Source organism: Symphalangus syndactylus, chromosome 11, assembly GCF_028878055.3.
Source record: "Symphalangus syndactylus isolate Jambi chromosome 11, NHGRI_mSymSyn1-v2.1_pri, whole genome shotgun sequence".
Taxonomy (NCBI): Eukaryota; Metazoa; Chordata; class Mammalia; order Primates; family Hylobatidae; genus Symphalangus; species Symphalangus syndactylus.
The window spans coordinates 49,377,084-49,445,071 of NC_072433.2; the positions used below are offsets into that span (position 1 = coordinate 49,377,084).

The following is a 67,988-nucleotide window of genomic DNA, read 5'->3' on the forward strand; positions in this document are numbered from 1 at the left end:
ACTGGTTCGTCTACCCTTGTCTCGTTTTCCGTCTTGACTGCCTTTTCTTTGTTTGTTTGTTTGTTTGTTTGTTTGTGTTAAAAAAAAAATGTGGTAAAATAGACGCCTTTTAATTGGGCCGTGTCTACTACATCTCGACGTAGGACTCAGTGTCATCAAGGAGATTCTCCTGGACACGCCGTCACGGCCATGATCCATCTTCAGAGCTTCTCTTTCTTCCCCACGGTAAGTCTGTCAGCAGAGAACACTGACCACACCCTCATGTGTTTTCTCCTCCAGGAGGCGCTTGGAAACCACCGTGAGTTGGACTGCACTGGGAAACACAGATGAACTAAGTCAAGACCGCTTTGTCCTTCAGCGCCTGGCTCCCTTTTCAACTCGTCTTGCGACTCCAGGCATTATGCCTGAAAAGTCTCCGGGACGCCTGTGAGGCTCTACTTCCCTGGGTCCCATTGCCATTTCTCTGGATTTGCGAGGATCCACCGGACCTTCTTTGGAACTCCCACGTCGGTGAACTTTGGTGCCACGTCCCCTAATTCTGTCCTTGGTCATCTGCACCTGCACGGGTTAGGCTCCATGTTCCATGGACGGGAAGAGACAGGCAGGAGTCGGAATGCTTAACCGACACACTGGGGCATTTTCTCCTGTAGCCCAAGTGACCCCATGGTCTGGTTGAGCTTTGGAACCGGTCGCGTCCCCCTCGACACTGCACCCGACTCCCAGTTTCTCAATCTTGTTGGCCCCCCGGCGACCTCCGGTTCGATGAATTGCACCTGCTGAAACTCGAGTCCCCTTTGACTTGCGCTTCATGAATTATTCGTGATTCAGGTTGGAACCCCAGCTTACGACCCCCTGTAGGCCGTTCTCTGAGCTTTCCGGTCACATCGTTTCCTTTCACGCTCTTTGGTTCATCGTGGTCCTGCTCGTTCTGCTGTCAGAGGAGCAGAGAGTTGATCTTCTTGATTCTGGATACTGATACTTTCTAGGTGATCTGGATAAGCAAGATGACGACCCTCAAGAGCGGCGGAAAGGGAGCAGCCATTTGGTGGGCCGCAGGGAATCCCGCTCAGTTCCCAGGGCTCCTAGATGTGGAATCCTGGTCAGAGTTGTTCCCAGGCCAGAGAATGGAGATAGCCTGTGCATGATGGGATAGCCCTGCCTAGATCGTTCAGTGAGTCTCTAGCTCAGCTACTCTTAGGATCGCGGGGAGGACCGTGGAAAGGCCCGGTGTCAGACATCCGGAAAGAAGACGGGATGAATGTCTTACCTCTGAAGTACATCCCGAATCTGGGAGTTAACTTCAGCTTTGCTGGGGTCTATTTGGCGAATGAAAGTGTGCCTGGTGCATACGCACATCCGGCAGCCACTTCATGGGGGCCGTCGCAATTGGAACCACGCACCTGGTGTCGGCGTTTGAGCCAAATGGGGACCCGTGGTGCAAGCAACCCTCCCCACGTGTTAGCGTGCGTGAGATTCAGCTGGCGGCATTTTACTAGGTGCGTGTTGGTAGAGTGGGGTTGAGGTTTGCTTGCTCCTGTGGATGTAGAAGATGTCAAAGGTCCTGCCCAGCCCTGCGGTCCCCTCAGTCAACTGTGTTTCGGAGACATAACGATTTGGATAGCTAACAAGTCAAGAAAGTTTCAAGCCCTTGGAAGATCAGTTAAACACAAACACGGAATGAGAGTCAAAAGACAATATGTCATCTTTTTGAGAATTTTACTCACTTCAAGCACATTAAACACACACATTGACAAAGGCATGCCAGAGCCCAGTTTTCGAGGCCGAGGAAGGACCCCGAGAGCGCGCAGCGCAGCAGGCTTCCCAGCGTCCCAAACACTGCTCTCGGGGCGGGGCGCAGCGGAAGGGCTGCACCTCTCAGGGTTCCCGAACTTTTCCCTTATTCAGTCATCTAGAGAGCAAAAACACAGTCATTCCCCAGTTTCCTATTGACGTCCCAGCAGATGTCTGACTCCTGCGCGTCGCCCAGTTTCTCAGGCAACCAATCACTGGCACGGAAGCTTTTCCTGGCGCGTTTCCGGAGAGCCATGCGAACTACACTGTCCCTCACGAGAATTCAATGAGGCAGAGTCCCTGCATCGGCTCCCTGCCTGGCCTGGGCTCCCACCTCCGCAGAAGCGCCACAGCCAGGGAGCTTCGGAGTCACCGCAGAGAGTCTGCTCGCTGCTCTGCGCTCCTCAGTCCCACAGTCCCCTCCAAGTCACGGGAGCGGGAGGCCAAGGAGCCCCTGCCACCTGCCGTCTCACTCCAGGTCAGAATCGCTGTCCTCTGAGGAGGAGGAAACCTGAAGGTCCTCATAGAGGACACTCGCTGGGACACGAACACCGGGACCCTGAGACTTCTCTGAGACATGAGGGCTCTGAGCGAGGAAGGCTCCCGGCTTCTCAGGAGAGTGAAATGAGGGAGCTGTCAGGAGGCTGGAGCTCCACCATCCATTGTCCAGTCTCCGGAAGAGCACTCTGAGAGGCTGGGCCCCGTCATGGCTGGCCGCCGGGTGACGGGACACGGTGCAGGCCTGGGCAGTAGGCAGGCAAGGTCTGCTGTGCGGAGGCTGCCGGTCGATGCTGGGCACCTGGGCGGGTGTCCTCCTGCCCATCTGGGGCGACGTACTCGGTCCAAGTTCGGTTGCGGCCGGCGGAGGTTGGAGAGTGTCCGGGGCCCCGAGCTCACCTCCCTGGATGGCGTCTTCGGGGATCTGGAAGGGACCCAGTCTCGGTATCTTGGGGAAGTTCAGGCAAGCCTGAAGCGGAGCCTGGGCAGGTCTCTTGGCTCCTGGCCTGAAGCTGAGATTGGAGCCTAGGCCCAAGCTGCGTGTGGCGGCTGGTGGGCAGGGCTGTGAGGTCAGCGCGGGACGTCTGTCTTGTGCCTGGGGGCTGATGGCCTGGAGCAGGCCGTGGGTTTGCGAGGCAGCCTGGGGAACTTCTCGGCAGCCACCCTCCGGGCTGCTGTGTGTCGGCTTCACCACGAGGAGAGGCCCCGGGCCCTGGTGCCTGACTGCAGGCTGAGGGATGGGGGCCGCAGCCCCTGTCTGTCGTTCCTTTGGTCCAAGACTAGAGGGGTAGCTCACACTGGCTTTTCTGAAGGGAGACAGTGAAGCCAAGACGGAGCCCCTGTCAGACATTTCGGTAGCTGAGCCATCAGTGAGGACAGGGTCCACGCGTGGCCTCTTACTGGTTGTGTGGAGCGGCATTGGCCTGCTTGCAACCTGAAAGACAGGAAACCACACACGTTACAAGTTCCTCTGCATGGAGCCGACACGAAAATCAGCCACTTCCAAAGACGAGGGGCACGCGCCAGGAAATTCTCAATACAGAATCGACAGGCGGTCCTTGGAAGTAGGGACAGACCCTCCACCTGAGTGCTGATCAGGACAAGACTCATGAAAGATGCGCTCTCGAGCTATGTGTAGCTGATCCGAGCACACCATTGTTCAAAAGAACAATGTCTTGGGCATTAACTGGATCGGAGTGCCTCCGCTCAGCCTTCCCTGAAGTGGAAGGGACTAATGCCCTTCTGAAGGCGGGTTGGTGGCTCAAGGGTTCTCAGGAGGTGTTCTCTGAAAACCTGCATGTTCCTGGGTTTAGCCCTCTCCATGTTTGGGGCCTCTGAGGGACGAATTTCCTCACGCCGCCAGGAACATGTTGTTGGCAAGCTTGCCGTAATTGGACAGAAAGAAAGCAACGGGAAATAAGGCATCCTCAGATGCCTTCACCTGCAATCCAACTGACCTGGAAGGATGGTGGAGTCACTGACCCAAAGAAGGCAAGAAAGAGGGGTTCCCCGATTAACTCCCGCAGCCGGGAAGCTGAAAGGAAATCAACCAGTGTGACCTAGAGGAGAAAAAGACCAGGGGCCCGGGGTGACACTCACCCTCAGATCATCACAAGATTCCGTGGATCCTCTTCGATTTGGCAGCGGCTTCTCTGGAGGTTTCACGGAAAATATCCGGAGGAGAGCCTTCCTCTGCGGGTCTTGCTGCCTGCAGAACAGAAAAAGGTCATTCCGTGCCCCCTGGTTCTCCCCGGGAGACAGGGAGAACCCTGCCTGGGGCCCAGGCCCATTCCGTGTTGCGTGACACAGAAATGGACATCTGGTGCCCTTTCCGCCTCTGCACCTTCCCTCACCTGCCAACCTTCCCATCCTCCTGGTGGCCCTCTAGGCTTCCCAACTAAGGACTGTGATTTGGACTCCATTGCTTTTCCCCCTGTCATGGGGAACCTGCACGAAGCGCCCCCGCCTCTCCCCGTCCCCGAATCAACCAGAGCCAGAGGGGCTCCTGGGTGTGGAAGAACGGAGGACAAGGAGCTGCGCTCTATTTCCTGCAGCGTTCCTTCCCTGGCCCGGAGACGGAAAGGCACACGGTGTGCAGGTGCAGAGACACCATGTCCTTAGGAGGCAGTACTCTAAGAGTGGTGAAAACCCCTCCCACCGCTCACCTTGGTCTCTCTTCCTTCTCTCCTTTATCCTTGTTCAAGGGCCCCGGGTTCGCCTCCACCGGGGGCTTCCACGGTTTCAGGTTTTCCTTCCCTTCCCTCTTCCCGAAGGTCTGTGGAACCAGGGCTGCCTTCCAGCACTTCATGGGGCACCTGGTACTTCTGGCCGTGTGGCCAAAGGCCCCGCAGTCTTTGCACTTGAGCTGTGGGTGGAAAGGAAGTGATGTCAGTGAGTGAGCTGAAGCCACAGGCAGCCATCCGATGTCAACATTGAGAGGGATTATGAATTCAGAGCTGAATAAGGATTCCAAAGAGGGGACCCCGGCATGGGGGCCGTTAAGTGCTGGGAGAGTTCGGATACGATGTTCCCTCCCAAAGCCCATGTGACGGAGGACCTCTAAAAGGAAGGACTCAAGGTACCAAGGGGCACGATCGTGACCCCGATGTCAACGACACAGCCAAAGGTGGCTACACAGGATTCTAAGTAGAAAGGGAGGTTGCCCCCAAGAGTCTCTCAAGGGATTTATGGGGCCGGGGAGGAGGTCCCAAGCCACGCCCACCTCGGATGGGAAAAGCAACCTGGGTGGTGGTGACAGAAACCTTTGGAATCCAACCCAGTCTCTGAGGACCCTGTGACACCGCCTCCCCCCGCCCCAACACCCACCCCTCCCCCATTCCCAAGAGATACAGGGCTAGACTTACCCTGGGATCTTCTTCATCGGGCGGGGGAGCCCTTGGCGCAACTGGGGCCCTCCGCTGCTTCTGGAGGGTCTGGGCTCTCCCGAGTCTGTTGGCGCCAGTTTTGGGGTCACGACGGGCCAACATCTTCGTCTCCTGGGGGTTCTATGACCGCCTTTTTCGGGGGTTGAATGTTGGGTCACCTGAAACACACACAAACACACCCATATTGATGGTGAAGCACACTGGATATTCACACACACCCACAGGAAACCTCCAGCTAACTCCTTGCCGCTGTGGTCGTGAGGAGACTTCACCACCGGTCGGTCAAGTCTGTGGCTCACACTGTGCTGTGTACACCCTCAGATATTGTGTGTTCCTCTGCCATGATTACCAAGTCCGAGTGTAAACCTCGCCTGCCACAGGGCCCATGGCCTAGGGTTGGGGAGCTGAGCTTTCTGCCCCAAACAAACCACTGATTCTGAAGACTGGACTGAGGTGTATCACGATTCACGCCGGTAGAAGACACGATGATTCTATCTCCCTTGACGGCCAGAATGATGGAAGCCGCAGGGCATGGCGTGTGGCACCCTTTGGCAGGTCTGTTTGAAATCAGGGATAAGGGAGGCTTCCTGTCACAACTTGAATCCCTACCCTTGCCATTTCTAATTAGGCAACTTCCAAACACAAATTCATAGGGAGAAGTTTTCTTCCTCTCTATCGCACTAGCAGGTGATGGTCTTTCCTGTTCTATCGTTTTGGCTTTAGCTCCAGCCCCTCTTTATTTATTTTGCTGATATTTTACGCATGCCACACGAACCCGTCCAAACAAACGGTGAACAGGGGCCATAGCGTATCGATTTCTTACACGGCTGAAGGGCAAACCACCCTTTTTTCCAAACTTCTTTTCCCATTTCCCCACCAATTCAGCACGCTGGATTACATTTCCTTTCGCATTTCCATCTTGGTCTTATCCCACACGTGGAGACGGGAATGATTTCTCGTTTTCTGTTCCAAGAATTACCAGTAAGCAGAATACATCCTACCCCATCAGCAAGCCCCAGTGTGATCGATTTCTTTCACTCTCCTTCGTCTCTTCCCCCCCAAACCCCGCCCCACCCCTCAGGGACTACGTGAAACAAACAGTTGTTCAGTGAAACTAACCTGAAGTTACAGGTCAGCTTTCTTTCCTCGGCTGGCGCTCAGACGGGCAGGTGCTGGAGCAGCCCCGCTGGAAGCGATGCAGCATCCAGGAAGACCGAGGAAGGGGCGGAGAGGGACCTCTGCTTTCCAGGCTGCCTTTTATACCGCCTCTGGTCTCCGGACGTGGAGCGCACCCTAACCTGATCCATTACAGGTACCTTAATTGCAATTAACTTAATCCAATCACATGACCTGGAGACGTCTGTCTGCACAGCCCACTCTAAGATCATGTTCACCTTTGGCCGACATTCTAAAACCTACGAGTACAGCTGTAAGCTTTGAAGGATAGTTGTTCCCCGTCAGACGTGTGACACTGGTTCGTCTACCCTTGTCTCGTTTTCCGTCTTGACTGCCTTTTCTTTGTTTGTTTGTTTGTTTGTTTGTTTGTGTTAAAAAAAAAATGTGGTAAAATAGACGCCTTTTAATTGGGCCGTGTCTACTACATCTCGACGTAGGACTCAGTGTCATCAAGGAGATTCTCCTGGACACGCCGTCACGGCCATGATCCATCTTCAGAGCTTCTCTTTCTTCCCCACGGTAAGTCTGTCAGCAGAGAACACTGACCACACCCTCATGTGTTTTCTCCTCCAGGAGGCGCTTGGAAACCACCGTGAGTTGGACTGCACTGGGAAACACAGATGAACTAAGTCAAGACCGCTTTGTCCTTCAGCGCCTGGCTCCCTTTTCAACTCGTCTTGCGACTCCAGGCATTATGCCTGAAAAGTCTCCGGGACGCCTGTGAGGCTCTACTTCCCTGGGTCCCATTGCCATTTCTCTGGATTTGCGAGGATCCACCGGACCTTCTTTGGAACTCCCACGTCGGTGAACTTTGGTGCCACGTCCCCTAATTCTGTCCTTGGTCATCTGCACCTGCACGGGTTAGGCTCCATGTTCCATGGACGGGAAGAGACAGGCAGGAGTCGGAATGCTTAACCGACACACTGGGGCATTTTCTCCTGTAGCCCAAGTGACCCCATGGTCTGGTTGAGCTTTGGAACCGGTCGCGTCCCCCTCGACACTGCACCCGACTCCCAGTTTCTCAATCTTGTTGGCCCCCCGGCGACCTCCGGTTCGATGAATTGCACCTGCTGAAACTCGAGTCCCCTTTGACTTGCGCTTCATGAATTATTCGTGATTCAGGTTGGAACCCCAGCTTACGACCCCCTGTAGGCCGTTCTCTGAGCTTTCCGGTCACATCGTTTCCTTTCACGCTCTTTGGTTCATCGTGGTCCTGCTCGTTCTGCTGTCAGAGGAGCAGAGAGTTGATCTTCTTGATTCTGGATACTGATACTTTCTAGGTGATCTGGATAAGCAAGATGACGACCCTCAAGAGCGGCGGAAAGGGAGCAGCCATTTGGTGGGCCGCAGGGAATCCCGCTCAGTTCCCAGGGCTCCTAGATGTGGAATCCTGGTCAGAGTTGTTCCCAGGCCAGAGAATGGAGATAGCCTGTGCATGATGGGATAGCCCTGCCTAGATCGTTCAGTGAGTCTCTAGCTCAGCTACTCTTAGGATCGCGGGGAGGACCGTGGAAAGGCCCGGTGTCAGACATCCGGAAAGAAGACGGGATGAATGTCTTACCTCTGAAGTACATCCCGAATCTGGGAGTTAACTTCAGCTTTGCTGGGGTCTATTTGGCGAATGAAAGTGTGCCTGGTGCATACGCACATCCGGCAGCCACTTCATGGGGGCCGTCGCAATTGGAACCACGCACCTGGTGTCGGCGTTTGAGCCAAATGGGGACCCGTGGTGCAAGCAACCCTCCCCACGTGTTAGCGTGCGTGAGATTCAGCTGGCGGCATTTTACTAGGTGCGTGTTGGTAGAGTGGGGTTGAGGTTTGCTTGCTCCTGTGGATGTAGAAGATGTCAAAGGTCCTGCCCAGCCCTGCGGTCCCCTCAGTCAACTGTGTTTCGGAGACATAACGATTTGGATAGCTAACAAGTCAAGAAAGTTTCAAGCCCTTGGAAGATCAGTTAAACACAAACACGGAATGAGAGTCAAAAGACAATATGTCATCTTTTTGAGAATTTTACTCACTTCAAGCACATTAAACACACACATTGACAAAGGCATGCCAGAGCCCAGTTTTCGAGGCCGAGGAAGGACCCCGAGAGCGCGCAGCGCAGCAGGCTTCCCAGCGTCCCAAACACTGCTCTCGGGGCGGGGCGCAGCGGAAGGGCTGCACCTCTCAGGGTTCCCGAACTTTTCCCTTATTCAGTCATCTAGAGAGCAAAAACACAGTCATTCCCCAGTTTCCTATTGACGTCCCAGCAGATGTCTGACTCCTGCGCGTCGCCCAGTTTCTCAGGCAACCAATCACTGGCACGGAAGCTTTTCCTGGCGCGTTTCCGGAGAGCCATGCGAACTACACTGTCCCTCACGAGAATTCAATGAGGCAGAGTCCCTGCATCGGCTCCCTGCCTGGCCTGGGCTCCCACCTCCGCAGAAGCGCCACAGCCAGGGAGCTTCGGAGTCACCGCAGAGAGTCTGCTCGCTGCTCTGCGCTCCTCAGTCCCACAGTCCCCTCCAAGTCACGGGAGCGGGAGGCCAAGGAGCCCCTGCCACCTGCCGTCTCACTCCAGGTCAGAATCGCTGTCCTCTGAGGAGGAGGAAACCTGAAGGTCCTCATAGAGGACACTCGCTGGGACACGAACACCGGGACCCTGAGACTTCTCTGAGACATGAGGGCTCTGAGCGAGGAAGGCTCCCGGCTTCTCAGGAGAGTGAAATGAGGGAGCTGTCAGGAGGCTGGAGCTCCACCATCCATTGTCCAGTCTCCGGAAGAGCACTCTGAGAGGCTGGGCCCCGTCATGGCTGGCCGCCGGGTGACGGGACACGGTGCAGGCCTGGGCAGTAGGCAGGCAAGGTCTGCTGTGCGGAGGCTGCCGGTCGATGCTGGGCACCTGGGCGGGTGTCCTCCTGCCCATCTGGGGCGACGTACTCGGTCCAAGTTCGGTTGCGGCCGGCGGAGGTTGGAGAGTGTCCGGGGCCCCGAGCTCACCTCCCTGGATGGCGTCTTCGGGGATCTGGAAGGGACCCAGTCTCGGTATCTTGGGGAAGTTCAGGCAAGCCTGAAGCGGAGCCTGGGCAGGTCTCTTGGCTCCTGGCCTGAAGCTGAGATTGGAGCCTAGGCCCAAGCTGCGTGTGGCGGCTGGTGGGCAGGGCTGTGAGGTCAGCGCGGGACGTCTGTCTTGTGCCTGGGGGCTGATGGCCTGGAGCAGGCCGTGGGTTTGCGAGGCAGCCTGGGGAACTTCTCGGCAGCCACCCTCCGGGCTGCTGTGTGTCGGCTTCACCACGAGGAGAGGCCCCGGGCCCTGGTGCCTGACTGCAGGCTGAGGGATGGGGGCCACAGCCCCTGTCTGTCGTTCCTTTGGTCCAAGACTAGAGGGGTAGCTCACACTGGCTTTTCTGAAGGGAGACAGTGAAGCCAAGACGGAGCCCCTGTCAGACATTTCGGTAGCTGAGCCATCAGTGAGGACAGGGTCCACGCGTGGCCTCTTACTGGTTGTGTGGAGCGGCATTGGCCTGCTTGCAACCTGAAAGACAGGAAACCACACACGTTACAAGTTCCTCTGCATGGAGCCGACACGAAAATCAGCCACTTCCAAAGACGAGGGGCACGCGCCAGGAAATTCTCGATACAGAATCGACAGGCGGTCCTTGGAAGTAGGGACAGACCCTCCACCTGAGTGCTGATCAGGACAAGACTCATGAAAGATGCGCTCTCGAGCTATGTGTAGCTGATCCGAGCACACCATTGTTCAAAAGAACAATGTCTTGGGCATTAACTGGATCGGAGTGCCTCCGCTCAGCCTTCCCTGAAGTGGAAGGGACTAATGCCCTTCTGAAGGCGGGTTGGTGGCTCAAGGGTTCTCAGGAGGTGTTCTCTGAAAACCTGCATGTTCCTGGGTTTAGCCCTCTCCATGTTTGGGGCCTCTGAGGGACGAATTTCCTCACGCCGCCAGGAACATGTTGTTGGCAAGCTTGCCGTAATTGGACAGAAAGAAGGCAACGGGAAATAAGGCATCCTCAGATGCCTTCACCTGCAATCCAACTGACCTGGAAGGATGGTGGAGTCACTGACCCAAAGAAGGCAAGAAAGAGGGGTTCCCCGATTAACTCCCGCAGCCGGGAAGCTGAAAGGAAATCAACCAGTGTGACCTAGAGGAGAAAAAGACCAGGGGCCCGGGGTGACACTCACCCTCAGATCATCACAAGATTCCGTGGATCCTCTTCGATTTGGCAGCGGCTTCTCTGGAGGTTTCACGGAAAATATCCGGAGGAGAGCCTTCCTCTGCGGGTCTTGCTGCCTGCAGAACAGAAAAAGGTCATTCCGTGCCCCCTGGTTCTCCCCGGGAGACAGGGAGAACCCTGCCTGGGGCCCAGGCCCATTCCGTGTTGCGTGACACAGAAATGGACATCTGGTGCCCTTTCCGCCTCTGCACCTTCCCTCACCTGCCAACCTTCCCATCCTCCTGGTGGCCCTCTAGGCTTCCCAACTAAGGACTGTGATTTGGACTCCATTGCTTTTCCCCCTGTCATGGGGAACCTGCACGAAGCGCCCCCGCCTCTCCCCGTCCCCGAATCAACCAGAGCCAGAGGGGCTCCTGGGTGTGGAAGAACGGAGGACAAGGAGCTGCGCTCTATTTCCTGCAGCGTTCCTTCCCTGGCCCGGAGACGGAAAGGCACACGGTGTGCAGGTGCAGAGACACCATGTCCTTAGGAGGCAGTACTCTAAGAGTGGTGAAAACCCCTCCCACCGCTCACCTTGGTCTCTCTTCCTTCTCTCCTTTATCCTTGTTCAAGGGCCCCGGGTTCGCCTCCACCGGGGGCTTCCACGGTTTCAGGTTTTCCTTCCCTTCCCTCTTCCCGAAGGTCTGTGGAACCAGGGCTGCCTTCCAGCACTTCATGGGGCACCTGGTACTTCTGGCCGTGTGGCCAAAGGCCCCGCAGTCTTTGCACTTGAGCTGTGGGTGGAAAGGAAGTGATGTCAGTGAGTGAGCTGAAGCCACAGGCAGCCATCCGATGTCAACATTGAGAGGGATTATGAATTCAGAGCTGAATAAGGATTCCAAAGAGGGGACCCCGGCATGGGGGCCGTTAAGTGCTGGGAGAGTTCGGATACGATGTTCCCTCCCAAAGCCCATGTGACGGAGGACCTCTAAAAGGAAGGACTCAAGGTACCAAGGGGCACGATCGTGACCCCGATGTCAACGACACAGCCAAAGGTGGCTACACAGGATTCTAAGTAGAAAGGGAGGTTGCCCCCAAGAGTCTCTCAAGGGATTTATGGGGCCGGGGAGGAGGTCCCAAGCCACGCCCACCTCGGATGGGAAAAGCAACCTGGGTGGTGGTGACAGAAACCTTTGGAATCCAACCCAGTCTCTGAGGACCCTGTGACACCGCCTCCCCCCGCCCCAACACCCACCCCTCCCCCATTCCCAAGAGATACAGGGCTAGACTTACCCTGGGATCTTCTTCATCGGGCGGGGGAGCCCTTGGCGCAACTGGGGCCCTCCGCTGCTTCTGGAGGGTCTGGGCTCTCCCGAGTCTGTTGGCGCCAGTTTTGGGGTCACGACGGGCCAACATCTTCGTCTCCTGGGGGTTCTATGACCGCCTTTTTCGGGGGTTGAATGTTGGGTCACCTGAAACACACACAAACACACCCATATTGATGGTGAAGCACACTGGATATTCACACACACCCACAGGAAACCTCCAGCTAACTCCTTGCCGCTGTGGTCGTGAGGAGACTTCACCACCGGTCGGTCAAGTCTGTGGCTCACACTGTGCTGTGTACACCCTCAGATATTGTGTGATCCTCTGCCATGATTACCAAGTCCGAGTGTAAACCTCGCCTGCCACAGGGCCCATGGCCTAGGGTTGGGGAGCTGAGCTTTCTGCCCCAAACAAACCACTGATTCTGAAGACTGGACTGAGGTGTATCACGATTCACGCCGGTAGAAGACACGATGATTCTATCTCCCTTGACGGCCAGAATGATGGAAGCCGCAGGGCATGGCGTGTGGCACCCTTTGGCAGGTCTGTTTGAAATCAGGGATAAGGGAGGCTTCCTGTCACAACTTGAATCCCTACCCTTGCCATTTCTAATTAGGCAACTTCCAAACACAAATTCATAGGGAGAAGTTTTCTTCCTCTCTATCGCACTAGCAGGTGATGGTCTTTCCTGTTCTATCGTTTTGGCTTTAGCTCCAGCCCCTCTTTATTTATTTTGCTGATATTTTACGCATGCCACACGAACCCGTCCAAACAAACGGTGAACAGGGGCCATAGCGTATCGATTTCTTACACGGCTGAAGGGCAAACCACCCTTTTTTCCAAACTTCTTTTCCCATTTCCCCACCAATTCAGCACGCTGGATTACATTTCCTTTCGCATTTCCATCTTGGTCTTATCCCACACGTGGAGACGGGAATGATTTCTCGTTTTCTGTTCCAAGAATTACCAGTAAGCAGAATACATCCTACCCCATCAGCAAGCCCCAGTGTGATCGATTTCTTTCACTCTCCTTCGTCTCTTCCCCCCCAAACCCCGCCCCACCCCTCAGGGACTACGTGAAACAAACAGTTGTTCAGTGAAACTAACCTGAAGTTACAGGTCAGCTTTCTTTCCTCGGCTGGCGCTCAGACGGGCAGGTGCTGGAGCAGCCCCGCTGGAAGCGATGCAGCATCCAGGAAGACCGAGGAAGGGGCGGAGAGGGACCTCTGCTTTCCAGGCTGCCTTTTATACCGCCTCTGGTCTCCGGACGTGGAGCGCACCCTAACCTGATCCATTACAGGTACCTTAATTGCAATTAACTTAATCCAATCACATGACCTGGAGACGTCTGTCTGCACAGCCCACTCTAAGATCATGTTCACCTTTGGCCGACATTCTAAAACCTACGAGTACAGCTGTAAGCTTTGAAGGATAGTTGTTCCCCGTCAGACGTGTGACACTGGTTCGTCTACCCTTGTCTCGTTTTCCGTCTTGACTGCCTTTTCTTTGTTTGTTTGTTTGTTTGTTTGTGTTAAAAAAAAATGTGGTAAAATAGACGCCTTTTAATTGGGCCGTGTCTACTACATCTCGACGTAGGACTCAGTGTCATCAAGGAGATTCTCCTGGACACGCCGTCACGGCCATGATCCATCTTCAGAGCTTCTCTTTCTTCCCCACGGTAAGTCTGTCAGCAGAGAACACTGACCACACCCTCATGTGTTTTCTCCTCCAGGAGGCGCTTGGAAACCACCGTGAGTTGGACTGCACTGGGAAACACAGATGAACTAAGTCAAGACCGCTTTGTCCTTCAGCGCCTGGCTCCCTTTTCAACTCGTCTTGCGACTCCAGGCATTATGCCTGAAAAGTCTCCGGGACGCCTGTGAGGCTCTACTTCCCTGGGTCCCATTGCCATTTCTCTGGATTTGCGAGGATCCACCGGACCTTCTTTGGAACTCCCACGTCGGTGAACTTTGGTGCCACGTCCCCTAATTCTGTCCTTGGTCATCTGCACCTGCACGGGTTAGGCTCCATGTTCCATGGACGGGAAGAGACAGGCAGGAGTCGGAATGCTTAACCGACACACTGGGGCATTTTCTCCTGTAGCCCAAGTGACCCCATGGTCTGGTTGAGCTTTGGAACCGGTCGCGTCCCCCTCGACACTGCACCCGACTCCCAGTTTCTCAATCTTGTTGGCCCCCCGGCGACCTCCGGTTCGATGAATTGCACCTGCTGAAACTCGAGTCCCCTTTGACTTGCGCTTCATGAATTATTCGTGATTCAGGTTGGAACCCCAGCTTACGACCCCCTGTAGGCCGTTCTCTGAGCTTTCCGGTCACATCGTTTCCTTTCACGCTCTTTGGTTCATCGTGGTCCTGCTCGTTCTGCTGTCAGAGGAGCAGAGAGTTGATCTTCTTGATTCTGGATACTGATACTTTCTAGGTGATCTGGATAAGCAAGATGACGACCCTCAAGAGCGGCGGAAAGGGAGCAGCCATTTGGTGGGCCGCAGGGAATCCCGCTCAGTTCCCAGGGCTCCTAGATGTGGAATCCTGGTCAGAGTTGTTCCCAGGCCAGAGAATGGAGATAGCCTGTGCATGATGGGATAGCCCTGCCTAGATCGTTCAGTGAGTCTCTAGCTCAGCTACTCTTAGGATCGCGGGGAGGACCGTGGAAAGGCCCGGTGTCAGACATCCGGAAAGAAGACGGGATGAATGTCTTACCTCTGAAGTACATCCCGAATCTGGGAGTTAACTTCAGCTTTGCTGGGGTCTATTTGGCGAATGAAAGTGTGCCTGGTGCATACGCACATCCGGCAGCCACTTCATGGGGGCCGTCGCAATTGGAACCACGCACCTGGTGTCGGCGTTTGAGCCAAATGGGGACCCGTGGTGCAAGCAACCCTCCCCACGTGTTAGCGTGCGTGAGATTCAGCTGGCGGCATTTTACTAGGTGCGTGTTGGTAGAGTGGGGTTGAGGTTTGCTTGCTCCTGTGGATGTAGAAGATGTCAAAGGTCCTGCCCAGCCCTGCGGTCCCCTCAGTCAACTGTGTTTCGGAGACATAACGATTTGGATAGCTAACAAGTCAAGAAAGTTTCAAGCCCTTGGAAGATCAGTTAAACACAAACACGGAATGAGAGTCAAAAGACAATATGTCATCTTTTTGAGAATTTTACTCACTTCAAGCACATTAAACACACACATTGACAAAGGCATGCCAGAGCCCAGTTTTCGAGGCCGAGGAAGGACCCCGAGAGCGCGCAGCACAGCAGGCTTCCCAGCGTCCCAAACACTGCTCTCGGGGCGGGGCGCAGCGGAAGGGCTGCACCTCTCAGGGTTCCCGAACTTTTCCCTTATTCAGTCATCTAGAGAGCAAAAACACAGTCATTCCCCAGTTTCCTATTGACGTCCCAGCAGATGTCTGACTCCTGCGCGTCGCCCAGTTTCTCAGGCAACCAATCACTGGCACGGAAGCTTTTCCTGGCGCGTTTCCGGAGAGCCATGCGAACTACACTGTCCCTCACGAGAATTCAATGAGGCAGAGTCCCTGCATCGGCTCCCTGCCTGGCCTGGGCTCCCACCTCCGCAGAAGCGCCACAGCCAGGGAGCTTCGGAGTCACCGCAGAGAGTCTGCTCGCTGCTCTGCGCTCCTCAGTCCCACAGTCCCCTCCAAGTCACGGGAGCGGGAGGCCAAGGAGCCCCTGCCACCTGCCGTCTCACTCCAGGTCAGAATCGCTGTCCTCTGAGGAGGAGGAAACCTGAAGGTCCTCATAGAGGACACTCGCTGGGACACGAACACCGGGACCCTGAGACTTCTCTGAGACATGAGGGCTCTGAGCGAGGAAGGCTCCCGGCTTCTCAGGAGAGTGAAATGAGGGAGCTGTCAGGAGGCTGGAGCTCCACCATCCATTGTCCAGTCTCCGGAAGAGCACTCTGAGAGGCTGGGCCCCGTCATGGCTGGCCGCCGGGTGACGGGACACGGTGCAGGCCTGGGCAGTAGGCAGGCAAGGTCTGCTGTGCGGAGGCTGCCGGTCGATGCTGGGCACCTGGGCGGGTGTCCTCCTGCCCATCTGGGGCGACGTACTCGGTCCAAGTTCGGTTGCGGCCGGCGGAGGTTGGAGAGTGTCCGGGGCCCCGAGCTCACCTCCCTGGATGGCGTCTTCGGGGATCTGGAAGGGACCCAGTCTCGGTATCTTGGGGAAGTTCAGGCAAGCCTGAAGCGGAGCCTGGGCAGGTCTCTTGGCTCCTGGCCTGAAGCTGAGATTGGAGCCTAGGCCCAAGCTGCGTGTGGCGGCTGGTGGGCAGGGCTGTGAGGTCAGCGCGGGACGTCTGTCTTGTGCCTGGGGGCTGATGGCCTGGAGCAGGCCGTGGGTTTGCGAGGCAGCCTGGGGAACTTCTCGGCAGCCACCCTCCGGGCTGCTGTGTGTCGGCTTCACCACGAGGAGAGGCCCCGGGCCCTGGTGCCTGACTGCAGGCTGAGGGATGGGGGCCGCAGCCCCTGTCTGTCGTTCCTTTGGTCCAAGACTAGAGGGGTAGCTCACACTGGCTTTTCTGAAGGGAGACAGTGAAGCCAAGACGGAGCCCCTGTCAGACATTTCGGTAGCTGAGCCATCAGTGAGGACAGGGTCCACGCGTGGCCTCTTACTGGTTGTGTGGAGCGGCATTGGCCTGCTTGCAACCTGAAAGACAGGAAACCACACACGTTACAAGTTCCTCTGCATGGAGCCGACACGAAAATCAGCCACTTCCAAAGACGAGGGGCACGCGCCAGGAAATTCTCAATACAGAATCGACAGGCGGTCCTTGGAAGTAGGGACAGACCCTCCACCTGAGTGCTGATCAGGACAAGACTCATGAAAGATGCGCTCTCGAGCTATGTGTAGCTGATCCGAGCACACCATTGTTCAAAAGAACAATGTCTTGGGCATTAACTGGATCGGAGTGCCTCCGCTCAGCCTTCCCTGAAGTGGAAGGGACTAATGCCCTTCTGAAGGCGGGTTGGTGGCTCAAGGGTTCTCAGGAGGTGTTCTCTGAAAACCTGCATGTTCCTGGGTTTAGCCCTCTCCATGTTTGGGGCCTCTGAGGGACGAATTTCCTCACGCCGCCAGGAACATGTTGTTGGCAAGCTTGCCGTAATTGGACAGAAAGAAAGCAACGGGAAATAAGGCATCCTCAGATGCCTTCACCTGCAATCCAACTGACCTGGAAGGATGGTGGAGTCACTGACCCAAAGAAGGCAAGAAAGAGGGGTTCCCCGATTAACTCCCGCAGCCGGGAAGCTGAAAGGAAATCAACCAGTGTGACCTAGAGGAGAAAAAGACCAGGGGCCCGGGGTGACACTCACCCTCAGATCATCACAAGATTCCGTGGATCCTCTTCGATTTGGCAGCGGCTTCTCTGGAGGTTTCACGGAAAATATCCGGAGGAGAGCCTTCCTCTGCGGGTCTTGCTGCCTGCAGAACAGAAAAAGGTCATTCCGTGCCCCCTGGTTCTCCCCGGGAGACAGGGAGAACCCTGCCTGGGGCCCAGGCCCATTCCGTGTTGCGTGACACAGAAATGGACATCTGGTGCCCTTTCCGCCTCTGCACCTTCCCTCACCTGCCAACCTTCCCATCCTCCTGGTGGCCCTCTAGGCTTCCCAACTAAGGACTGTGATTTGGACTCCATTGCTTTTCCCCCTGTCATGGGGAACCTGCACGAAGCGCCCCCGCCTCTCCCCGTCCCCGAATCAACCAGAGCCAGAGGGGCTCCTGGGTGTGGAAGAACGGAGGACAAGGAGCTGCGCTCTATTTCCTGCAGCGTTCCTTCCCTGGCCCGGAGACGGAAAGGCACACGGTGTGCAGGTGCAGAGACACCATGTCCTTAGGAGGCAGTACTCTAAGAGTGGTGAAAACCCCTCCCACCGCTCACCTTGGTCTCTCTTCCTTCTCTCCTTTATCCTTGTTCAAGGGCCCCGGGTTCGCCTCCACCGGGGGCTTCCACGGTTTCAGGTTTTCCTTCCCTTCCCTCTTCCCGAAGGTCTGTGGAACCAGGGCTGCCTTCCAGCACTTCATGGGGCACCTGGTACTTCTGGCCGTGTGGCCAAAGGCCCCGCAGTCTTTGCACTTGAGCTGTGGGTGGAAAGGAAGTGATGTCAGTGAGTGAGCTGAAGCCACAGGCAGCCATCCGATGTCAACATTGAGAGGGATTATGAATTCAGAGCTGAATAAGGATTCCAAAGAGGGGACCCCGGCATGGGGGCCGTTAAGTGCTGGGAGAGTTCGGATACGATGTTCCCTCCCAAAGCCCATGTGACGGAGGACCTCTAAAAGGAAGGACTCAAGGTACCAAGGGGCACGATCGTGACCCCGATGTCAACGACACAGCCAAAGGTGGCTACACAGGATTCTAAGTAGAAAGGGAGGTTGCCCCCAAGAGTCTCTCAAGGGATTTATGGGGCCGGGGAGGAGGTCCCAAGCCACGCCCACCTCGGATGGGAAAAGCAACCTGGGTGGTGGTGACAGAAACCTTTGGAATCCAACCCAGTCTCTGAGGACCCTGTGACACCGCCTCCCCCCGCCCCAACACCCACCCCTCCCCCATTCCCAAGAGATACAGGGCTAGACTTACCCTGGGATCTTCTTCATCGGGCGGGGGAGCCCTTGGCGCAACTGGGGCCCTCCGCTGCTTCTGGAGGGTCTGGGCTCTCCCGAGTCTGTTGGCGCCAGTTTTGGGGTCACGACGGGCCAACATCTTCGTCTCCTGGGGGTTCTATGACCGCCTTTTTCGGGGGTTGAATGTTGGGTCACCTGAAACACACACAAACACACCCATATTGATGGTGAAGCACACTGGATATTCACACACACCCACAGGAAACCTCCAGCTAACTCCTTGCCGCTGTGGTCGTGAGGAGACTTCACCACCGGTCGGTCAAGTCTGTGGCTCACACTGTGCTGTGTACACCCTCAGATATTGTGTGATCCTCTGCCATGATTACCAAGTCCGAGTGTAAACCTCGCCTGCCACAGGGCCCATGGCCTAGGGTTGGGGAGCTGAGCTTTCTGCCCCAAACAAACCACTGATTCTGAAGACTGGACTGAGGTGTATCACGATTCACGCCGGTAGAAGACACGATGATTCTATCTCCCTTGACGGCCAGAATGATGGAAGCCGCAGGGCATGGCGTGTGGCACCCTTTGGCAGGTCTGTTTGAAATCAGGGATAAGGGAGGCTTCCTGTCACAACTTGAATCCCTACCCTTGCCATTTCTAATTAGGCAACTTCCAAACACAAATTCATAGGGAGAAGTTTTCTTCCTCTCTATCGCACTAGCAGGTGATGGTCTTTCCTGTTCTATCGTTTTGGCTTTAGCTCCAGCCCCTCTTTATTTATTTTGCTGATATTTTACGCATGCCACACGAACCCGTCCAAACAAACGGTGAACAGGGGCCATAGCGTATCGATTTCTTACACGGCTGAAGGGCAAACCACCCTTTTTTCCAAACTTCTTTTCCCATTTCCCCACCAATTCAGCACGCTGGATTACATTTCCTTTCGCATTTCCATCTTGGTCTTATCCCACACGTGGAGACGGGAATGATTTCTCGTTTTCTGTTCCAAGAATTACCAGTAAGCAGAATACATCCTACCCCATCAGCAAGCCCCAGTGTGATCGATTTCTTTCACTCTCCTTCGTCTCTTCCCCCCCAAACCCCGCCCCACCCCTCAGGGACTACGTGAAACAAACAGTTGTTCAGTGAAACTAACCTGAAGTTACAGGTCAGCTTTCTTTCCTCGGCTGGCGCTCAGACGGGCAGGTGCTGGAGCAGCCCCGCTGGAAGCGATGCAGCATCCAGGAAGACCGAGGAAGGGGCGGAGAGGGACCTCTGCTTTCCAGGCTGCCTTTTATACCGCCTCTGGTCTCCGGACGTGGAGCGCACCCTAACCTGATCCATTACAGGTACCTTAATTGCAATTAACTTAATCCAATCACATGACCTGGAGACGTCTGTCTGCACAGCCCACTCTAAGATCATGTTCACCTTTGGCCGACATTCTAAAACCTACGAGTACAGCTGTAAGCTTTGAAGGATAGTTGTTCCCCGTCAGACGTGTGACACTGGTTCGTCTACCCTTGTCTCGTTTTCCGTCTTGACTGCCTTTTCTTTGTTTGTTTGTTTGTTTGTTTGTGTTAAAAAAAAATGTGGTAAAATAGACGCCTTTTAATTGGGCCGTGTCTACTACATCTCGACGTAGGACTCAGTGTCATCAAGGAGATTCTCCTGGACACGCCGTCACGGCCATGATCCATCTTCAGAGCTTCTCTTTCTTCCCCACGGTAAGTCTGTCAGCAGAGAACACTGACCACACCCTCATGTGTTTTCTCCTCCAGGAGGCGCTTGGAAACCACCGTGAGTTGGACTGCACTGGGAAACACAGATGAACTAAGTCAAGACCGCTTTGTCCTTCAGCGCCTGGCTCCCTTTTCAACTCGTCTTGCGACTCCAGGCATTATGCCTGAAAAGTCTCCGGGACGCCTGTGAGGCTCTACTTCCCTGGGTCCCATTGCCATTTCTCTGGATTTGCGAGGATCCACCGGACCTTCTTTGGAACTCCCACGTCGGTGAACTTTGGTGCCACGTCCCCTAATTCTGTCCTTGGTCATCTGCACCTGCACGGGTTAGGCTCCATGTTCCATGGACGGGAAGAGACAGGCAGGAGTCGGAATGCTTAACCGACACACTGGGGCATTTTCTCCTGTAGCCCAAGTGACCCCATGGTCTGGTTGAGCTTTGGAACCGGTCGCGTCCCCCTCGACACTGCACCCGACTCCCAGTTTCTCAATCTTGTTGGCCCCCCGGCGACCTCCGGTTCGATGAATTGCACCTGCTGAAACTCGAGTCCCCTTTGACTTGCGCTTCATGAATTATTCGTGATTCAGGTTGGAACCCCAGCTTACGACCCCCTGTAGGCCGTTCTCTGAGCTTTCCGGTCACATCGTTTCCTTTCACGCTCTTTGGTTCATCGTGGTCCTGCTCGTTCTGCTGTCAGAGGAGCAGAGAGTTGATCTTCTTGATTCTGGATACTGATACTTTCTAGGTGATCTGGATAAGCAAGATGACGACCCTCAAGAGCGGCGGAAAGGGAGCAGCCATTTGGTGGGCCGCAGGGAATCCCGCTCAGTTCCCAGGGCTCCTAGATGTGGAATCCTGGTCAGAGTTGTTCCCAGGCCAGAGAATGGAGATAGCCTGTGCATGATGGGATAGCCCTGCCTAGATCGTTCAGTGAGTCTCTAGCTCAGCTACTCTTAGGATCGCGGGGAGGACCGTGGAAAGGCCCGGTGTCAGACATCCGGAAAGAAGACGGGATGAATGTCTTACCTCTGAAGTACATCCCGAATCTGGGAGTTAACTTCAGCTTTGCTGGGGTCTATTTGGCGAATGAAAGTGTGCCTGGTGCATACGCACATCCGGCAGCCACTTCATGGGGGCCGTCGCAATTGGAACCACGCACCTGGTGTCGGCGTTTGAGCCAAATGGGGACCCGTGGTGCAAGCAACCCTCCCCACGTGTTAGCGTGCGTGAGATTCAGCTGGCGGCATTTTACTAGGTGCGTGTTGGTAGAGTGGGGTTGAGGTTTGCTTGCTCCTGTGGATGTAGAAGATGTCAAAGGTCCTGCCCAGCCCTGCGGTCCCCTCAGTCAACTGTGTTTCGGAGACATAACGATTTGGATAGCTAACAAGTCAAGAAAGTTTCAAGCCCTTGGAAGATCAGTTAAACACAAACACGGAATGAGAGTCAAAAGACAATATGTCATCTTTTTGAGAATTTTACTCACTTCAAGCACATTAAACACACACATTGACAAAGGCATGCCAGAGCCCAGTTTTCGAGGCCGAGGAAGGACCCCGAGAGCGCGCAGCGCAGCAGGCTTCCCAGCGTCCCAAACACTGCTCTCGGGGCGGGGCGCAGCGGAAGGGCTGCACCTCTCAGGGTTCCCGAACTTTTCCCTTATTCAGTCATCTAGAGAGCAAAAACACAGTCATTCCCCAGTTTCCTATTGACGTCCCAGCAGATGTCTGACTCCTGCGCGTCGCCCAGTTTCTCAGGCAACCAATCACTGGCACGGAAGCTTTTCCTGGCGCGTTTCCGGAGAGCCATGCGAACTACACTGTCCCTCACGAGAATTCAATGAGGCAGAGTCCCTGCATCGGCTCCCTGCCTGGCCTGGGCTCCCACCTCCGCAGAAGCGCCACAGCCAGGGAGCTTCGGAGTCACCGCAGAGAGTCTGCTCGCTGCTCTGCGCTCCTCAGTCCCACAGTCCCCTCCAAGTCACGGGAGCGGGAGGCCAAGGAGCCCCTGCCACCTGCCGTCTCACTCCAGGTCAGAATCGCTGTCCTCTGAGGAGGAGGAAACCTGAAGGTCCTCATAGAGGACACTCGCTGGGACACGAACACCGGGACCCTGAGACTTCTCTGAGACATGAGGGCTCTGAGCGAGGAAGGCTCCCGGCTTCTCAGGAGAGTGAAATGAGGGAGCTGTCAGGAGGCTGGAGCTCCACCATCCATTGTCCAGTCTCCGGAAGAGCACTCTGAGAGGCTGGGCCCCGTCATGGCTGGCCGCCGGGTGACGGGACACGGTGCAGGCCTGGGCAGTAGGCAGGCAAGGTCTGCTGTGCGGAGGCTGCCGGTCGATGCTGGGCACCTGGGCGGGTGTCCTCCTGCCCATCTGGGGCGACGTACTCGGTCCAAGTTCGGTTGCGGCCGGCGGAGGTTGGAGAGTGTCCGGGGCCCCGAGCTCACCTCCCTGGATGGCGTCTTCGGGGATCTGGAAGGGACCCAGTCTCGGTATCTTGGGGAAGTTCAGGCAAGCCTGAAGCGGAGCCTGGGCAGGTCTCTTGGCTCCTGGCCTGAAGCTGAGATTGGAGCCTAGGCCCAAGCTGCGTGTGGCGGCTGGTGGGCAGGGCTGTGAGGTCAGCGCGGGACGTCTGTCTTGTGCCTGGGGGCTGATGGCCTGGAGCAGGCCGTGGGTTTGCGAGGCAGCCTGGGGAACTTCTCGGCAGCCACCCTCCGGGCTGCTGTGTGTCGGCTTCACCACGAGGAGAGGCCCCGGGCCCTGGTGCCTGACTGCAGGCTGAGGGATGGGGGCCGCAGCCCCTGTCTGTCGTTCCTTTGGTCCAAGACTAGAGGGGTAGCTCACACTGGCTTTTCTGAAGGGAGACAGTGAAGCCAAGACGGAGCCCCTGTCAGACATTTCGGTAGCTGAGCCATCAGTGAGGACAGGGTCCACGCGTGGCCTCTTACTGGTTGTGTGGAGCGGCATTGGCCTGCTTGCAACCTGAAAGACAGGAAACCACACACGTTACAAGTTCCTCTGCATGGAGCCGACACGAAAATCAGCCACTTCCAAAGACGAGGGGCACGCGCCAGGAAATTCTCGATACAGAATCGACAGGTGGTCCTTGGAAGTAGGGACAGACCCTCCACCTGAGTGCTGATCAGGACAAGACTCATGAAAGATGCGCTCTCGAGCTATGTGTAGCTGATCCGAGCACACCATTGTTCAAAAGAACAATGTCTTGGGCATTAACTGGATCGGAGTGCCTCCGCTCAGCCTTCCCTGAAGTGGAAGGGACTAATGCCCTTCTGAAGGCGGGTTGGTGGCTCAAGGGTTCTCAGGAGGTGTTCTCTGAAAACCTGCATGTTCCTGGGTTTAGCCCTCTCCATGTTTGGGGCCTCTGAGGGACGAATTTCCTCACGCCGCCAGGAACATGTTGTTGGCAAGCTTGCCGTAATTGGACAGAAAGAAAGCAACGGGAAATAAGGCATCCTCAGATGCCTTCACCTGCAATCCAACTGACCTGGAAGGATGGTGGAGTCACTGACCCAAAGAAGGCAAGAAAGAGGGGTTCCCCGATTAACTCCCGCAGCCGGGAAGCTGAAAGGAAATCAACCAGTGTGACCTAGAGGAGAAAAAGACCAGGGGCCCGGGGTGACACTCACCCTCAGATCATCACAAGATTCCGTGGATCCTCTTCGATTTGGCAGCGGCTTCTCTGGAGGTTTCACGGAAAATATCCGGAGGAGAGCCTTCCTCTGCGGGTCTTGCTGCCTGCAGAACAGAAAAAGGTCATTCCGTGCCCCCTGGTTCTCCCCGGGAGACAGGGAGAACCCTGCCTGGGGCCCAGGCCCATTCCGTGTTGCGTGACACAGAAATGGACATCTGGTGCCCTTTCCGCCTCTGCACCTTCCCTCACCTGCCAACCTTCCCATCCTCCTGGTGGCCCTCTAGGCTTCCCAACTAAGGACTGTGATTTGGACTCCATTGCTTTTCCCCCTGTCATGGGGAACCTGCACGAAGCGCCCCCGCCTCTCCCCGTCCCCGAATCAACCAGAGCCAGAGGGGCTCCTGGGTGTGGAAGAACGGAGGACAAGGAGCTGCGCTCTATTTCCTGCAGCGTTCCTTCCCTGGCCCGGAGACGGAAAGGCACACGGTGTGCAGGTGCAGAGACACCATGTCCTTAGGAGGCAGTACTCTAAGAGTGGTGAAAACCCCTCCCACCGCTCACCTTGGTCTCTCTTCCTTCTCTCCTTTATCCTTGTTCAAGGGCCCCGGGTTCGCCTCCACCGGGGGCTTCCACGGTTTCAGGTTTTCCTTCCCTTCCCTCTTCCCGAAGGTCTGTGGAACCAGGGCTGCCTTCCAGCACTTCATGGGGCACCTGGTACTTCTGGCCGTGTGGCCAAAGGCCCCGCAGTCTTTGCACTTGAGCTGTGGGTGGAAAGGAAGTGATGTCAGTGAGTGAGCTGAAGCCACAGGCAGCCATCCGATGTCAACATTGAGAGGGATTATGAATTCAGAGCTGAATAAGGATTCCAAAGAGGGGACCCCGGCATGGGGGCCGTTAAGTGCTGGGAGAGTTCGGATACGATGTTCCCTCCCAAAGCCCATGTGACGGAGGACCTCTAAAAGGAAGGACTCAAGGTACCAAGGGGCACGATCGTGACCCCGATGTCAACGACACAGCCAAAGGTGGCTACACAGGATTCTAAGTAGAAAGGGAGGTTGCCCCCAAGAGTCTCTCAAGGGATTTATGGGGCCGGGGAGGAGGTCCCAAGCCACGCCCACCTCGGATGGGAAAAGCAACCTGGGTGGTGGTGACAGAAACCTTTGGAATCCAACCCAGTCTCTGAGGACCCTGTGACACCGCCTCCCCCCGCCCCAACACCCACCCCTCCCCCATTCCCAAGAGATACAGGGCTAGACTTACCCTGGGATCTTCTTCATCGGGCGGGGGAGCCCTTGGCGCAACTGGGGCCCTCCGCTGCTTCTGGAGGGTCTGGGCTCTCCCGAGTCTGTTGGCGCCAGTTTTGGGGTCACGACGGGCCAACATCTTCGTCTCCTGGGGGTTCTATGACCGCCTTTTTCGGGGGTTGAATGTTGGGTCACCTGAAACACACACAAACACACCCATATTGATGGTGAAGCACACTGGATATTCACACACACCCACAGGAAACCTCCAGCTAACTCCTTGCCGCTGTGGTCGTGAGGAGACTTCACCACCGGTCGGTCAAGTCTGTGGCTCACACTGTGCTGTGTACACCCTCAGATATTGTGTGTTCCTCTGCCATGATTACCAAGTCCGAGTGTAAACCTCGCCTGCCACAGGGCCCATGGCCTAGGGTTGGGGAGCTGAGCTTTCTGCCCCAAACAAACCACTGATTCTGAAGACTGGACTGAGGTGTATCACGATTCACGCCGGTAGAAGACACGATGATTCTATCTCCCTTGACGGCCAGAATGATGGAAGCCGCAGGGCATGGCGTGTGGCACCCTTTGGCAGGTCTGTTTGAAATCAGGGATAAGGGAGGCTTCCTGTCACAACTTGAATCCCTACCCTTGCCATTTCTAATTAGGCAACTTCCAAACACAAATTCATAGGGAGAAGTTTTCTTCCTCTCTATCGCACTAGCAGGTGATGGTCTTTCCTGTTCTATCGTTTTGGCTTTAGCTCCAGCCCCTCTTTATTTATTTTGCTGATATTTTACGCATGCCACACGAACCCGTCCAAACAAACGGTGAACAGGGGCCATAGCGTATCGATTTCTTACACGGCTGAAGGGCAAACCACCCTTTTTTCCAAACTTCTTTTCCCATTTCCCCACCAATTCAGCACGCTGGATTACATTTCCTTTCGCATTTCCATCTTGGTCTTATCCCACACGTGGAGACGGGAATGATTTCTCGTTTTCTGTTCCAAGAATTACCAGTAAGCAGAATACATCCTACCCCATCAGCAAGCCCCAGTGTGATCGATTTCTTTCACTCTCCTTCGTCTCTTCCCCCCCAAACCCCGCCCCACCCCTCAGGGACTACGTGAAACAAACAGTTGTTCAGTGAAACTAACCTGAAGTTACAGGTCAGCTTTCTTTCCTCGGCTGGCGCTCAGACGGGCAGGTGCTGGAGCAGCCCCGCTGGAAGCGATGCAGCATCCAGGAAGACCGAGGAAGGGGCGGAGAGGGACCTCTGCTTTCCAGGCTGCCTTTTATACCGCCTCTGGTCTCCGGACGTGGAGCGCACCCTAACCTGATCCATTACAGGTACCTTAATTGCAATTAACTTAATCCAATCACATGACCTGGAGACGTCTGTCTGCACAGCCCACTCTAAGATCATGTTCACCTTTGGCCGACATTCTAAAACCTACGAGTACAGCTGTAAGCTTTGAAGGATAGTTGTTCCCCGTCAGACGTGTGACACTGGTTCGTCTACCCTTGTCTCGTTTTCCGTCTTGACTGCCTTTTCTTTGTTTGTTTGTTTGTTTGTTTGTTTGTGTTAAAAAAAAAAATGTGGTAAAATAGACGCCTTTTAATTGGGCCGTGTCTACTACATCTCGACGTAGGACTCAGTGTCATCAAGGAGATTCTCCTGGACACGCCGTCACGGCCATGATCCATCTTCAGAGCTTCTCTTTCTTCCCCACGGTAAGTCTGTCAGCAGAGAACACTGACCACACCCTCATGTGTTTTCTCCTCCAGGAGGCGCTTGGAAACCACCGTGAGTTGGACTGCACTGGGAAACACAGATGAACTAAGTCAAGACCGCTTTGTCCTTCAGCGCCTGGCTCCCTTTTCAACTCGTCTTGCGACTCCAGGCATTATGCCTGAAAAGTCTCCGGGACGCCTGTGAGGCTCTACTTCCCTGGGTCCCATTGCCATTTCTCTGGATTTGCGAGGATCCACCGGACCTTCTTTGGAACTCCCACGTCGGTGAACTTTGGTGCCACGTCCCCTAATTCTGTCCTTGGTCATCTGCACCTGCACGGGTTAGGCTCCATGTTCCATGGACGGGAAGAGACAGGCAGGAGTCGGAATGCTTAACCGACACACTGGGGCATTTTCTCCTGTAGCCCAAGTGACCCCATGGTCTGGTTGAGCTTTGGAACCGGTCGCGTCCCCCTCGACACTGCACCCGACTCCCAGTTTCTCAATCTTGTTGGCCCCCCGGCGACCTCCGGTTCGATGAATTGCACCTGCTGAAACTCGAGTCCCCTTTGACTTGCGCTTCGTTAATTATTCGTGATTCAGGTTGGAACCCCAGCTTACGACCCCCTGTAGGCCGTTCTCTGAGCTTTCCGGTCACATCGTTTCCTTTCACGCTCTTTGGTTCATCGTGGTCCTGCTCGTTCTGCTGTCAGAGGAGCAGAGAGTTGATCTTCTTGATTCTGGATACTGATACTTTCTAGGTGATCTGGATAAGCAAGATGACGACCCTCAAGAGCGGCGGAAAGGGAGCAGCCATTTGGTGGGCCGCAGGGAATCCCGCTCAGTTCCCAGGGCTCCTAGATGTGGAATCCTGGTCAGAGTTGTTCCCAGGCCAGAGAATGGAGATAGCCTGTGCATGATGGGATAGCCCTGCCTAGATCGTTCAGTGAGTCTCTAGCTCAGCTACTCTTAGGATCGCGGGGAGGACCGTGGAAAGGCCCGGTGTCAGACATCCGGAAAGAAGACGGGATGAATGTCTTACCTCTGAAGTACATCCCGAATCTGGGAGTTAACTTCAGCTTTGCTGGGGTCTATTTGGCGAATGAAAGTGTGCCTGGTGCATACGCACATCCGGCAGCCACTTCATGGGGGCCGTCGCAATTGGAACCACGCACCTGGTGTCGGCGTTTGAGCCAAATGGGGACCCGTGGTGCAAGCAACCCTCCCCACGTGTTAGCGTGCGTGAGATTCAGCTGGCGGCATTTTACTAGGTGCGTGTTGGTAGAGTGGGGTTGAGGTTTGCTTGCTCCTGTGGATGTAGAAGATGTCAAAGGTCCTGCCCAGCCCTGCGGTCCCCTCAGTCAACTGTGTTTCGGAGACATAACGATTTGGATAGCTAACAAGTCAAGAAAGTTTCAAGCCCTTGGAAGATCAGTTAAACACAAACACGGAATGAGAGTCAAAAGACAATATGTCATCTTTTTGAGAATTTTACTCACTTCAAGCACATTAAACACACACATTGACAAAGGCATGCCAGAGCCCAGTTTTCGAGGCCGAGGAAGGACCCCGAGAGCGCGCAGCGCAGCAGGCTTCCCAGCGTCCCAAACACTGCTCTCGGGGCGGGGCGCAGCGGAAGGGCTGCACCTCTCAGGGTTCCCGAACTTTTCCCTTATTCAGTCATCTAGAGAGCAAAAACACAGTCATTCCCCAGTTTCCTATTGACGTCCCAGCAGATGTCTGACTCCTGCGCGTCGCCCAGTTTCTCAGGCAACCAATCACTGGCACGGAAGCTTTTCCTGGCGCGTTTCCGGAGAGCCATGCGAACTACACTGTCCCTCACGAGAATTCAATGAGGCAGAGTCCCTGCATCGGCTCCCTGCCTGGCCTGGGCTCCCACCTCCGCAGAAGCGCCACAGCCAGGGAGCTTCGGAGTCACCGCAGAGAGTCTGCTCGCTGCTCTGCGCTCCTCAGTCCCACAGTCCCCTCCAAGTCACGGGAGCGGGAGGCCAAGGAGCCCCTGCCACCTGCCGTCTCACTCCAGGTCAGAATCGCTGTCCTCTGAGGAGGAGGAAACCTGAAGGTCCTCATAGAGGACACTCGCTGGGACACGAACACCGGGACCCTGAGACTTCTCTGAGACATGAGGGCTCTGAGCGAGGAAGGCTCCCGGCTTCTCAGGAGAGTGAAATGAGGGAGCTGTCAGGAGGCTGGAGCTCCACCATCCATTGTCCAGTCTCCGGAAGAGCACTCTGAGAGGCTGGGCCCCGTCATGGCTGGCCGCCGGGTGACGGGACACGGTGCAGGCCTGGGCAGTAGGCAGGCAAGGTCTGCTGTGCGGAGGCTGCCGGTCGATGCTGGGCACCTGGGCGGGTGTCCTCCTGCCCATCTGGGGCGACGTACTCGGTCCAAGTTCGGTTGCGGCCGGCGGAGGTTGGAGAGTGTCCGGGGCCCCGAGCTCACCTCCCTGGATGGCGTCTTCGGGGATCTGGAAGGGACCCAGTCTCGGTATCTTGGGGAAGTTCAGGCAAGCCTGAAGCGGAGCCTGGGCAGGTCTCTTGGCTCCTGGCCTGAAGCTGAGATTGGAGCCTAGGCCCAAGCTGCGTGTGGCGGCTGGTGGGCAGGGCTGTGAGGTCAGCGCGGGACGTCTGTCTTGTGCCTGGGGGCTGATGGCCTGGAGCAGGCCGTGGGTTTGCGAGGCAGCCTGGGGAACTTCTCGGCAGCCACCCTCCGGGCTGCTGTGTGTCGGCTTCACCACGAGGAGAGGCCCCGGGCCCTGGTGCCTGACTGCAGGCTGAGGGATGGGGGCCGCAGCCCCTGTCTGTCGTTCCTTTGGTCCAAGACTAGAGGGGTAGCTCACACTGGCTTTTCTGAAGGGAGACAGTGAAGCCAAGACGGAGCCCCTGTCAGACATTTCGGTAGCTGAGCCATCAGTGAGGACAGGGTCCACGCGTGGCCTCTTACTGGTTGTGTGGAGCGGCATTGGCCTGCTTGCAACCTGAAAGACAGGAAACCACACACGTTACAAGTTCCTCTGCATGGAGCCGACACGAAAATCAGCCACTTCCAAAGACGAGGGGCACGCGCCAGGAAATTCTCGATACAGAATCGACAGGTGGTCCTTGGAAGTAGGGACAGACCCTCCACCTGAGTGCTGATCAGGACAAGACTCATGAAAGATGCGCTCTCGAGCTATGTGTAGCTGATCCGAGCACACCATTGTTCAAAAGAACAATGTCTTGGGCATTAACTGGATCGGAGTGCCTCCGCTCAGCCTTCCCTGAAGTGGAAGGGACTAATGCCCTTCTGAAGGCGGGTTGGTGGCTCAAGGGTTCTCAGGAGGTGTTCTCTGAAAACCTGCATGTTCCTGGGTTTAGCCCTCTCCATGTTTGGGGCCTCTGAGGGACGAATTTCCTCACGCCGCCAGGAACATGTTGTTGGCAAGCTTGCCGTAATTGGACAGAAAGAAAGCAACGGGAAATAAGGCATCCTCAGATGCCTTCACCTGCAATCCAACTGACCTGGAAGGATGGTGGAGTCACTGACCCAAAGAAGGCAAGAAAGAGGGGTTCCCCGATTAACTCCCGCAGCCGGGAAGCTGAAAGGAAATCAACCAGTGTGACCTAGAGGAGAAAAAGACCAGGGGCCCGGGGTGACACTCACCCTCAGATCATCACAAGATTCCGTGGATCCTCTTCGATTTGGCAGCGGCTTCTCTGGAGGTTTCACGGAAAATATCCGGAGGAGAGCCTTCCTCTGCGGGTCTTGCTGCCTGCAGAACAGAAAAAGGTCATTCCGTGCCCCCTGGTTCTCCCCGGGAGACAGGGAGAACCCTGCCTGGGGCCCAGGCCCATTCCGTGTTGCGTGACACAGAAATGGACATCTGGTGCCCTTTCCGCCTCTGCACCTTCCCTCACCTGCCAACCTTCCCATCCTCCTGGTGGCCCTCTAGGCTTCCCAACTAAGGACTGTGATTTGGACTCCATTGCTTTTCCCCCTGTCATGGGGAACCTGCACGAAGCGCCCCCGCCTCTCCCCGTCCCCGAATCAACCAGAGCCAGAGGGGCTCCTGGGTGTGGAAGAACGGAGGACAAGGAGCTGCGCTCTATTTCCTGCAGCGTTCCTTCCCTGGCCCGGAGACGGAAAGGCACACGGTGTGCAGGTGCAGAGACACCATGTCCTTAGGAGGCAGTACTCTAAGAGTGGTGAAAACCCCTCCCACCGCTCACCTTGGTCTCTCTTCCTTCTCTCCTTTATCCTTGTTCAAGGGCCCCGGGTTCGCCTCCACCGGGGGCTTCCACGGTTTCAGGTTTTCCTTCCCTTCCCTCTTCCCGAAGGTCTGTGGAACCAGGGCTGCCTTCCAGCACTTCATGGGGCACCTGGTACTTCTGGCCGTGTGGCCAAAGGCCCCGCAGTCTTTGCACTTGAGCTGTGGGTGGAAAGGAAGTGATGTCAGTGAGTGAGCTGAAGCCACAGGCAGCCATCCGATGTCAACATTGAGAGGGATTATGAATTCAGAGCTGAATAAGGATTCCAAAGAGGGGACCCCGGCATGGGGGCCGTTAAGTGCTGGGAGAGTTCGGATACGATGTTCCCTCCCAAAGCCCATGTGACGGAGGACCTCTAAAAGGAAGGACTCAAGGTACCAAGGGGCACGATCGTGACCCCGATGTCAACGACACAGCCAAAGGTGGCTACACAGGATTCTAAGTAGAAAGGGAGGTTGCCCCCAAGAGTCTCTCAAGGGATTTATGGGGCCGGGGAGGAGGTCCCAAGCCACGCCCACCTCGGATGGGAAAAGCAACCTGGGTGGTGGTGACAGAAACCTTTGGAATCCAACCCAGTCTCTGAGGACCCTGTGACACCGCCTCCCCCCGCCCCAACACCCACCCCTCCCCCATTCCCAAGAGATACAGGGCTAGACTTACCCTGGGATCTTCTTCATCGGGCGGGGGAGCCCTTGGCGCAACTGGGGCCCTCCGCTGCTTCTGGAGGGTCTGGGCTCTCCCGAGTCTGTTGGCGCCAGTTTTGGGGTCACGACGGGCCAACATCTTCGTCTCCTGGGGGTTCTATGACCGCCTTTTTCGGGGGTTGAATGTTGGGTCACCTGAAACACACACAAACACACCCATATTGATGGTGAAGCACACTGGATATTCACACACACCCACAGGAAACCTCCAGCTAACTCCTTGCCGCTGTGGTCGTGAGGAGACTTCACCACCGGTCGGTCAAGTCTGTGGCTCACACTGTGCTGTGTACACCCTCAGATATTGTGTGTTCCTCTGCCATGATTACCAAGTCCGAGTGTAAACCTCGCCTGCCACAGGGCCCATGGCCTAGGGTTGGGGAGCTGAGCTTTCTGCCCCAAACAAACCACTGATTCTGAAGACTGGACTGAGGTGTATCACGATTCACGCCGGTAGAAGACACGATGATTCTATCTCCCTTGACGGCCAGAATGATGGAAGCCGCAGGGCATGGCGTGTGGCACCCTTTGGCAGGTCTGTTTGAAATCAGGGATAAGGGAGGCTTCCTGTCACAACTTGAATCCCTACCCTTGCCATTTCTAATTAGGCAACTTCCAAACACAAATTCATAGGGAGAAGTTTTCTTCCTCTCTATCGCACTAGCAGGTGATGGTCTTTCCTGTTCTATCGTTTTGGCTTTAGCTCCAGCCCCTCTTTATTTATTTTGCTGATATTTTACGCATGCCACACGAACCCGTCCAAACAAACGGTGAACAGGGGCCATAGCGTATCGATTTCTTACACGGCTGAAGGGCAAACCACCCTTTTTTCCAAACTTCTTTTCCCATTTCCCCACCAATTCAGCACGCTGGATTACATTTCCTTTCGCATTTCCATCTTGGTCTTATCCCACACGTGGAGACGGGAATGATTTCTCGTTTTCTGTTCCAAGAATTACCAGTAAGCAGAATACATCCTACCCCATCAGCAAGCCCCAGTGTGATCGATTTCTTTCACTCTCCTTCGTCTCTTCCCCCCCAAACCCCGCCCCACCCCTCAGGGACTACGTGAAACAAACAGTTGTTCAGTGAAACTAACCTGAAGTTACAGGTCAGCTTTCTTTCCTCGGCTGGCGCTCAGACGGGCAGGTGCTGGAGCAGCCCCGCTGGAAGCGATGCAGCATCCAGGAAGACCGAGGAAGGGGCGGAGAGGGACCTCTGCTTTCCAGGCTGCCTTTTATACCGCCTCTGGTCTCCGGACGTGGAGCGCACCCTAACCTGATCCATTACAGGTACCTTAATTGCAATTAACTTAATCCAATCACATGACCTGGAGACGTCTGTCTGCACAGCCCACTCTAAGATCATGTTCACCTTTGGCCGACATTCTAAAACCTACGAGTACAGCTGTAAGCTTTGAAGGATAGTTGTTCCCCGTCAGACGTGTGACACTGGTTCGTCTACCCTTGTCTCGTTTTCCGTCTTGACTGCCTTTTCTTTGTTTGTTTGTTTGTTTGTTTGTTTGTTTGTGTTAAAAAAAAAAATGTGGTAAAATAGACGCCTTTTAATTGGGCCGTGTCTACTACATCTCGACGTAGGACTCAGTGTCATCAAGGAGATTCTCCTGGACACGCCGTCACGGCCATGATCCATCTTCAGAGCTTCTCTTTCTTCCCCACGGTAAGTCTGTCAGCAGAGAACACTGACCACACCCTCATGTGTTTTCTCCTCCAGGAGGCGCTTGGAAACCACCGTGAGTTGGACTGCACTGGGAAACACAGATGAACTAAGTCAAGACCGCTTTGTCCTTCAGCGCCTGGCTCCCTTTTCAACTCGTCTTGCGACTCCAGGCATTATGCCTGAAAAGTCTCCGGGACGCCTGTGAGGCTCTACTTCCCTGGGTCCCATTGCCATTTCTCTGGATTTGCGAGGATCCACCGGACCTTCTTTGGAACTCCCACGTCGGTGAACTTTGGTGCCACGTCCCCTAATTCTGTCCTTGGTCATCTGCACCTGCACGGGTTAGGCTCCATGTTCCATGGACGGGAAGAGACAGGCAGGAGTCGGAATGCTTAACCGACACACTGGGGCATTTTCTCCTGTAGCCCAAGTGACCCCATGGTCTGGTTGAGCTTTGGAACCGGTCGCGTCCCCCTCGACACTGCACCCGACTCCCAGTTTCTCAATCTTGTTGGCCCCCCGGCGACCTCCGGTTCGATGAATTGCACCTGCTGAAACTCGAGTCCCCTTTGACTTGCGCTTCGTTAATTATTCGTGATTCAGGTTGGAACCCCAGCTTACGACCCCCTGTAGGCCGTTCTCTGAGCTTTCCGGTCACATCGTTTCCTTTCACGCTCTTTGGTTCATCGTGGTCCTGCTCGTTCTGCTGTCAGAGGAGCAGAGAGTTGATCTTCTTGATTCTGGATACTGATACTTTCTAGGTGATCTGGATAAGCAAGATGACGACCCTCAAGAGCGGCGGAAAGGGAGCAGCCATTTGGTGGGCCGCAGGGAATCCCGCTCAGTTCCCAGGGCTCCTAGATGTGGAATCCTGGTCAGAGTTGTTCCCAGGCCAGAGAATGGAGATAGCCTGTGCATGATGGGATAGCCCTGCCTAGATCGTTCAGTGAGTCTCTAGCTCAGCTACTCTTAGGATCGCGGGGAGGACCGTGGAAAGGCCCGGTGTCAGACATCCGGAAAGAAGACGGGATGAATGTCTTACCTCTGAAGTACATCCCGAATCTGGGAGTTAACTTCAGCTTTGCTGGGGTCTATTTGGCGAATGAAAGTGTGCCTGGTGCATACGCACATCCGGCAGCCACTTCATGGGGGCCGTCGCAATTGGAACCACGCACCTGGTGTCGGCGTTTGAGCCAAATGGGGACCCGTGGTGCAAGCAACCCTCCCCACGTGTTAGCGTGCGTGAGATTCAGCTGGCGGCATTTTACTAGGTGCGTGTTGGTAGAGTGGGGTTGAGGTTTGCTTGCTCCTGTGGATGTAGAAGATGTCAAAGGTCCTGCCCAGCCCTGCGGTCCCCTCAGTCAACTGTGTTTCGGAGACATAACGATTTGGATAGCTAACAAGTCAAGAAAGTTTCAAGCCCTTGGAAGATCAGTTAAACACAAACACGGAATGAGAGTCAAAAGACAATATGTCATCTTTTTGAGAATTTTACTCACTTCAAGCACATTAAACACACACATTGACAAAGGCATGCCAGAGCCCAGTTTTCGAGGCCGAGGAAGGACCCCGAGAGCGCGCAGCGCAGCAGGCTTCCCAGCGTCCCAAACACTGCTCTCGGGGCGGGGCGCAGCGGAAGGGCTGCACCTCTCAGGGTTCCCGAACTTTTCCCTTATTCAGTCATCTAGAGAGCAAAAACACAGTCATTCCCCAGTTTCCTATTGACGTCCCAGCAGATGTCTGACTCCTGCGCGTCGCCCAGTTTCTCAGGCAACCAATCACTGGCACGGAAGCTTTTCCTGGCGCGTTTCCGGAGAGCCATGCGAACTACACTGTCCCTCACGAGAATTCAATGAGGCAGAGTCCCTGCATCGGCTCCCTGCCTGGCCTGGGCTCCCACCTCCGCAGAAGCGCCACAGCCAGGGAGCTTCGGAGTCACCGCAGAGAGTCTGCTCGCTGCTCTGCGCTCCTCAGTCCCACAGTCCCCTCCAAGTCACGGGAGCGGGAGGCCAAGGAGCCCCTGCCACCTGCCGTCTCACTCCAGGTCAGAATCGCTGTCCTCTGAGGAGGAGGAAACCTGAAGGTCCTCATAGAGGACACTCGCTGGGACACGAACACCGGGACCCTGAGACTTCTCTGAGACATGAGGGCTCTGAGCGAGGAAGGCTCCCGGCTTCTCAGGAGAGTGAAATGAGGGAGCTGTCAGGAGGCTGGAGCTCCACCATCCATTGTCCAGTCTCCGGAAGAGCACTCTGAGAGGCTGGGCCCCGTCATGGCTGGCCGCCGGGTGACGGGACACGGTGCAGGCCTGGGCAGTAGGCAGGCAAGGTCTGCTGTGCGGAGGCTGCCGGTCGATGCTGGGCACCTGGGCGGGTGTCCTCCTGCCCATCTGGGGCGACGTACTCGGTCCAAGTTCGGTTGCGGCCGGCGGAGGTTGGAGAGTGTCCGGGGCCCCGAGCTCACCTCCCTGGATGGCGTCTTCGGGGATCTGGAAGGGACCCAGTCTCGGTATCTTGGGGAAGTTCAGGCAAGCCTGAAGCGGAGCCTGGGCAGGTCTCTTGGCTCCTGGCCTGAAGCTGAGATTGGAGCCTAGGCCCAAGCTGCGTGTGGCGGCTGGTGGGCAGGGCTGTGAGGTCAGCGCGGGACGTCTGTCTTGTGCCTGGGGGCTGATGGCCTGGAGCAGGCCGTGGGTTTGCGAGGCAGCCTGGGGAACTTCTCGGCAGCCACCCTCCAGGCTGCTGTGTGTCGGCTTCACCACGAGGAGAGGCCCCGGGCCCTGGTGCCTGACTGCAGGCTGAGGGATGGGGGCCGCAGCCCCTGTCTGTCGTTCCTTTGGTCCAAGACTAGAGGGGTAGCTCACACTGGCTTTTCTGAAGGGAGACAGTGAAGCCAAGACGGAGCCCCTGTCAGACATTTCGGTAGCTGAGCCATCAGTGAGGACAGGGTCCACGCGTGGCCTCTTACTGGTTGTGTGGAGCGGCATTGGCCTGCTTGCAACCTGAAAGACAGGAAACCACACACGTTACAAGTTCCTCTGCATGGAGCCGACACGAAAATCAGCCACTTCCAAAGACGAGGGGCACGCGCCAGGAAATTCTCGATACAGAATCGACAGGCGGTCCTTGGAAGTAGGGACAGACCCTCCACCTGAGTGCTGATCAGGACAAGACTCATGAAAGATGCGCTCTCGAGCTATGTGTAGCTGATCCGAGCACACCATTGTTCAAAAGAACAATGTCTTGGGCATTAACTGGATCGGAGTGCCTCCGCTCAGCCTTCCCTGAAGTGGAAGGGACTAATGCCCTTCTGAAGGCGGGTTGGTGGCTCAAGGGTTCTCAGGAGGTGTTCTCTGAAAACCTGCATGTTCCTGGGTTTAGCCCTCTCCATGTTTGGGGCCTCTGAGGGACGAATTTCCTCACGCCGCCAGGAACATGTTGTTGGCAAGCTTGCCGTAATTGGACAGAAAGAAAGCAACGGGAAATAAGGCATCCTCAGATGCCTTCACCTGCAATCCAACTGACCTGGAAGGATGGTGGAGTCACTGACCCAAAGAAGGCAAGAAAGAGGGGTTCCCCGATTAACTCCCGCAGCCGGGAAGCTGAAAGGAAATCAACCAGTGTGACCTAGAGGAGAAAAAGACCAGGGGCCCGGGGTGACACTCACCCTCAGATCATCACAAGATTCCGTGGATCCTCTTCGATTTGGCAGCGGCTTCTCTGGAGGTTTCACGGAAAATATCCGGAGGAGAGCCTTCCTCTGCGGGTCTTGCTGCCTGCAGAACAGAAAAAGGTCATTCCGTGCCCCCTGGTTCTCCCCGGGAGACAGGGAGAACCCTGCCTGGGGCCCAGGCCCATTCCGTGTTGCGTGACACAGAAATGGACATCTGGTGCCCTTTCCGCCTCTGCACCTTCCCTCACCTGCCAACCTTCCCATCCTCCTGGTGGCCCTCTAGGCTTCCCAACTAAGGACTGTGATTTGGACTCCATTGCTTTTCCCCCTGTCATGGGGAACCTGCACGAAGCGCCCCCGCCTCTCCCCGTCCCCGAATCAACCAGAGCCAGAGGGGCTCCTGGGTGTGGAAGAACGGAGGACAAGGAGCTGCGCTCTATTTCCTGCAGCGTTCCTTCCCTGGCCCGGAGACGGAAAGGCACACGGTGTGCAGGTGCAGAGACACCATGTCCTTAGGAGGCAGTACTCTAAGAGTGGTGAAAACCCCTCCCACCGCTCACCTTGGTCTCTCTTCCTTCTCTCCTTTATCCTTGTTCAAGGGCCCCGGGTTCGCCTCCACCGGGGGCTTCCACGGTTTCAGGTTTTCCTTCCCTTCCCTCTTCCCGAAGGTCTGTGGAACCAGGGCTGCCTTCCAGCACTTCATGGGGCACCTGGTACTTCTGGCCGTGTGGCCAAAGGCCCCGCAGTCTTTGCACTTGAGCTGTGGGTGGAAAGGAAGTGATGTCAGTGAGTGAGCTGAAGCCACAGGCAGCCATCCGATGTCAACATTGAGAGGGATTATGAATTCAGAGCTGAATAAGGATTCCAAAGAGGGGACCCCGGCATGGGGGCCGTTAAGTGCTGGGAGAGTTCGGATACGATGTTCCCTCCCAAAGCCCATGTGACGGAGGACCTCTAAAAGGAAGGACTCAAGGTACCAAGGGGCACGATCGTGACCCCGATGTCAACGACACAGCCAAAGGTGGCTACACAGGATTCTAAGTAGAAAGGGAGGTTGCCCCCAAGAGTCTCTCAAGGGATTTATGGGGCCGGGGAGGAGGTCCCAAGCCACGCCCACCTCGGATGGGAAAAGCAACCTGGGTGGTGGTGACAGAAACCTTTGGAATCCAACCCAGTCTCTGAGGACCCTGTGACACCGCCTCCCCCCGCCCCAACACCCACCCCTCCCCCATTCCCAAGAGATACAGGGCTAGACTTACCCTGGGATCTTCTTCATCGGGCGGGGGAGCCCTTGGCGCAACTGGGGCCCTCCGCTGCTTCTGGAGGGTCTGGGCTCTCCCGAGTCTGTTGGCGCCAGTTTTGGGGTCACGACGGGCCAACATCTTCGTCTCCTGGGGGTTCTATGACCGCCTTTTTCGGGGGTTGAATGTTGGGTCACCTGAAACACACACAAACACACCCATATTGATGGTGAAGCACACTGGATATTCACACACACCCACAGGAAACCTCCAGCTAACTCCTTGCCGCTGTGGTCGTGAGGAGACTTCACCACCGGTCGGTCAAGTCTGTGGCTCACACTGTGCTGTGTACACCCTCAGATATTGTGTGATCCTCTGCCATGATTACCAAGTCCGAGTGTAAACCTCGCCTGCCACAGGGCCCATGGCCTAGGGTTGGGGAGCTGAGCTTTCTGCCCCAAACAAACCACTGATTCTGAAGACTGGACTGAGGTGTATCACGATTCACGCCGGTAGAAGACACGATGATTCTATCTCCCTTGACGGCCAGAATGATGGAAGCCGCAGGGCATGGCGTGTGGCACCCTTTGGCAGGTCTGTTTGAAATCAGGGATAAGGGAGGCTTCCTGTCACAACTTGAATCCCTACCCTTGCCATTTCTAATTAGGCAACTTCCAAACACAAATTCATAGGGAGAAGTTTTCTTCCTCTCTATCGCACTAGCAGGTGATGGTCTTTCCTGTTCTATCGTTTTGGCTTTAGCTCCAGCCCCTCTTTATTTATTTTTCTGATATTTTACGCATGCCACACGAACCCGTCCAAACAAACGGTGAACAGGGGCCATAGCGTATCGATTTCTTACACGGCTGAAGGGCAAACCACCCTTTTTTCCAAACTTCTTTTCCCATTTCCCCACCAATTCAGCACGCTGGATTACATTTCCTTTCGCATTTCCATCTTGGTCTTATCCCACACGTGGAGACGGGAATGATTTCTCGTTTTCTGTTCCAAGAATTACCAGTAAGCAGAATACATCCTACCCCATCAGCAAGCCCCAGTGTGATCGATTTCTTTCACTCTCCTTCGTCTCTTCCCCCCCAAACCCCGCCCCACCCCTCAGGGACTACGTGAAACAAACAGTTGTTCAGTGAAACTAACCTGAAGTTACAGGTCAGCTTTCTTTCCTCGGCTGGCGCTCAGACGGGCAGGTGCTGGAGCAGCCCCGCTGGAAGCGATGCAGCATCCAGGAAGACCGAGGAAGGGGCGGAGAGGGACCTCTGCTTTCCAGGCTGCCTTTTATACCGCCTCTGGTCTCCGGACGTGGAGCGCACCCTAACCTGATCCATTACAGGTACCTTAATTGCAATTAACTTAATCCAATCACATGACCTGGAGACGTCTGTCTGCACAGCCCACTCTAAGATCATGTTCACCTTTGGCCGACATTCTAAAACCTACGAGTACAGCTGTAAGCTTTGAAGGATAGTTGTTCCCCGTCAGACGTGTGACACTGGTTCGTCTACCCTTGTCTCGTTTTCCGTCTTGACTGCCTTTTCTTTGTTTGTTTGTTTGTTTGTTTGTGTTAAAAAAAAATGTGGTAAAATAGACGCCTTTTAATTGGGCCGTGTCTACTACATCTCGACGTAGGACTCAGTGTCATCAAGGAGATTCTCCTGGACACGCCGTCACGGCCATGATCCATCTTCAGAGCTTCTCTTTCTTCCCCACGGTAAGTCTGTCAGCAGAGAACACTGACCACACCCTCATGTGTTTTCTCCTCCAGGAGGCGCTTGGAAACCACCGTGAGTTGGACTGCACTGGGAAACACAGATGAACTAAGTCAAGACCGCTTTGTCCTTCAGCGCCTGGCTCCCTTTTCAACTCGTCTTGCGACTCCAGGCATTATGCCTGAAAAGTCTCCGGGACGCCTGTGAGGCTCTACTTCCCTGGGTCCCATTGCCATTTCTCTGGATTTGCGAGGATCCACCGGACCTTCTTTGGAACTCCCACGTCGGTGAACTTTGGTGCCACGTCCCCTAATTCTGTCCTTGGTCATCTGCACCTGCACGGGTTAGGCTCCATGTTCCATGGACGGGAAGAGACAGGCAGGAGTCGGAATGCTTAACCGACACACTGGGGCATTTTCTCCTGTAGCCCAAGTGACCCCATGGTCTGGTTGAGCTTTGGAACCGGTCGCGTCCCCCTCGACACTGCACCCGACTCCCAGTTTCTCAATCTTGTTGGCCCCCCGGCGACCTCCGGTTCGATGAATTGCACCTGCTGAAACTCGAGTCCCCTTTGACTTGCGCTTCGTTAATTATTCGTGATTCAGGTTGGAACCCCAGCTTACGACCCCCTGTAGGCCGTTCTCTGAGCTTTCCGGTCACATCGTTTCCTTTCACGCTCTTTGGTTCATCGTGGTCCTGCTCGTTCTGCTGTCAGAGGAGCAGAGAGTTGATCTTCTTGATTCTGGATACTGATACTTTCTAGGTGATCTGGATAAGCAAGATGACGACCCTCAAGAGCGGCGGAAAGGGAGCAGCCATTTGGTGGGCCGCAGGGAATCCCGCTCAGTTCCCAGGGCTCCTAGATGTGGAATCCTGGTCAGAGTTGTTCCCAGGCCAGAGAATGGAGATAGCCTGTGCATGATGGGATAGCCCTGCCTAGATCGTTCAGTGAGTCTCTAGCTCAGCTACTCTTAGGATCGCGGGGAGGACCGTGGAAAGGCCCGGTGTCAGACATCCGGAAAGAAGACGGGATGAATGTCTTACCTCTGAAGTACATCCCGAATCTGGGAGTTAACTTCAGCTTTGCTGGGGTCTATTTGGCGAATGAAAGTGTGCCTGGTGCATACGCACATCCGGCAGCCACTTCATGGGGGCCGTCGCAATTGGAACCACGCACCTGGTGTCGGCGTTTGAGCCAAATGGGGACCCGTGGTGCAAGCAACCCTCCCCACGTGTTAGCGTGCGTGAGATTCAGCTGGCGGCATTTTACTAGGTGCGTGTTGGTAGAGTGGGGTTGAGGTTTGCTTGCTCCTGTGGATGTAGAAGATGTCAAAGGTCCTGCCCAGCCCTGCGGTCCCCTCAGTCAACTGTGTTTCGGAGACATAACGATTTGGATAGCTAACAAGTCAAGAAAGTTTCAAGCCCTTGGAAGATCAGTTAAACACAAACACGGAATGAGAGTCAAAAGACAATATGTCATCTTTTTGAGAATTTTACTCACTTCAAGCACATTAAACACACACATTGACAAAGGCATGCCAGAGCCCAGTTTTCGAGGCCGAGGAAGGACCCCGAGAGCGCGCAGCGCAGCAGGCTTCCCAGCGTCCCAAACACTGCTCTCGGGGCGGGGCGCAGCGGAAGGGCTGCACCTCTCAGGGTTCCCGAACTTTTCCCTTATTCAGTCATCTAGAGAGCAAAAACACAGTCATTCCCCAGTTTCCTATTGACGTCCCAGCAGATGTCTGACTCCTGCGCGTCGCCCAGTTTCTCAGGCAACCAATCACTGGCACGGAAGCTTTTCCTGGCGCGTTTCCGGAGAGCCATGCGAACTACACTGTCCCTCACGAGAATTCAATGAGGCAGAGTCCCTGCATCGGCTCCCTGCCTGGCCTGGGCTCCCACCTCCGCAGAAGCGCCACAGCCAGGGAGCTTCGGAGTCACCGCAGAGAGTCTGCTCGCTGCTCTGCGCTCCTCAGTCCCACAGTCCCCTCCAAGTCACGGGAGCGGGAGGCCAAGGAGCCCCTGCCACCTGCCGTCTCACTCCAGGTCAGAATCGCTGTCCTCTGAGGAGGAGGAAACCTGAAGGTCCTCATAGAGGACACTCGCTGGGACACGAACACCGGGACCCTGAGACTTCTCTGAGACATGAGGGCTCTGAGCGAGGAAGGCTCCCGGCTTCTCAGGAGAGTGAAATGAGGGAGCTGTCAGGAGGCTGGAGCTCCACCATCCATTGTCCAGTCTCCGGAAGAGCACTCTGAGAGGCTGGGCCCCGTCATGGCTGGCCGCCGGGTGACGGGACACGGTGCAGGCCTGGGCAGTAGGCAGGCAAGGTCTGCTGTGCGGAGGCTGCCGGTCGATGCTGGGCACCTGGGCGGGTGTCCTCCTGCCCATCTGGGGCGACGTACTCGGTCCAAGTTCGGTTGCGGCCGGCGGAGGTTGGAGAGTGTCCGGGGCCCCGAGCTCACCTCCCTGGATGGCGTCTTCGGGGATCTGGAAGGGACCCAGTCTCGGTATCTTGGGGAAGTTCAGGCAAGCCTGAAGCGGAGCCTGGGCAGGTCTCTTGGCTCCTGGCCTGAAGCTGAGATTGGAGCCTAGGCCCAAGCTGCGTGTGGCGGCTGGTGGGCAGGGCTGTGAGGTCAGCGCGGGACGTCTGTCTTGTGCCTGGGGGCTGATGGCCTGGAGCAGGCCGTGGGTTTGCGAGGCAGCCTGGGGAACTTCTCGGCAGCCACCCTCCGGGCTGCTGTGTGTCGGCTTCACCACGAGGAGAGGCCCCGGGCCCTGGTGCCTGACTGCAGGCTGAGGGATGGGGGCCGCAGCCCCTGTCTGTCGTTCCTTTGGTCCAAGACTAGAGGGGTAGCTCACACTGGCTTTTCTGAAGGGAGACAGTGAAGCCAAGACGGAGCCCCTGTCAGACATTTCGGTAGCTGAGCCATCAGTGAGGACAGGGTCCACGCGTGGCCTCTTACTGGTTGTGTGGAGCGGCATTGGCCTGCTTGCAACCTGAAAGACAGGAAACCACACACGTTACAAGTTCCTCTGCATGGAGCCGACACGAAAATCAGCCACTTCCAAAGACGAGGGGCACGCGCCAGGAAATTCTCGATACAGAATCGACAGGCGGTCCTTGGAAGTAGGGACAGACCCTCCACCTGAGTGCTGATCAGGACAAGACTCATGAAAGATGCGCTCTCGAGCTATGTGTAGCTGATCCGAGCACACCATTGTTCAAAAGAACAATGTCTTGGGCATTAACTGGATCGGAGTGCCTCCGCTCAGCCTTCCCTGAAGTGGAAGGGACTAATGCCCTTCTGAAGGCGGGTTGGTGGCTCAAGGGTTCTCAGGAGGTGTTCTCTGAAAACCTGCATGTTCCTGGGTTTAGCCCTCTCCATGTTTGGGGCCTCTGAGGGACGAATTTCCTCACGCCGCCAGGAACATGTTGTTGGCAAGCTTGCCGTAATTGGACAGAAAGAAAGCAACGGGAAATAAGGCATCCTCAGATGCCTTCACCTGCAATCCAACTGACCTGGAAGGATGGTGGAGTCACTGACCCAAAGAAGGCAAGAAAGAGGGGTTCCCCGATTAACTCCCGCAGCCGGGAAGCTGAAAGGAAATCAACCAGTGTGACCTAGAGGAGAAAAAGACCAGGGGCCCGGGGTGACACTCACCCTCAGATCATCACAAGATTCCGTGGATCCTCTTCGATTTGGCAGCGGCTTCTCTGGAGGTTTCACGGAAAATATCCGGAGGAGAGCCTTCCTCTGCGGGTCTTGCTGCCTGCAGAACAGAAAAAGGTCATTCCGTGCCCCCTGGTTCTCCCCGGGAGACAGGGAGAACCCTGCCTGGGGCCCAGGCCCATTCCGTGTTGCGTGACACAGAAATGGACATCTGGTGCCCTTTCCGCCTCTGCACCTTCCCTCACCTGCCAACCTTCCCATCCTCCTGGTGGCCCTCTAGGCTTCCCAACTAAGGACTGTGATTTGGACTCCATTGCTTTTCCCCCTGTCATGGGGAACCTGCACGAAGCGCCCCCGCCTCTCCCCGTCCCCGAATCAACCAGAGCCAGAGGGGCTCCTGGGTGTGGAAGAACGGAGGACAAGGAGCTGCGCTCTATTTCCTGCAGCGTTCCTTCCCTGGCCCGGAGACGGAAAGGCACACGGTGTGCAGGTGCAGAGACACCATGTCCTTAGGAGGCAGTACTCTAAGAGTGGTGAAAACCCCTCCCACCGCTCACCTTGGTCTCTCTTCCTTCTCTCCTTTATCCTTGTTCAAGGGCCCCGGGTTCGCCTCCACCGGGGGCTTCCACGGTTTCAGGTTTTCCTTCCCTTCCCTCTTCCCGAAGGTCTGTGGAACCAGGGCTGCCTTCCAGCACTTCATGGGGCACCTGGTACTTCTGGCCGTGTGGCCAAAGGCCCCGCAGTCTTTGCACTTGAGCTGTGGGTGGAAAGGAAGTGATGTCAGTGAGTGAGCTGAAGCCACAGGCAGCCATCCGATGTCAACATTGAGAGGGATTATGAATTCAGAGCTGAATAAGGATTCCAAAGAGGGGACCCCGGCATGGGGGCCGTTAAGTGCTGGGAGAGTTCGGATACGATGTTCCCTCCCAAAGCCCATGTGACGGAGGACCTCTAAAAGGAAGGACTCAAGGTACCAAGGGGCACGATCGTGACCCCGATGTCAACGACACAGCCAAAGGTGGCTACACAGGATTCTAAGTAGAAAGGGAGGTTGCCCCCAAGAGTCTCTCAAGGGATTTATGGGGCCGGGGAGGAGGTCCCAAGCCACGCCCACCTCGGATGGGAAAAGCAACCTGGGTGGTGGTGACAGAAACCTTTGGAATCCAACCCAGTCTCTGAGGACCCTGTGACACCGCCTCCCCCCGCCCCAACACCCACCCCTCCCCCATTCCCAAGAGATACAGGGCTAGACTTACCCTGGGATCTTCTTCATCGGGCGGGGGAGCCCTTGGCGCAACTGGGGCCCTCCGCTGCTTCTGGAGGGTCTGGGCTCTCCCGAGTCTGTTGGCGCCAGTTTTGGGGTCACGACGGGCCAACATCTTCGTCTCCTGGGGGTTCTATGACCGCCTTTTTCGGGGGTTGAATGTTGGGTCACCTGAAACACACACAAACACACCCATATTGATGGTGAAGCACACTGGATATTCACACACACCCACAGGAAACCTCCAGCTAACTCCTTGCCGCTGTGGTCGTGAGGAGACTTCACCACCGGTCGGTCAAGTCTGTGGCTCACACTGTGCTGTGTACACCCTCAGATATTGTGTGATCCTCTGCCATGATTACCAAGTCCGAGTGTAAACCTCGCCTGCCACAGGGCCCATGGCCTAGGGTTGGGGAGCTGAGCTTTCTGCCCCAAACAAACCACTGATTCTGAAGACTGGACTGAGGTGTATCACGATTCACGCCGGTAGAAGACACGATGATTCTATCTCCCTTGACGGCCAGAATGATGGAAGCCGCAGGGCATGGCGTGTGGCACCCTTTGGCAGGTCTGTTTGAAATCAGGGATAAGGGAGGCTTCCTGTCACAACTTGAATCCCTACCCTTGCCATTTCTAATTAGGCAACTTCCAAACACAAATTCATAGGGAGAAGTTTTCTTCCTCTCTATCGCACTAGCAGGTGATGGTCTTTCCTGTTCTATCGTTTTGGCTTTAGCTCCAGCCCCTCTTTATTTATTTTTCTGATATTTTACGCATGCCACACGAACCCGTCCAAACAAACGGTGAACAGGGGCCATAGCGTATCGATTTCTTACACGGCTGAAGGGCAAACCACCCTTTTTTCCAAACTTCTTTTCCCATTTCCCCACCAATTCAGCACGCTGGATTACATTTCCTTTCGCATTTCCATCTTGGTCTTATCCCACACGTGGAGACGGGAATGATTTCTCGTTTTCTGTTCCAAGAATTACCAGTAAGCAGAATACATCCTACCCCATCAGCAAGCCCCAGTGTGATCGATTTCTTTCACTCTCCTTCGTCTCTTCCCCCCCAAACCCCGCCCCACCCCTCAGGGACTACGTGAAACAAACAGTTGTTCAGTGAAACTAACCTGAAGTTACAGGTCAGCTTTCTTTCCTCGGCTGGCGCTCAGACGGGCAGGTGCTGGAGCAGCCCCGCTGGAAGCGATGCAGCATCCAGGAAGACCGAGGAAGGGGCGGAGAGGGACCTCTGCTTTCCAGGCTGCCTTTTATACCGCCTCTTGTCTCCGGACGTGGAGCGCACCCTAACCTGATCCATTACAGGTACCTTAATTGCAATTAACTTAATCCAATCACATGACCTGGAGACGTCTGTCTGCACAGCCCACTCTAAGATCATGTTCACCTTTGGCCGACATTCTAAAACCTACGAGTACAGCTGTAAGCTTTGAAGGATAGTTGTTCCCCGTCAGACGTGTGACACTGGTTCGTCTACCCTTGTCTCGTTTTCCGTCTTGACTGCCTTTTCTTTGTTTGTTTGTTTGTTTGTTTGTTTGTGTTAAAAAAAAAATGTGGTAAAATAGACGCCTTTTAATTGGGCCGTGTCTACTACATCTCGACGTAGGACTCAGTGTCATCAAGGAGATTCTCCTGGACACGCCGTCACGGCCATGATCCATCTTCAGAGCTTCTCTTTCTTCCCCACGGTAAGTCTGTCAGCAGAGAACACTGACCACACCCTCATGTGTTTTCTCCTCCAGGAGGCGCTTGGAAACCACCGTGAGTTGGACTGCACTGGGAAACACAGATGAACTAAGTCAAGAGCGCTTTGTCCTTCAGCGCCTGGCTCCCTTTTCAACTCGTCTTGCGACTCCAGGCATTATGCCTGAAAAGTCTCCGGGACGCCTGTGAGGCTCTACTTCCCTGGGTCCCATTGCCATTTCTCTGGATTTGCGAGGATCCACCGGACCTTCTTTGGAACTCCCACGTCGGTGAACTTTGGTGCCACGTCCCCTAATTCTGTCCTTGGTCATCTGCACCTGCACGGGTTAGGCTCCATGTTCCATGGACGGGAAGAGACAGGCAGGAGTCGGAATGCTTAACCGACACACTGGGGCATTTTCTCCTGTAGCCCAAGTGACCCCATGGTCTGGTTGAGCTTTGGAACCGGTCGCGTCCCCCTCGACACTGCACCCGACTCCCAGTTTCTCAATCTTGTTGGCCCCCCGGCGACCTCCGGTTCGATGAATTGCACCTGCTGAAACTCGAGTCCCCTTTGACTTGCGCTTCATGAATTATTCGTGATTCAGGTTGGAACCCCAGCTTACGACCCCCTGTAGGCCGTTCTCTGAGCTTTCCGGTCACATCGTTTCCTTTCACGCTCTTTGGTTCATCGTGGTCCTGCTCGTTCTGCTGTCAGAGGAGCAGAGAGTTGATCTTCTTGATTCTGGATACTGATACTTTCTAGGTGATCTGGATAAGCAAGATGACGACCCTCAAGAGCGGCGGAAAGGGAGCAGCCATTTGGTGGGCCGCAGGGAATCCCGCTCAGTTCCCAGGGCTCCTAGATGTGGAATCCTGGTCAGAGTTGTTCCCAGGCCAGAGAATGGAGATAGCCTGTGCATGATGGGATAGCCCTGCCTAGATCGTTCAGTGAGTCTCTAGCTCAGCTACTCTTAGGATCGCGGGGAGGACCGTGGAAAGGCCCGGTGTCAGACATCCGGAAAGAAGACGGGATGAATGTCTTACCTCTGAAGTACATCCCGAATCTGGGAGTTAACTTCAGCTTTGCTGGGGTCTATTTGGCGAATGAAAGTGTGCCTGGTGCATACGCACATCCGGCAGCCACTTCATGGGGGCCGTCGCAATTGGAACCACGCACCTGGTGTCGGCGTTTGAGCCAAATGGGGACCCGTGGTGCAAGCAACCCTCCCCACGTGTTAGCGTGCGTGAGATTCAGCTGGCGGCATTTTACTAGGTGCGTGTTGGTAGAGTGGGGTTGAGGTTTGCTTGCTCCTGTGGATGTAGAAGATGTCAAAGGTCCTGCCCAGCCCTGCGGTCCCCTCAGTCAACTGTGTTTCGGAGACATAACGATTTGGATAGCTAACAAGTCAAGAAAGTTTCAAGCCCTTGGAAGATCAGTTAAACACAAACACGGAATGAGAGTCAAAAGACAATATGTCATCTTTTTGAGAATTTTACTCACTTCAAGCACATTAAACACACACATTGACAAAGGCATGCCAGAGCCCAGTTTTCGAGGCCGAGGAAGGACCCCGAGAGCGCGCAGCGCAGCAGGCTTCCCAGCGTCCCAAACACTGCTCTCGGGGCGGGGCGCAGCGGAAGGGCTGCACCTCTCAGGGTTCCCGAACTTTTCCCTTATTCAGTCATCTAGAGAGCAAAAACACAGTCATTCCCCAGTTTCCTATTGACGTCCCAGCAGATGTCTGACTCCTGCGCGTCGCCCAGTTTCTCAGGCAACCAATCACTGGCACGGAAGCTTTTCCTGGCGCGTTTCCGGAGAGCCATGCGAACTACACTGTCCCTCACGAGAATTCAATGAGGCAGAGTCCCTGCATCGGCTCCCTGCCTGGCCTGGGCTCCCACCTCCGCAGAAGCGCCACAGCCAGGGAGCTTCGGAGTCACCGCAGAGAGTCTGCTCGCTGCTCTGCGCTCCTCAGTCCCACAGTCCCCTCCAAGTCACGGGAGCGGGAGGCCAAGGAGCCCCTGCCACCTGCCGTCTCACTCCAGGTCAGAATCGCTGTCCTCTGAGGAGGAGGAAACCTGAAGGTCCTCATAGAGGACACTCGCTGGGACACGAACACCGGGACCCTGAGACTTCTCTGAGACATGAGGGCTCTGAGCGAGGAAGGCTCCCGGCTTCTCAGGAGAGTGAAATGAGGGAGCTGTCAGGAGGCTGGAGCTCCACCATCCATTGTCCAGTCTCCGGAAGAGCACTCTGAGAGGCTGGGCCCCGTCATGGCTGGCCGCCGGGTGACGGGACACGGTGCAGGCCTGGGCAGTAGGCAGGCAAGGTCTGCTGTGCGGAGGCTGCCGGTCGATGCTGGGCACCTGGGCGGGTGTCCTCCTGCCCATCTGGGGCGACGTACTCGGTCCAAGTTCGGTTGCGGCCGGCGGAGGTTGGAGAGTGTCCGGGGCCCCGAGCTCACCTCCCTGGATGGCGTCTTCGGGGATCTGGAAGGGACCCAGTCTCGGTATCTTGGGGAAGTTCAGGCAAGCCTGAAGCGGAGCCTGGGCAGGTCTCTTGGCTCCTGGCCTGAAGCTGAGATTGGAGCCTAGGCCCAAGCTGCGTGTGGCGGCTGGTGGGCAGGGCTGTGAGGTCAGCGCGGGACGTCTGTCTTGTGCCTGGGGGCTGATGGCCTGGAGCAGGCCGTGGGTTTGCGAGGCAGCCTGGGGAACTTCTCGGCAGCCACCCTCCGGGCTGCTGTGTGTCGGCTTCACCACGAGGAGAGGCCCCGGGCCCTGGTGCCTGACTGCAGGCTGAGGGATGGGGGCCGCAGCCCCTGTCTGTCGTTCCTTTGGTCCAAGACTAGAGGGGTAGCTCACACTGGCTTTTCTGAAGGGAGACAGTGAAGCCAAGACGGAGCCCCTGTCAGACATTTCGGTAGCTGAGCCATCAGTGAGGACAGGGTCCACGCGTGGCCTCTTACTGGTTGTGTGGAGCGGCATTGGCCTGCTTGCAACCTGAAAGACAGGAAACCACACACGTTACAAGTTCCTCTGCATGGAGCCGACACGAAAATCAGCCACTTCCAAAGACGAGGGGCACGCGCCAGGAAATTCTCGATACAGAATCGACAGGCGGTCCTTGGAAGTAGGGACAGACCCTCCACCTGAGTGCTGATCAGGACAAGACTCATGAAAGATGCGCTCTCGAGCTATGTGTAGCTGATCCGAGCACACCATTGTTCAAAAGAACAATGTCTTGGGCATTAACTGGATCGGAGTGCCTCCGCTCAGCCTTCCCTGAAGTGGAAGGGACTAATGCCCTTCTGAAGGCGGGTTGGTGGCTCAAGGGTTCTCAGGAGGTGTTCTCTGAAAACCTGCATGTTCCTGGGTTTAGCCCTCTCCATGTTTGGGGCCTCTGAGGGACGAATTTCCTCACGCCGCCAGGAACATGTTGTTGGCAAGCTTGCCGTAATTGGACAGAAAGAAAGCAACGGGAAATAAGGCATCCTCAGATGCCTTCACCTGCAATCCAACTGACCTGGAAGGATGGTGGAGTCACTGACCCAAAGAAGGCAAGAAAGAGGGGTTCCCCGATTAACTCCCGCAGCCGGGAAGCTGAAAGGAAATCAACCAGTGTGACCTAGAGGAGAAAAAGACCAGGGGCCCGGGGTGACACTCACCCTCAGATCATCACAAGATTCCGTGGATCCTCTTCGATTTGGCAGCGGCTTCTCTGGAGGTTTCACGGAAAATATCCGGAGGAGAGCCTTCCTCTGCGGGTCTTGCTGCCTGCAGAACAGAAAAAGGTCATTCCGTGCCCCCTGGTTCTCCCCGGGAGACAGGGAGAACCCTGCCTGGGGCCCAGGCCCATTCCGTGTTGCGTGACACAGAAATGGACATCTGGTGCCCTTTCCGCCTCTGCACCTTCCCTCACCTGCCAACCTTCCCATCCTCCTGGTGGCCCTCTAGGCTTCCCAACTAAGGACTGTGATTTGGACTCCATTGCTTTTCCCCCTGTCATGGGGAACCTGCACGAAGCGCCCCCGCCTCTCCCCGTCCCCGAATCAACCAGAGCCAGAGGGGCTCCTGGGTGTGGAAGAACGGAGGACAAGGAGCTGCGCTCTATTTCCTGCAGCGTTCCTTCCCTGGCCCGGAGACGGAAAGGCACACGGTGTGCAGGTGCAGAGACACCATGTCCTTAGGAGGCAGTACTCTAAGAGTGGTGAAAACCCCTCCCACCGCTCACCTTGGTCTCTCTTCCTTCTCTCCTTTATCCTTGTTCAAGGGCCCCGGGTTCGCCTCCACCGGGGGCTTCCACGGTTTCAGGTTTTCCTTCCCTTCCCTCTTCCCGAAGGTCTGTGGAACCAGGGCTGCCTTCCAGCACTTCATGGGGCACCTGGTACTTCTGGCCGTGTGGCCAAAGGCCCCGCAGTCTTTGCACTTGAGCTGTGGGTGGAAAGGAAGTGATGTCAGTGAGTGAGCTGAAGCCACAGGCAGCCATCCGATGTCAACATTGAGAGGGATTATGAATTCAGAGCTGAATAAGGATTCCAAAGAGGGGACCCCGGCATGGGGGCCGTTAAGTGCTGGGAGAGTTCGGATACGATGTTCCCTCCCAAAGCCCATGTGACGGAGGACCTCTAAAAGGAAGGACTCAAGGTACCAAGGGGCACGATCGTGACCCCGATGTCAACGACACAGCCAAAGGTGGCTACACAGGATTCTAAGTAGAAAGGGAGGTTGCCCCCAAGAGTCTCTCAAGGGATTTATGGGGCCGGGGAGGAGGTCCCAAGCCACGCCCACCTCGGATGGGAAAAGCAACCTGGGTGGTGGTGACAGAAACCTTTGGAATCCAACCCAGTCTCTGAGGACCCTGTGACACCGCCTCCCCCCGCCCCAACACCCACCCCTCCCCCATTCCCAAGAGATACAGGGCTAGACTTACCCTGGGATCTTCTTCATCGGGCGGGGGAGCCCTTGGCGCAACTGGGGCCCTCCGCTGCTTCTGGAGGGTCTGGGCTCTCCCGAGTCTGTTGGCGCCAGTTTTGGGGTCACGACGGGCCAACATCTTCGTCTCCTGGGGGTTCTATGACCGCCTTTTTCGGGGGTTGAATGTTGGGTCACCTGAAACACACACAAACACACCCATATTGATGGTGAAGCACACTGGATATTCACACACACCCACAGGAAACCTCCAGCTAACTCCTTGCCGCTGTGGTCGTGAGGAGACTTCACCACCGGTCGGTCAAGTCTGTGGCTCACACTGTGCTGTGTACACCCTCAGATATTGTGTGATCCTCTGCCATGATTACCAAGTCCGAGTGTAAACCTCGCCTGCCACAGGGCCCATGGCCTAGGGTTGGGGAGCTGAGCTTTCTGCCCCAAACAAACCACTGATTCTGAAGACTGGACTGAGGTGTATCACGATTCACGCCGGTAGAAGACACGATGATTCTATCTCCCTTGACGGCCAGAATGATGGAAGCCGCAGGGCATGGCGTGTGGCACCCTTTGGCAGGTCTGTTTGAAATCAGGGATAAGGGAGGCTTCCTGTCACAACTTGAATCCCTACCCTTGCCATTTCTAATTAGGCAACTTCCAAACACAAATTCATAGGGAGAAGTTTTCTTCCTCTCTATCGCACTAGCAGGTGATGGTCTTTCCTGTTCTATCGTTTTGGCTTTAGCTCCAGCCCCTCTTTATTTATTTTTCTGATATTTTACGCATGCCACACGAACCCGTCCAAACAAACGGTGAACAGGGGCCATAGCGTATCGATTTCTTACACGGCTGAAGGGCAAACCACCCTTTTTTCCAAACTTCTTTTCCCATTTCCCCACCAATTCAGCACGCTGGATTACATTTCCTTTCGCATTTCCATCTTGGTCTTATCCCACACGTGGAGACGGGAATGATTTCTCGTTTTCTGTTCCAAGAATTACCAGTAAGCAGAATACATCCTACCCCATCAGCAAGCCCCAGTGTGATCGATTTCTTTCACTCTCCTTCGTCTCTTCCCCCCCAAACCCCGCCCCACCCCTCAGGGACTACGTGAAACAAACAGTTGTTCAGTGAAACTAACCTGAAGTTACAGGTCAGCTTTCTTTCCTCGGCTGGCGCTCAGACGGGCAGGTGCTGGAGCAGCCCCGCTGGAAGCGATGCAGCATCCAGGAAGACCGAGGAAGGGGCGGAGAGGGACCTCTGCTTTCCAGGCTGCCTTTTATACCGCCTCTTGTCTCCGGACGTGGAGCGCACCCTAACCTGATCCATTACAGGTACCTTAATTGCAATTAACTTAATCCAATCACATGACCTGGAGACGTCTGTCTGCACAGCCCACTCTAAGATCATGTTCACCTTTGGCCGACATTCTAAAACCTACGAGTACAGCTGTAAGCTTTGAAGGATAGTTGTTCCCCGTCAGACGTGTGACACTGGTTCGTCTACCCTTGTCTCGTTTTCCGTCTTGACTGCCTTTTCTTTGTTTGTTTGTTTGTTTGTTTGTTTGTTTGTGTTAAAAAAAAAATGTGGTAAAATAGACGCCTTTTAATTGGGCCGTGTCTACTACATCTCGACGTAGGACTCAGTGTCATCAAGGAGATTCTCCTGGACACGCCGTCACGGCCATGATCCATCTTCAGAGCTTCTCTTTCTTCCCCACGGTAAGTCTGTCAGCAGAGAACACTGACCACACCCTCATGTGTTTTCTCCTCCAGGAGGCGCTTGGAAACCACCGTGAGTTGGACTGCACTGGGAAACACAGATGAACTAAGTCAAGAGCGCTTTGTCCTTCAGCGCCTGGCTCCCTTTTCAACTCGTCTTGCGACTCCAGGCATTATGCCTGAAAAGTCTCCGGGACGCCTGTGAGGCTCTACTTCCCTGGGTCCCATTGCCATTTCTCTGGATTTGCGAGGATCCACCGGACCTTCTTTGGAACTCCCACGTCGGTGAACTTTGGTGCCACGTCCCCTAATTCTGTCCTTGGTCATCTGCACCTGCACGGGTTAGGCTCCATGTTCCATGGACGGGAAGAGACAGGCAGGAGTCGGAATGCTTAACCGACACACTGGGGCATTTTCTCCTGTAGCCCAAGTGACCCCATGGTCTGGTTGAGCTTTGGAACCGGTCGCGTCCCCCTCGACACTGCACCCGACTCCCAGTTTCTCAATCTTGTTGGCCCCCCGGCGACCTCCGGTTCGATGAATTGCACCTGCTGAAACTCGAGTCCCCTTTGACTTGCGCTTCATGAATTATTCGTGATTCAGGTTGGAACCCCAGCTTACGACCCCCTGTAGGCCGTTCTCTGAGCTTTCCGGTCACATCGTTTCCTTTCACGCTCTTTGGTTCATCGTGGTCCTGCTCGTTCTGCTGTCAGAGGAGCAGAGAGTTGATCTTCTTGATTCTGGATACTGATACTTTCTAGGTGATCTGGATAAGCAAGATGACGACCCTCAAGAGCGGCGGAAAGGGAGCAGCCATTTGGTGGGCCGCAGGGAATCCCGCTCAGTTCCCAGGGCTCCTAGATGTGGAATCCTGGTCAGAGTTGTTCCCAGGCCAGAGAATGGAGATAGCCTGTGCATGATGGGATAGCCCTGCCTAGATCGTTCAGTGAGTCTCTAGCTCAGCTCCTCTTAGGATCGCGGGGAGGACCGTGGAAAGGCCCGGTGTCAGACATCCGGAAAGAAGACGGGATGAATGTCTTACCTCTGAAGTACATCCCGAATCTGGGAGTTAACTTCAGCTTTGCTGGGGTCTATTTGGCGAATGAAAGTGTGCCTGGTGCATACGCACATCCGGCAGCCACTTCATGGGGGCCGTCGCAATTGGAACCACGCACCTGGTGTCGGCGTTTGAGCCAAATGGGGACCCGTGGTGCAAGCAACCCTCCCCACGTGTTAGCGTGCGTGAGATTCAGCTGGCGGCATTTTACTAGGTGCGTGTTGGTAGAGTGGGGTTGAGGTTTGCTTGCTCCTGTGGATGTAGAAGATGTCAAAGGTCCTGCCCAGCCCTGCGGTCCCCTCAGTCAACTGTGTTTCGGAGACATAACGATTTGGATAGCTAACAAGTCAAGAAAGTTTCAAGCCCTTGGAAGATCAGTTAAACACAAACACGGAATGAGAGTCAAAAGACAATATGTCATCTTTTTGAGAATTTTACTCACTTCAAGCACATTAAACACACACATTGACAAAGGCATGCCAGAGCCCAGTTTTCGAGGCCGAGGAAGGACCCCGAGAGCGCGCAGCGCAGCAGGCTTCCCAGCGTCCCAAACACTGCTCTCGGGGCGGGGCGCAGCGGAAGGGCTGCACCTCTCAGGGTTCCCGAACTTTTCCCTTATTCAGTCATCTAGAGAGCAAAAACACAGTCATTCCCCAGTTTCCTATTGACGTCCCAGCAGATGTCTGACTCCTGCGCGTCGCCCAGTTTCTCAGGCAACCAATCACTGGCACGGAAGCTTTTCCTGGCGCGTTTCCGGAGAGCCATGCGAACTACACTGTCCCTCACGAGAATTCAATGAGGCAGAGTCCCTGCATCGGCTCCCTGCCTGGCCTGGGCTCCCACCTCCACAGAAGCGCCACAGCCAGGGAGCTTCGGAGTCACCGCAGAGAGTCTGCTCGCTGCTCTGCGCTCCTCAGTCCCACAGTCCCCTCCAAGTCACGGGAGCGGGAGGCCAAGGAGCCCCTGCCACCTGCCGTCTCACTCCAGGTCAGAATCGCTGTCCTCTGAGGAGGAGGAAACCTGAAGGTCCTCATAGAGGACACTCGCTGGGACACGAACACCGGGACCCTGAGACTTCTCTGAGACATGAGGGCTCTGAGCGAGGAAGGCTCCCGGCTTCTCAGGAGAGTGAAATGAGGGAGCTGTCAGGAGGCTGGAGCTCCACCATCCATTGTCCAGTCTCCGGAAGAGCACTCTGAGAGGCTGGGCCCCGTCATGGCTGGCCGCTGGGTGACGGGACACGGTGCAGGCCTGGGCAGTAGGCAGGCAAGGTCTGCTGTGCGGAGGCTGCCGGTCGATGCTGGGCACCTGGGCGGGTGTCCTCCTGCCCATCTGGGGCGACGTACTCGGTCCAAGTTCGGTTGCGGCCGGCGGAGGTTGGAGAGTGTCCGGGGCCCCGAGCTCACCTCCCTGGATGGCGTCTTCGGGGATCTGGAAGGGACCCAGTCTCGGTATCTTGGGGAAGTTCAGGCAAGCCTGAAGCGGAGCCTGGGCAGGTCTTTTGGCTCCTGGCCTGAAGCTGAGATTGGAGCCTAGGCCCAAGCTGCGTGTGGCGGCTGGTGGGCAGGGCTGTGAGGTCAGCGCGGGACGTCTGTCTTGTGCCTGGGGGCTGATGGCCTGGAGCAGGCCGTGGGTTTGCGAGGCAGCCTGGGGAACTTCTCGGCAGCCACCCTCCGGGCTGCTGTGTGTCGGCTTCACCACGAGGAGAGGCCCCGGGCCCTGGTGCCTGACTGCAGGCTGAGGGATGGGGGCCGCAGCCCCTGTCTGTCGTTCCTTTGGTCCAAGACTAGAGGGGTAGCTCACACTGGCTTTTCTGAAGGGAGACAGTGAAGCCAAGACGGAGCCCCTGTCAGACATTTCGGTAGCTGAGCCATCAGTGAGGACAGGGTCCACGCGTGGCCTCTTACTGGTTGTGTGGAGCGGCATTGGCCTGCTTGCAACCTGAAAGACAGGAAACCACACACGTTACAAGTTCCTCTGCATGGAGCCGGCACGAATATCAGCCACTTCCAAAGACGAAGGGCACGCGCCATGAAATTCTCGACACAGAATCGACAGGCGGTCCTTGGAAGTAGGGTTAGACCCTCCACCTGAGTGCTGATCAGGACAAGACACATGAAAGATGCGCTCTCGAGCAATGTGTAGCTGATCCGAGCACACCATTGTTCAAAAGAACAATGTCTTGGGCATTAACTTGATCGGAGTGCCTCCACTCAGCCTTCCCTGAAGTGGAAGGGACTAATGCCCTTCTGAAGGCAGGTTGGTGGCTGAAGGGTTCTCAGGAGGTGTTCTCTGAAAACCTGCATGTTCCTGGGTTTAGCCCTCTCCATGTTTGGGGCCTCTGAGGGACGAATTTCCTCACGCCGTCAGGAACATGTTGTTGGCAAGCTTGCCGTAAATGGACAGAAATAAAGCAACAGGAAATAAGGCATCCTCAGATGCCATCACCTGCAATCAAACTGACCTGGAAGGATGGTGGAGTCCCTGACCCCAAGAAGGCAAGAAAGAGGGGATCCCCGATTCCCTCCCGCAGCCGGGAAGCTGAAAGGAAATCAACCAGTGTGACCTAGAGGAGAAAAAGACCAGGGGCCCGGGGTGACACTCACCCTCAGATCATCACAAGATTCCGTGGATCCTCTTCGATTTGGCAGCGGCTTCTCTGGAGGTTTCCCGGAAAATATCCAGAGGAGAGCCTTCCTCTGCGGGTCTTGCTGCCTGCAGAACAGAAAAAGGTCAGGCCGTGCCCCCTGGTTTTCCCCGGGAGACAGGGAGCACCCTGTCTGACGCCCAGGCCCATTCCGTGTTGGGTGACACAGACATGGACATCTGGTGCCCTTTCCGCCTCTGCACCTTCCCTCACCTGCCAACCTTCCCATCCTCCTGGTGGCCCTCTAGGCTTCCCAACTAAGGACTGTGATTTGGACTCCATTGTTTTCCCCCTGTCATGGGGAACCTGCACGAAGCTCCCAAGCCTCTCCCCGTCCCGGAGTCTCCCAGAGCCAGATGGGCTCCTGGGTGTGGAAGAACGGAGGACGAGGAGCTGCGCTCTATTTCCTGCAGCGTTCCTTCCCTGGCCCGGAGACGGAAGGGCCCACGGTGTGCAGGTGCAGAGACAGCATGTCCTTAGGAGGCAGTACTCTAAGAGTGGTGAAAACCCCTCCCACCGCTCACCTTGGTCTCTCTTCCTTCTCTCCCTTATCCTTGTTCAAGGGCTCCGGGTTCGCCTCCACCGGGGGCTTCCACAGTTTCAGGTTTTCCTTCCCTTCCTTCTTCCCGAAGGTCTGTGGAACCAGGGCTGCCTTCCAGCACTTCATGGGGCACCTGGTACTTCTGGCCGTGTGGCCAAAAGCCCCGCAGTCTTTGCACTTAAGCTGTGAATGGAAAGGAAGTGATGTCAGTGAGTGAGCTGAAGCCACAGGCAGCCATCCAATGTCAACATTGAGAGTGATTATGAATTCAGAGCTGAATAAGGATTCCAAAGAGGGGACCCCGGCATGGGGGCCGTTAAGTGCTAGGAGAGTTCGGATACGATGTTCCCTCCCAAAGCCCATGTGACGGAGGACCTCTAAAAGGAAGGACTCGAGGTACTAAGTGGCACGATCGTGACCCTGATGTCAACGACACAGCCAAAGGTGGCTACACAGGATTCTAAGTAGAAAGGGAGGTTGCCCCCAAGAGTCTCTCAAGGGAACTATGGGGCCGGGGAGGAGGTCCCAAGCCACGCCCACCTCGGATGGGAAAAGCAACCTGGGTGGTGGTGACAGAAATCTTTGGAATCCAACCCAGTCTCTGAGAACCCTGTGACACCGCCTCCTCCCGCCCCCACCCCCACCCCCACGCCCACCCCCACCCCCTTAAACAAGAGATCGAGGGCTAGAATTACCCTGGGATCTTCTTCATTGGGTGGTGGAGCCCTTGGCGCAACTGGGCCCCTCCTCTGCTTCTGGAGGGTCTGGGCTCTCCTGAGTCTGTTGGCCCCAGTTTGGGGGTCACGAAGGGCCAACACCTTCGTCTCCTGGGGGTTCTATGACCGCCTTTTTTGGGGGTTGATTGTTGGGTCAGCTGAAACACACACAAACACACACATATCGATGGTGAAGCACACTGGATATTCACAAACACCCACAGGAAGCCCCCAGCTAACTCCTTGCCGCTGTGGTCGTGAGGAGACCTCACCACCGGTCGGTCAAGTCTGTGGCTCACACTGTGCTGTGTACACCCTCAGATATTGTGTGTTCCTCTGCCATGATGACCTAGTCCGAGTGAAAACCTCGCCTGCCACAGGGCCCATGGCCTAGGGGTGGGGAGCTGAGCTTTCTGCCCCAAACAATCCACTGATTCTGAAGACTGGACTGAGGTGTATCACGATTCACGCCGGTAGGAGACACGATGATTCTATCTCCCTTGACGGCCTGAATGATGAAAGCCGCAGGGCATGGCGTATGGCACCCTTTGGCAGGTCTGTTTGAAATCAGGGATAAGGGAGTCTTCCTGTCACAACTTGAATCGCTACTCTTGCCGTTTCTAATTAGGCAACTTCCAAACACAAATTCATAGAGAGAAGTTTTCTTCCTCTCTATCGCACTAGCAGGTGATGGTCTTTCCTGTTCTAACGTTTTGGCTTTAGCTCCAGCCCCTTTTTTATTTATTTTTCTGATATTTTACGCATGCCACACGAACCTGTCCAAACAAACGGTGAACAGGTGCCATAGCGTATCGATTTCTTACACGGCTGAAGGGCAAACCACCCTTTTTCCCAATCTTCTTTTCCCATTTCCCCACCAATTCAGCATGCTGGATTACATTTCCTTTGGCATTTCCATCTTGGTCTTATCCCACACGTGGAGACGGGAATGATTTCTCGTTTTCTCTTCCAGGAATTGCCATTAACCAGAATACATCCTACCCCATCAGCAAGCCCCAGTGTGATCGATTTCTTTCACTCTCCTTCGTCTCTTCCCCCCCAAACCCCGCCCCACCCCTCAGGGACTACGTGAAACAAACAGTTGTTCAGTGAAACTAACCTGAAGTTACAGGTCAGCTTTCTTTCCTCGGCTGGCGCTCAGACGGGCAGGTGCTGGAGCAGCCCCGCTGGAAGCGATGCAGCATCCAGGAAGACCGAGGAAGGGGCGGAGAGGGACCTCTGCTTTCCAGGCTGCCTTTTATATCGCCTCTGGTCTCCGGACGTGGAGGGCACCCTAACCTGATCCATTACAGGTACCTTAATTGCAATTAACTTAATCCAATCACATGACCTGGAGACGTCTGTCTGCACAGCCCACTCTAAGATCATGTTCACCTTTGGCCGACATTCTAAAACCTACGAGTACAGCTGCAAGCTTTGAAGGATAGTTGTTCCCCGTCAGACTTGTGACAGTGGTTCGTCTACCCTTGTCTTGTTTTCCGTCTTGATTGCCTTTTTTTTGTTAGTTTGTGTTATAAAATGTGGTAAAATAGACGCCTTTTAATTGACCATGGGGTCACTTAGGCTACATGAGAAATGCCCCAGTGTGCTGGTTCAGCATTCCAACTCCTGCCTGTCTCTTCCCATCCAAGGAACATGGAGCCTAACTCGCGCAGTTGCAGATGACAAAGGACAGAATTAGGGGACGAGTCATCAAAGTTCACCGATATGGTACTTCCAAAGAAGGTCCGGTGAATCTTCGCAAATCCGGTGAAATGGCAATGGGACACAGGGAAGCAGAGCCTCACTGGCGTCCGGGAGACTTTTCAGACATAATGCCTGGAGTCGCAAGACGAGCTGAAACCGTAGCCAGGCGTTGAAGGACATAGCGGTCTTGACTTTCTTCATCTGTGTTTACCAGTGCAGTCCAACTCGCGGTGGTTTCCAAGCGACTCCTGGAGGAGAAAACACATGAGGGTGTGGTCAGTGTTCTCTGCTGACGGATTGACCAGGGGAAAGAAAGAGAAGCTCTAAAGATGGATCATGGCCGTGAGGGTATGTCCAGGAGAATCTCCTTGATGACACTGAGGCCTACGTCGAGATATAGTAGACATGGCCCAATTAAAAGGCGTCTATTTTACCACATTTTTTTTTAACACAAAAAAACAAACAAAAGGCAATCAAGACGGAAAACAAGACAAGGGTGCACGAACCAGTGTCACACGTCTGACGGGGAATAACTATCCTTCAAAGCTTGCAGCTGTACTCGTAGGTTTTAGAATGTCGACCAAAGGTGAACATGATCTTAGAGTGGGCTATGCAGACAGACGTCTCCAGGTCATGTGATTGGATTAAGTTAATTGCAATTAAGGTACCTGTAATGGATCAGGTTAGGGTGTGCTCCACGTCCGGAGACCAGAGGCGGTATAAAAGGCAGCCTGGAAAGCAGAGGTCCCTCTCCGCCCCTTCCTCGGTCTTCCTGGATGCTGCATCGCTTCCAGCGGGGCTGCTCCAGCACCTGCCCGTCTGAGCGCCAGCCGAGGAAAGAAAGCTGACCTGTAACTTCAGGTTAGTTTCACTAAACAACTGTTTCTTTCACGTAGTCCCTGAGAGGTGGGGCGGGGGTTGGGGGTGGAAGAGACGAAGGAGAGTGAAAGAAATCGATCACACTGGGGCTTGCTGATGGGGTAGGATGTATTCTGATTACTGGTAATTCTTGGAAGAGAAAACGAGAAATCATTCCCGTCTCCACGTGTGGGATAAAACCAAGATGGAAATGCGAAAGGAAATCTAATCCAGCATGCTGAATTGGTGGGGAAATGGGAAAAGAAGTTTGGAAAAAAGGGTGGTTTGCCCTTCAGCCGTGTAAGAAATCGATACGCTATGGCACCTGTTCACCGTTTGTTTGGACGTGTTCGTGTGGCATGCGTAAAATATCAGAAAAATAAATAAAGAGTGGCTGGAGCTAAAGCCAAAACGATAGAACAGGAAAGACCATCACCTGCTAGTGCGATAGAGAGGAAGAAAACTTCTCTCTATGAAATTGTGTTTGGAAGTTGCCTAATTAGAAATGGCAAGAGTAGCAATTCAAGTTGTGACAGGAAGCCTCCCTTATCCCTGATTTCAAACAGACCTGCCAAAGGGTGCCATACGCCATGCCCTGCGGCTTCCATCATTCTGGCCGTGAAGGGAGGTAGAATCATTGTGCCTTCTAGTGGCGTGAATCGTGATACACCTCAGTCCAGTCTTCAGAATCAGTTGTTTGTTTGGGGCAGAAAGCTCAGCTCCCCACCCCTAGGCCATGGGCCTTGTGGCAGGCGAGGTTTACACTTGGACTAGGTAATCATGGCAGAGAAACACACAATATCTGAGGGTGTACACAGCACAGTGTGAGCCACAGATTTGACCGACCGGTGGTGAGTTCTCCCCACGACCACAGCGGCAAGGAGTTAGCTGGGGGCTTCCTGTGGGTGTGTGAATATCCAGTGTGATTCACCATCGATATGTGTGTGTTTGTGTGTGTTTCAGGTGACACAACAATCAACCTCCGAAAAAGGCGGTCATAGAACACACAGAAGACGAAGATGTTGGCCCGTCGTGACCCCAAAACTGGCGCCAACAGACTCGGGAGAGCCCAGACCCTCCAGAAGCAGCGGAGGGCCCCATTTGCGCCAAGGGCTCCCCCGCCCGATGAAGATCCCAGGGTAAGTCGACCCTGGATCTCTTGATTATGGGGGTGGGGGTGGGGGTGGGGGTCTGGGCCGGGGCGGGGGGATGGGGTGTCAGAGGGTTCTCAGAGACTGGGTTGGATTCCAAAGATTTCTGTCACCACCACCCAGGTTGCTTTTCCCAGCCGAGGTGGGCGTGGCTTGGGACCTCCTCCCCGACCCCATAGATCCCTTGAGAGACTCTAAGGGGCAACCCCCCTTTCTACTTAGAATCCTGTGTAGCCCCCTTTGACTGGGTCGTTGACATCGGGGTCTCGATCTTGCCCCTTAGTACCTTGAGTCCTTCCTTTTATAGGTCCTCCGTCACATGGGCTTTGGGAGGGAACATCGTATCCGAACTCTCCCAGCACTTAACGGCCCCCATGCCGGGGTCCCCTCTTTGGAATCCTTATTCAGCTCTGAGTTCATAATCCCTCTCAATGTTGACATCGGATGGCTGCCTTGGCTTCAGCTCACTCAGTGACATCACTTCCTTTCCACCCACAGCTCAAGTGCAAAGACTGTGGGGCCTTTGGCCACACGGCCAGAAGTACCAGGTGCGCCATGAAGTGCTGGAAGGCAGCCCTGGTTCCACAGACCTTCGGGAAGAAGGAAGGGAAGGAAAACCTGAAACCGTGGAACTCCGTGGTGGAAGTGAACCCTGGGCCCTTGAACAAGGATAAGGGAGAGAAGGAAGAGAGAGCAAGGTGAGTGGTGGGATGGGTTTTCACCACTCTTAGAGTACTGCCTCCTAAGGACATGGTGTCTCTGCACCTGCACACCATGTGCCTTTCCGTCTCCGGGCCAGGGAAGGAACGCTGCAGGAAACAGAGCGCAGCTCCTTGTCCTCCGTTCTTCCACACCCAGGAGCCCCTCTGGCTCTGGGAGACTCGGGGACAGGGGGAGGCGGGGTGCTTCGTGTAGGTTCCCCATGACAGGGGGAAAAGCAATGGAGTCCAAATCACAGTCGTTAGTTGGGAAGCCTAGAGGGCCACCAGGAGGATGGGAAGGTTGGCAGGTGAGGGAAGGTGCAGAGGCGGAAAGGGCACCAGATGTCCATTTCTGTGTCACGCAACACGGAATGGGCCTGGGCGTCAGACAGGGTTCTCCCTGTCTCCCGGGGAAAACCAGGGGGCACGGCCTGACCTCTTTCTGTTCTGCAGGCCGCAAGACCCGCAGAGGAAGGCTCTCCTCTGGATATTTTCCGGGAAACCTCCAGAGAAGCCGCTGCCAAATCGAAGAGGATCTACGGAATCTTGTGATGATCTGAGGGTGAGTGTCACCCCGGGACCCTGGTCTTTTTCTCCTCTAGGTCACACTGGTTGATTTCCTTTCAGCTTCCCGCCTGCGGGAGGGATTCGGGGAACCCCCCTTTCTTGCCTTCTTGGGGTCAGGGACTCCACCATCCTTCCAGGTCAGTTGGATTGCAGGTGAAGTCATCTGAGGATGCCTTATTTCCCGTTGCTTCCTTTCTGTCCAATTACAGCAAGCTTGCCAACAACATGTTCCTGGCGGCGTGAGGAAATTCGTCCCTCATAGGCCCCAAACATGGAGAGGGCTAAACCGAGGAACATGCAGGTTTTCAGAGAACACCTCCTGAGAACCCTTGAGCCACCAACCCGCCTTCAGAAGGGCATTAGTCCCTTCCACTTCAGGGAAGGCTGAGTGGAGGCACTCCGATCCAGTTAATGCCCAAGACATTGTTCTTTTGAACAATGGTGTGCTCGGATCAGCTACACATAGCTCGAGAGCGCATCTTTCATGAGTCTTGTCCTGATCAGCACTCAGGTGGAGGGTCTGTCCCTACTTCCAAGGACCGCCTGTCGATTCTGTATCGAGAATTTCATGGCGCGTGCCCCTCGTCTTTGGACGTGGCTGATTTTCTGTCGGCTCCATACTGAGGAACTTGTAACGTGTGTGGTTTCCTGTCTTTCAGGTTGCAAGCAGGCCAGTGCCGCTCCACACAACCAGTAAGAGGCCACGCGTGGACCCTGTCCTCACTGATGGCTCAGCTACCGAAATGTCTGACAGGGGCTCCGTCTTGGCTTCACTGTCTCCCTTCAGAAAAGCCAGGGTGAGCTACCCCTCTAGTCTTGGACCAAAGGAACGACAGACAGGGGCTGCGGCCGACCTCCCTCAGCCTGCAGTCAGGCACCAGGGCCCGGGGCCTCTCCTCGTTGTGAAGCCGACACACAGTAGCCCGGAGGGTGGCTGCCGAGAAGTTCCCCAGGCTGCCTCGCAAACCCACGGCCTGCTCCAGGCCATCAGCCCCCAGGCACAAGACAGACGTCCCGCGCTGACCTCACAGCCCTGCCCACCAGCCGCCACACGCAGCTTGGGCCTAGGCTCCAATCTCAGCTTCAGGCCAGGAGCCAAGAGACCTGCCCAGGCTCCGATTCAGGCTTGCCTGAACTTCCCCAAGATACCGAGACTGGGTCCCTTCCAGATCCCCGAAGACGCCATCCAGGGAGGTGAGCTGGGGGCCCCGGACACTCTTTAACCTCCGCCGGCCGCAACCGAACTTGGACTGAGTACGTCGCCCCAGATGGGCAGGAGGACACCCGCCCAGGTGCCCAGCATCGACCGGCAGCCTCTGCACAGCAGACCTTGCCTGCCTACTGCCCAGGCCTGCACCGTGTCCCGTCACCCGGCGGCCAGCCATGACGGGGCCCAGCCTCTCAAAGTGCTCTTCTGGAGACTGGACAATGGATGGTGGAGCTCCAGCCTCCTGACAGCTCCATCATTTCACTCTCCTGAGAAGCCGGGAGCCTTCCTCGCTCAGAGCCCTCGTGTCTCAGAGAAGTATCAGGGTCCCGGTGTTCGTGTCCCACCGAGTGTCCTCTATGAGGACCTTCAGATTTCCTCCTCCTCAGAGGACAGCCATTCTGACCTGGAGCGAGACTGCAGGTGGCAGGGCCTCCTTGGCCTCCAGCTCCCTTGACTTGGAGGGGATTGTGGGACTGAGGAGCGCAGAACAGCGAGCTGACTCTGTGCAGTGACTCCGAAGCTCCCCGGCTGTGGCGCTTCTGCGGATGTGGGAGCCCAGGCCAGGCAGGGAGCCGATGCAGGGACTCTGCCTCATTGAATTCTGGTGAGGGACATTGTAGTTCACATGGCTCTCCGGAAACGCGCCTGGAAAAGCTTCCGTGCCAGTGATTGGTTGCCTGAGAAACTGGGTGACGCCCAGGAGTCAGACTTCCGCTGGGAGGTCAATAGGAAACCGGGGAATGACTGTGTATTTGCTCTCTAGATGACTGAATAAGGGAAAAGTTCGGGAGCCCTGAGAGGTGCAGCCTGTCCGCTGTGCCCCACCCCGAGAGCAGTGTTTGGGACGCTGGGAAGCGTGCTGCGCTACTCGCTCTCGGGGTCTTTCCTCAGCCTCGAAAACTGGGCTGTGGCATGCCTTTGTAAGTATGTGTGTTTAATGTGCTGGAAGTGAATAAAATTCTCAAAAAGATGACATATTGTCTTTTGACTCTCATTCCGTGTTTGTGTTTAACTGATCTTCCAAGGGCTTGAAACTTTCTTGACTTGTTAGCGGTCCAAATCCTTATGTCTCCGAAACAGAGTTGACTGAGGGGACCGCAGGGCTGGGCAGGACCTTTGACTTCTTCTACATCCACAGGAGCAAGAAAACCCCAGCCCCACTCTACCAACACGCACCTAGTAAAATGCCGCCAGCTGAATCTCACGCACGCTAACACGTGGGGAGTGTTGCTTGCACCACCGGTCCCCATTTGGCTCAAACGCGGACGGCAGGTGCATGGTTCCAATTGCGACGGCCCCCATGAAGTGGCTTCTGGATGTGCGTATGCACCAGGCACACTTTCATTCGCCAAATAGACCCCAGCAAAGCTGAAGTTAACTCCCAGATTCGGGATGTACTTCAGAGGTAAGACATTCATCCCGTCTTCTTTTCGCATATCTGACACCGGGCCTTTCCACGGTTCTCCCCCCCGATCCTAAGAGTAGCTGAGCTGGAGACTCACTGAACGATCTAGGCAGGGCTATCCCATCATTCACCGGCTATCTCCATTCTCTGACCTGGGAACAACTCTGACCAGGATTCCACATCTAGGAGCCCAGGGAACTGAGCGGGATTCCCTGCGGCACACCAAATGGCTGCTCCCTTTCCGCCGCTCTTGAGGGTCGTCATCTTGATTATCCAGATCACCTAGAAAGTATGAGTATCCAGAATCAATAAGATCAACTCTCTGCTCCTCTGACAGCAGAACGAGCAGGACCACGATGAACCAAAGAGCGTGAAAGGAAACGATGTGACCAGAAAGCTCAGAGAACGGCCTACAGGGGGTCGTAAGCTGGGGTTTCAAACTGAATCACGAATAATCAATGAAGCGCAAGTCAAAGGGGACTCGAGTTTCAGCAGGCGCAATTCATGGAAGTGGAGGTCGACGGGGGGCCAACAAGATTGAGAAACTGGGAGTCGGGTGCAGTGTCGAGGGGGACGCGACTGGTTCCAAAGCTCAACCAGACCATGGGGTCACTTGGGCTACATGAGAAAATGCCCCAGTGTGCCGGTTCAGCATTCCGACTCCTGCCTGTCTCTTCCCGTCCAAAGAACATGGAGCCTAACCCGTGCAGGTGCAGATGACCAAGGACAGAATTAGGGGACGTGGCACCAAAGTTCACCGACATGGGAGTTACAAAGAAGGTCCGGTGGATCTTCGCAAATCCAGAGAAACGGCAATGGGACCCAGGGAAGTAGAGCCTCACAGGGGTCCGGGAGACTTTTCAGGTATAATGCCTGGAGTCGCAGAACGAGCTGAAAAGGGAGCCAGGCGCTGAAGGACAAAGCGGTCTTGCCTTTCTTCATCTGTGTTTCCCAGTGCAGTCCAATTCACGGTGGCAGAATTAATGTATTTATTTTCCGTCTCCTTGCTGTAGTTGAAAACTTGTGATGTTATTTATTTTTGTTTGGAGATTTTCAGTTTGAAAAATAGGTATTCTGAATATGGAGGTTTTCCACGATTGTATCTCAAGGTGAGTCTACTTGATGCAAGTAAAGCATACTTTGACATATAGTGCATATATTCGTACTATATTTTGTGTTTATTACCACATTTTAAAAAATCACTTCATGAAAAATGTCTGAGTTAGATACACCAATGTTAAATTTCTCATCACCTGTCCATAGGCACTTGGAAATGCATTCTAGAATGCAAAATTCCCAGCCACTTCTCTTTGGAACTTTCTGTAGATTCGGCTAGCACCCTGGGATTTTCAGATGGCACAAGTGTGGTATGAGCTTGTCCTTGGCTTCCTGCTGAAGTTGGAATCTGGCAGATTGCTTAGGGTTGGTTTCAGCTTGTGCCTTCTTTCATGGTCATCAGTAACCTTTCCTGGGCCCCCACGGGGACTGAGAACTTATCTAGAATCATAGGCAGGCCTGGGAAGGGCCCTTGAGCCTTTGTGCTGTCCATGATGGTTCCATCCCACTGATCTGCTGGGACACATTCTGCAGAGGGATGGGCTGGCATGAGCTGTCCCTGTCTTTCTGAAAATCACAGATATTTCTCGTGTCTGAAGCCACATAGAAATATCTGTGGAGTCTCAGTTAGTCCTGGGACGCAATTCACAGTCTCCTGTTCTTCCAGTTAATGGCAGCAAGAGTAATTCCTCTGTTTCCTAATTGACTTCGAAATAATTTTGGTGATTTTGTTGTGTCAAAGAGCACTCCTCTTTCTGTGGCATCCAGTTCACCTGTAAGGTTTTTTGGGATTTTGTGGAAACTCTGGCATTTTTCCATAGCCTCACTTCATCCTGGATGCTCTCAGGCATGCACAAGCTGGTCCCTGCCTTGGTGGCGTCTTGGAACATTTCGGGAGGCCCCTTAGGTCCAGGAGGCACTAGGAGGTCCATCAGGAATTGAGAGGGCATGCCTCTGCCCATCTGTAGCTGGAACTTCTATTCGCCTTCAGAATGCAGAT

General features: G+C 55.2%; 5 protein-coding genes across 5 annotated transcripts; 1 reads left to right on the forward strand and 4 right to left on the reverse strand.

The window, feature by feature from the left end:
• Positions 1–1,630: 1,630 nt before the first annotated feature.
• On the reverse strand, positions 1,631–5,276 carry LOC129493313 (putative protein FAM90A26). Its single transcript, XM_055299333.2, has 4 exons — positions 5,154–5,276; positions 4,455–4,654; positions 3,889–3,997; positions 1,631–3,223 (listed from the first exon to the last, which is right to left on the reverse strand). The coding sequence occupies exons 1-4, from the start codon at positions 5,274–5,276 to the stop codon at positions 2,261–2,263; spliced, it is 1,395 nt and encodes a 464-aa protein (XP_055155308.1). The 3' UTR covers positions 1,631–2,260.
• Positions 5,277–15,171: 9,895 nt separating this feature from the next.
• Positions 15,172–18,559, reverse strand: LOC129493314 (putative protein FAM90A26). The gene is made up of 4 exons (XM_055299334.2): positions 18,437–18,559; positions 17,738–17,937; positions 17,172–17,280; positions 15,172–16,506 (listed from the first exon to the last, which is right to left on the reverse strand). The coding sequence occupies exons 1-4, from the start codon at positions 18,557–18,559 to the stop codon at positions 15,544–15,546; spliced, it is 1,395 nt and encodes a 464-aa protein (XP_055155309.1). The 3' UTR covers positions 15,172–15,543.
• Positions 18,560–21,552: 2,993 nt separating this feature from the next.
• On the reverse strand, positions 21,553–25,198 carry LOC129493346 (putative protein FAM90A26). The gene is made up of 4 exons (XM_055299423.2): positions 25,076–25,198; positions 24,377–24,576; positions 23,811–23,919; positions 21,553–23,145 (listed from the first exon to the last, which is right to left on the reverse strand). The coding sequence occupies exons 1-4, from the start codon at positions 25,196–25,198 to the stop codon at positions 22,183–22,185; spliced, it is 1,395 nt and encodes a 464-aa protein (XP_055155398.1). The 3' UTR covers positions 21,553–22,182.
• Positions 25,199–28,197: 2,999 nt separating this feature from the next.
• LOC129493351 (putative protein FAM90A26) lies at positions 28,198–31,843 on the reverse strand. The gene is made up of 4 exons (XM_055299438.2): positions 31,721–31,843; positions 31,022–31,221; positions 30,456–30,564; positions 28,198–29,790 (listed from the first exon to the last, which is right to left on the reverse strand). The coding sequence occupies exons 1-4, from the start codon at positions 31,841–31,843 to the stop codon at positions 28,828–28,830; spliced, it is 1,395 nt and encodes a 464-aa protein (XP_055155413.1). The 3' UTR covers positions 28,198–28,827.
• Positions 31,844–63,296: 31,453 nt separating this feature from the next.
• Positions 63,297–64,545, forward strand: LOC134731787 (putative protein FAM90A26). The gene is made up of 2 exons (XM_063612610.1): positions 63,297–63,312; positions 63,977–64,545. The coding sequence occupies exon 2, from the start codon at positions 64,061–64,063 to the stop codon at positions 64,538–64,540; it is 480 nt and encodes a 159-aa protein (XP_063468680.1). The 5' UTR covers positions 63,297–63,312; positions 63,977–64,060; the 3' UTR covers positions 64,541–64,545.
• Positions 64,546–67,988: the final 3,443 nt, after the last annotated feature.

What these genes read in the sequence shown, in the direction of transcription:
- LOC129493313 (XM_055299333.2), bottom strand. Translation starts at nt 5,276, where the DNA reads ATGTTGGCCCGTCGTGACCCCAAAACTGGCGCCAACAGACTCGGGAGA. An exon ending in CCGATGAAGAAGATCCCAGG is followed by an intron (nt 4,655 to 5,153) that starts GTAAGTCTAGCC and finishes TTCCACCCACAG; the next exon opens with CTCAAGTGCAAAGACTGCGG. An exon ending in AATCTTGTGATGATCTGAGG is followed by an intron (nt 3,224 to 3,888) that starts GTGAGTGTCACC and finishes CCTGTCTTTCAG; the next exon opens with GTTGCAAGCAGGCCAATGCC.
- LOC129493346 (XM_055299423.2), bottom strand. Translation starts at nt 25,198, where the DNA reads ATGTTGGCCCGTCGTGACCCCAAAACTGGCGCCAACAGACTCGGGAGA. An exon ending in GAGAAGGAAGAGAGACCAAG is followed by an intron (nt 23,920 to 24,376) that starts GTGAGCGGTGGG and finishes TCTGTTCTGCAG; the next exon opens with GCAGCAAGACCCGCAGAGGA. An exon ending in AATCTTGTGATGATCTGAGG is followed by an intron (nt 23,146 to 23,810) that starts GTGAGTGTCACC and finishes CCTGTCTTTCAG; the next exon opens with GTTGCAAGCAGGCCAATGCC.
- LOC129493351 (XM_055299438.2), bottom strand. Translation starts at nt 31,843, where the DNA reads ATGTTGGCCCGTCGTGACCCCAAAACTGGCGCCAACAGACTCGGGAGA. An exon ending in GAGAAGGAAGAGAGACCAAG is followed by an intron (nt 30,565 to 31,021) that starts GTGAGCGGTGGG and finishes TCTGTTCTGCAG; the next exon opens with GCAGCAAGACCCGCAGAGGA. An exon ending in AATCTTGTGATGATCTGAGG is followed by an intron (nt 29,791 to 30,455) that starts GTGAGTGTCACC and finishes CCTGTCTTTCAG; the next exon opens with GTTGCAAGCAGGCCAATGCC.
- LOC129493314 (XM_055299334.2), bottom strand. Translation starts at nt 18,559, where the DNA reads ATGTTGGCCCGTCGTGACCCCAAAACTGGCGCCAACAGACTCGGGAGA. An exon ending in GAGAAGGAAGAGAGACCAAG is followed by an intron (nt 17,281 to 17,737) that starts GTGAGCGGTGGG and finishes TCTGTTCTGCAG; the next exon opens with GCAGCAAGACCCGCAGAGGA. An exon ending in AATCTTGTGATGATCTGAGG is followed by an intron (nt 16,507 to 17,171) that starts GTGAGTGTCACC and finishes CCTGTCTTTCAG; the next exon opens with GTTGCAAGCAGGCCAATGCC.
- LOC134731787 (XM_063612610.1), top strand. Translation starts at nt 64,061, where the DNA reads ATGTCTGACAGGGGCTCCGTCTTGGCTTCACTGTCTCCCTTCAGAAAA.